Raw genomic sequence first — 65,000 nt, forward strand, 5'->3', positions numbered from 1 at the left:
TATAAATTTTGTGCTTTGCCTGTAGTATATATATATATATATATATATATATATATATATATATATATATATATTGGGGACGGCAAGAGGAGTTCTCAAGGTTGTTAATATTTTACGTTGCTTTTTACGATTCTTTTTCCTCTCTCACAGGGGAGAGTTAAACCCACAGGGGTCATATAGCGCCGGAGGAATTAAAAGCAAATTATATTTGATCCAAAGAAGGGGAGAATGACTAGAACCATGGATCAACGGCCCCTCGGCAGCATCAAGGTACTTTACACAAATGACCCGCACATAAAAGAGAGAAGCTTACGACGACGTTTCGGTCCGACTTGGACCATTGACTTTGTCAATGGTCCAAGTCGGACCGAAAAGTCGTCGTAAGCTTCTCTCTTTTATGTGCGGGTTATTTGTGTATCGTTCCAGTCACGGTATTGTGCCTTTTTCTGTTATCAAGGTACCTGTCCGTTTGGTGGCGATAAGGACAGGTGTGCACCTTGAACAAGGTGCACACCTGAGCAGCAGTAACGTACTTGTTACCCTCACACTCTGACTGGTCAGTCCTGCTGCTTACTACGGACGTCATGCGTCAGGTCCTTGGTTTAACTGATGTGTTCAAAGTCTTTCTGAGTCTACGCCTCACGACGCTGGATGCAATGCTGTGATGCCCTTTGCTACCATCTTAACGCACTGTTGATTATACGCTAATTCCTACAGCATTATTGCGTTGCCGCTGTTATGAAAATTCCTGCTAATGATACTGTCTTGTTAGCCTGTGTTTGCACTACTGTACTTAGCTGATTTTTTCCATTAAGCTAATACCACTGTTATGCATATAACGTCATGGCATATGTGCAAATCCGTAAGTTTAGGATCAGTACATGTGACCTGAGTCACTGAACATTCAGTAATGATTATTACGTGTGAGTAATAATAATCTTTATTCCTGTGAGAAGTGATCAGTGACCTGTGTTAATTCAGGTGCACTCCAAGGTAACTCAGGCAATTACTCACGAGTGCTCAGAGTGAATCATTTAATTGCAAGGCTGAAATATACACAGAGATTAATGTACAGAAAGTTGATGGTATTGTTATTAACATTATTATTATTATTATTATTATTATTATTATTATTATTATTATTATTATTATTATTATTATTATTATTATTATTATTATTATTATTATTAATATTATTATTATTATTAATATTATTATTATTATTATTATTATTATTATTATTATTATTATTATTATTATTATTATTATTATTATTATTATTATTATTATTATTATCATGAGTGCTAGTATCATCCAGTGTATGGTAAAGGACTTTAAAATTAAAAGAATGTATATTGGAGGAGTTTCTGGAGACTTAGAGAGGACCAGATATTGTTGCACTCGTACTGAAGGTGTTTGTAGTACGCTCCACCAGGACATGGGTACTGGTCTCTCTCTCTCTCTCTCTCTCTCTCTCTCTCTCTCTCTCTCTCTCTCTCTCTCTCTCTCTCTCTCTCTCTCTCTCTCTCTCTCTCTCTCTCTCTCTCTCTCTCTCTCTCTCTCTCTCTCTCTCTCTCTCTCGTGGAGTATCCTGTCTTGGTGTCAACACTGAGGTCACAGTACATGTGTGACACGACCTGCACACTTATATTGGTAGCAAAACTTGTGACCTTACCAGCGTGAGGTGACTCTGAAGGTTGTATCATAGGAGGTAGGGAGGGAGGGAGAAGAAGGGAAGCAGGGAGAGAGGGAAGGAGGAAGGGAGGGAGAGAGAGAGGCAGAAGAGACGAAATGTGACTTAAATTAAATAAAACTGAGGACATCAACGCTGTGCTGCTACCATGTTCAATGTGATTGTTACATAGTGGGAACACCAGCAGTGTGTTCAATGTGATTGTTACATAGTGGGAACACCAGCAGTGTGTTCTGTGTGATTGTTACATAGTGGGAACACCAGCAGTGTGTTCTGTGTGATTGTTACATAGTGGGAACACCAGCAGTGTGTTCAATGTGATTGTTACATAGTGGGAACACCAGCAGTGTGTTCAATGTGATTGTTACATAGTGGGAACACCAGCAGTGTGTTCTGTGTGATTGTTACATAGTGGGAACACCAGCAGTGTGTTCTGTGTGATTGTTACATAGTGGGAACACCAGCAGTGTGTTCTGTGTGATTGTTACATAGTGGGAACACCAGCAGTGTGTTCTGTGTGATTGTTACATAGTGGGAACACCAGCAGTGTGTTCTGTGTGATTGTTACATAGTGGGAACACCAGCAGTGTGTTCCGTGTGATTGTTACATAGTGAGAACACCAGTAGTGTGTTCTGTTTCATTGTTACGTAGTGAGAACACCAGCAGTGTGTTCTGTGTGATTGTTACATAGTGGGAACACCAGTAGTGTGTTCTGTGTGATAGTTACATAGTGGGAACACCAGCAGTGTGTTCTATGTGATAGTTACACTGTGGGAACACCAGTAGTGTGTTCTATGTGATAGTCACACTGTGGGAACACCAGTAGTGTGTTCTATGTGATAGTCACACTGTGGGAACACCAGTAGTGTGTTCCATGTGATAGTTACACTTTGGGAACACCAGTAGTGTGTTCTGTGATAGCCACACTGTGGGAACACCAGCAGTGTGTTCTATGTGATAGTTACACTGTGAGAACACCAGCAGTGTGTTCTGTGTGATTGTTACATAGTGAGAACACCAGTAGTATGTTCCGTGTGATTGTTACATAGTGAGAACACTAACAGTGTGTTCTGTGTGATTGTTACGTAGTGGGAACACCAACAGTGTGTTCTGTGTGATTATTACATAGTGAGAACACCAGTAGTGTGTTCTGTGTGATTGTTACATAGTGGGAACACCAGCAGTGTGTTCTATGTGATTGTTACATAGTGAGAACACCAGCAGTGTGTTCTGTGTGATTATTACATAGTGGGAACACCAGTAGTGTGTTCTGTGTGATTGTTACATAGTGAGAACACCAGCAGTGTGTTCTGTGTGGTTGTTACATAGTGGGAACACCAGTAGTGTGTTCTGTGTGATTGTTACATAGTGGGAACACCAGCAGTGTGTTCTGTGTGATTGTTACATAGTGAGAACACCAGCAGTGTGTTCTGTGTGGTTGTTACATAGTGGGAACACCAGTAGTGTGTTCTGTGTGATTGTTACATAGTGGGAACACCAGCAGTGTGTTCTGTGTGATAGTTACACTGTGGGAACACCAGCAGTGTGTTCTGTGTGATTGTTACATAGCGGGAACACCAGCAGTGTGTTCTGTGTGATAGTTACACTGTGGGAACACCAGCAGTGTGTTCTGTGTGATAGTTACACTGTGGGAACACAAGCAGTGTGTTCTATGTGATAGTTACACTGTGGGAACACAAGCAGTGTGTTCTGTGTGATAGTTACACTGTGGGAACACAAGCAGTGTGTTCTATGTGATAGTTACACTGTGGGAACACCAGCAGTGTGTTCTGTGTGATAGTTACACTGTGGGAACACAAGCAGTGTGTTCTATGTGATAGTTACACTGTGGGAACACCAGCAGTGTGTTCTATGTGATAGTTACACTGTGGGAACACCAGCAGTGTGTTCTGTGTGATAGTTACACTGTGGGAACACAAGCAGTGTGTTCTATGTGATAGTTACACTGTGGAAACACCAGCAGTGTGTTCTATGTGATAGTTACACTGTGGGAACACCAGCAGTGTGTTCTGTGTGATAGTTACACTGTGGGAACACAAGCAGTGTGTTCTATGTGATAGTTACACCGTGGGAACACAAGCAGTGTGTTCTATGTGATAGTTACACTGTGGGAACACCAGTAGTGTGTTCTATGTGATAGTTACACTGTGGGAACACCAGTAGTGTGTGCTATGTGATAGTTACACTGTGGGAACACCAGTAGTGTGTTCTATGTGATAGTTACACTGTGGGAACACCAGCAGTGTGTTCTATGTGATAGTTACACTGTGGGAACACCAGCAGTGTGTTCTATGTGATAGTTACACTGTGGGAACACAAGCAGTGTGTTCTATGTGATAGTTACACTGTGGGAACACCAGTAGTGTGTTCCATGTGATAGTTACACTGTGGGAACACCAGTAGTGTGTTCTATGTGATAGTCACACTGTGGGAACACCAGTAGTGTGTTCTATGTGATAGTCACACTGTGGGAACACCAGTAGTGTGTTCTATGTGATAGTTACACTGTGGGAACACCAGTAGTGTGTTCTATGTGATAGTCACACTGTGGGAACACCAGTAGTGTGTTCTATGTGATAGTCACACTGTGGGAACACCAGTAGTGTGTTCTATGTGATAGTTACACTGTGGGAACATCAGAACACCAGTGTGTTCCTATGTGATAGTCACACTGTGGGAACACCAGTAGTGTGTTCTATGTGATAGTCACACTGTGGGAACACCAGTAGTGTGTTCTATGTGATATTCACACTGTGGGAACACCAGTAGTTCTATGTGTTCACATGTGATAGTGTGTTCTATGGGATACACTGTGGGAACACAAGTAGTGTGTTCTATGTGATAGTCACACTGTGGGAACACCAGCAGTGTGTTCCATGTGATAGTTACACTGTGGGAACACCAGTAGTGTGTTCCATGTGATAGTTACACTGTGGGAACACCAGTAGTGTGTTCTTTGTGATAGTCACACTGTGGGAACACCAGCAGTGTTTTCCTTGAGATAGTTACACTGTGGGAACACCAGTAGTGTGTTCTATGTGATAGTTACACTGTGGGAACACCAGCAGTGTGTTCTATGTGATAGTTACACTGTGGGAACACCAGTAGTGTGTTCTATGTGATAGTTACACTGTGGGAACACCAGCAGTGTGTTCTATGTGATAGTTACACTGTGGGAACACCAGTAGTGTGTTCTATGTGATAGTCACACTGTGGGAACACCAGCAGTGTGTTCCATGTGATAGTTACACTGTGGGAACACCAGTAGTGTGTTCTATGTGATAGTTACACTGTGGGAACACCAGTAGTGTGTTCTATGTGATAGTTACACTGTGGGAAGACCAGTAGTATGTTCTATGTGATAGTCACACTGTGGGAACACCAGCAGTGTGTTCCATGTGATAGTTACACTGTGGGAACACCAGCAGTGTGTTCTATGTGATAGTTACACTGTGGGAACACCAGTAGTGTGTTCTATGTGATAGTCACACTGTGGGAACACCAGCAGTGTGTTCCATGTGATAGTTACACTGTGGGAACACCAGTAGTGTGTTCTATGTGATAGTCACACTGTGGGAACACCAGTAGTGTGTTCTATGTGATAGTTACACTGTGGGAACACCAGTAGTGTGTTCTATGTGATAGTCACACTGTGGGAACATCAGCAGTGTGTTCTATGTGATAGTTACACTGTGGGAAGACCAGTAGCATGTTCTATGTGATAGTCACACTGTGGGAACACCAGCAGTGTGTTCCATGTGATAGTTACACTGTGGGAACACCAGTAGTGTGTTCTATGTGATAGTCACACTGTGGGAACACCAGTAGTGTGTTCTATGTGATAGTCACACTGTGGGAACACCAGCAGTGTGTTCTATGTGATAGTTACACTGTGGGAACACCAGTAGTGTGTTCTATGTGATAGTCACACTGTGGGAACACCAGTAGTGTGTTCTATGTGATAGTCCCACTGTGGGAAGACCAGCAGTGTGTTCTATGTGATAGTCACACTGTGGGAACCCCAGTAGTGTGTTCTATGTGATAGTTACACTGTGAGAACACCAGCAGTGTGTTCTATGTGATAGTCACACTGTGGAAACACCAGTAGTGTGTTCTATGTGATAGTTACACTGTGGGAACACCAGTAGTGTGTTCTATGTGATAGTTACACTGTGGGAACACCAGTAGTGTGTTCTATGTGATAGTTACACTGTGGGAACACCAGTAGTGTGTTCTATGTGATAGTTACACTGTGGGAACACCAGTAGTGTGTTCTATGTGATAGTTACACTGTGGGAACACCAGTAGTGTGTTCTATGTGATAGTCACACTGTGGGAACACCAATAGTGTGTTCTATGTAATAGTTACACTGTGGGAACACCAGTAGTGTGTTCTATGTGATAGTCACACTGTGGGAACACCAGTAGTGTGTTCTATGTGATAGTTACACTGTGGGAACACCAGTAGTGTGTTCTATGTGATAGTTACACTGTGAGAACACCAGTAGTGTGTTCTATGTGATAGTTACACTGTGAGAACACCACCAATAATGAAATGTATCAAACTGAGCTGGAGAACTTCAGTAGTGTCAACCTAAGCTGGGAGACTTCAGTAGTGTCAACCTAAGCTGGGAGACTTCAGTAGTATCAATCTAAGCTGGGAGACTTCAGTAGTGTCCGCCTAGGCTGGGAGACTTCAGTAGTGTCACCCTAAGCTGGGAGACTTCAGTAGTGTCACCCTTAGCTGGGAGACTTCAGTAGTGTCACCCTAAGCTGGGAGACTTCAGTAGTGTCAACCTAAGCTGGGAGACTTTAGTAGTGTCACCCTAAGCTGGGAGACTTCAGTAGTGTCAACCTAAGCTGGGAGACTTTAATAGTGTTGTCAGCATAGTTGCTGATCCCTTACGATAGTGTCAACCTAAGCTGGGAGACTTCAGTAGTGTCACCCTAAGCTGGGAGACTTCAGTAGTGTCAACCTAAGCTGGGAGACTTCAGTAGTGTCAACCTAAGCTGGGAGACTTCAGTAGTGTCAACCTAAGCTGGGAGACTTCAGTAGTGTCAACCTAAGCTGGGAGACTTCAGTAGTATCAACCTAAGCTGGGAGACTTCAGTAGTGTCAGCCTAGGCTGGGAGACTTCAGTAGTGTCACCCTAAGCTGGGAGACTTCAGTAGTGTCAACCTAAGCTGGGAGACTTTAGTAGTGTCACCTTAAGCTGGGTGACTTCAGTTGTGTCAACCTAAGCTGGGAGACTTCAGTTGTGTCACTCTAAGCTGGGGGACTTCAGTTGTGTCAGCCTAAGCTGGGAGACTTCAGTAGTGTCACCCTAAGCTGGGAGACTTCAGTTGTGTCAGCCTAGACTGGGAGACTTCAGTAGTGTCACCCTAAGCTGGGAGACTTCAGTAGTGTCACCCTAAGCTGGGAGACTTTAGTAGTGTCACCTTAAGCTGGGAGACTTCAGTTGTGTCAACCTAAGCTGGGAGACTTCAGTAGTGTCACTGTAAGCTGGGGGACTTCAGTTGTGTCAACCTAAGCTGGGAGACTTCAGTAGTGTCACCCTAAGCTGGGGGACTTCAGTTGTGTCAACCTAAGCTGGGAGACTTCAGTAGTGTCACCCTAAGCTGGGAGACTTCAGTAGTGTCACCCTAAGCTGGGAGACTTTAGTAGTGTCACCCTAAGCTGGGAGACTTCAGTAGTGTCACCCTAAGCTGGGAGACTTTAGTAGTCTCACCCTAAGCTGGGAGACTTCAGTAGTGTCAACCTAAGCTTGGAGACTTTAGTAGTGTCACCCTAAGCTGGGGGACTTCAGTTGTGTCACCCTAAGCTGGGAGACTTCAGTAGTGTCACCCTAAGCTGGGAAACTTCAGTAGTAGCAGTCCAAGCTGGGAGACTTCAGTAGTGTCACCCTAAGCTGGGAAACTTCATTAATGTCTCCCTAAGCTGGGAGACTTCAGTTGTGTCAACCTAAGCTTTGAGACTTCAGTTAGGCTATGACCATATTTTCTTTACCCTCTATAGGAACAGCTGTATTAAAAAAAAAGCTTAACGAAGCTGTCAAGATTTCATATCATCAATGCTTGAATTATTATTCCTGGGATTACCATCTCTCAACATAGCCAGTCACACACACAGGAATAATAATTTTAGATGTATATTTATAAGCTGTGTAAATTCGTCACTGCAACAGCTGGGTGGTAACTGACCTGATCCTCACCATAGCAACACAACATTACTCACGAAATCCGCGGGTTCAGATCCCGCCCCTGGTATGGTTTGTTTAACACAACATTGATTTTCCATTGATTTTTCAAACTCAAGCCAGGTCGCTAAGTTACTTTCGTGCAAATAATGATGATGATAATAATAATAATAATAATAATAATAATAATAATAATAATAATAATAATAATAATAATAATAATAATAATAATAATAATAATAATGATCTTAATTTCTACATGTACTTGATACAACTTACACAGACCATAGTTGACATCAATGACATGTTATATAGAAAGCCTCTTGTTATGCTGAGCATGTCGGGTAAATTAGGTTAATTTTGTCCCCAGGATGCGACCCACAACAGTTGACTAACACCCAGGTACCCATTGACTACCACCCAGGTACCCATTGACTACTGGGTGAACGGGGATAGCAAGTGTCTAAAGGAATCACGCCCTACAGAGTATCGAACCACGGATCTCAGTGTGTGAGCTGGGCGCGCTACCAACCGAGCTATGTTAATTTACACAAATATATCTATAGGTCCATCAACCTGAATGGGATGAAGAAAAAGGGAGAGAGAGAGAGAGAGAGAGAGAGGGAGAGGCAAGAAGGGGCTCTGGTTCTCGGTGAGGGAGGAGAGGTACTATGAAGCAGGGAGATAGGCTTCCTAGTAGGGGGGTGGGAGACTTGTACTTTCACGCATGGGTCATGGGCAGGGACGTGAGGGTGGGGGTTGGTCCCTGGTTACCCCTGTGAGTCCTCAGAGTGTCCTCACAATGTCCTCAGTGAGGCCGTACAGAGGCCGCAGGACCTCGCCTGACATCAGTGCTATCCTAGACAGTGTAGTGTGTCGGTGGGTCGTCAGTACTGAGGTGTACACTTTGGGACCATCCTTGAGGGGGTCTTGAACGTGTGTTTGGGACCATCCTTGAGGGGGTCTTGAACGTGTGCTTGGGACCATCCTTGAGGGGGTCTTGAACGTGCGTTTGGGACCATCCTTGAGGGGGTCTTGAACGTGTGTTTGGGATCATCCTTGAGGGGGTCTTGAACGTGTGCTTGGGACCATCCTTGAGGGGTCTTGAACGTGCGTTTGGGACCATCTTTAAGGGGGTCTTGAACTTGAGGTCTTGTTCACTACTGCCTTCCCTGGTGTTACGTGTACGCTACACGTCTTAAACCCGCTACATTCTGGTAGCTTATCAAATGATCTGTTTAGTGGACGTTGCAACAGCTGCAAGAACACTAGCTGCAAGAAGCATTATGTTGCAGTTAAAACTGAATAATATTAACTGCAAGAACTATACAGTGCTGGTTGCAAATATTGCATAATTATCACTACATTACTGAAACACAATACCGACGAGTTGAGCAATTAAACACATGTGCAACACCTGCGTGTCTTTATCTCGGGTCGTTTCGCCAACCATCTTCTACCGCCTTCTTACATCATCTGTACTAAACTGACAAAAATGTGAATGGTTGGCGGAAAGTCTTTGAATAAAGAAGGCAGGTGTTGCATGTGTCTAATTCAGTATACAGTATAATGTTTCTTGTATTAACCGATGTATATATATATATATATATATACATATATATATATGTAATATATATATTTTATTATTTTATTATCACACTGGCCGATTCCCACCAAGGCAGGGTGGCCCGAAAAAGAAAAACTTTCACCATCATTCACTCCATCACTGTCTTGCCAGAAGGGTGCTCTACACTACAGTTTTTAAACTGCAACATTAACACCCCTCCTTCAGAGTGCAGGCACTGTACTTCCCATCTCCAGGACTCAAGTCCGGCCTGCCGGTTTCCCTGAACCCCTTCATAAATGTTACTTTGCTCACACTCCAACAGCACGTCAAGTATTAAAAACCATTTGTCTCCATTCACTCCTATCAAACACGCTCATATATATATATATATATATATATATATATATATATATATATATATATATATATATATATATATATATATATATATATATATATATATAGATATATTGTTCACTATTCTCGTGTGGAAGAATGTAATGAACGAAAGAAGAGATTTATTCGATCTCCTACGAAGGAATCAACATCAATTATTTTTTCCCCAAGTGTCTCAGCCCAGCAAAACATTAATTGTTATGAGAGACAGTAACGCCACATCGGGAGACACTGTTGCAGAAGCCAGTGTTGGAAAATTCTCGCTTGCAAGGTAAAATGGGATCCTTTTATTGCATTACACTTATAAATAGGTAAGGTAATAGGCAATATGCGTCGGTCTAAGCACGTTGCAGATTGCTCCCTAAATTTACTTACCTACGTTTACGTAATCATGTAGGCTTATATGTCTACTCTGGGGAGTGAGAGGTAATCAGTGTTGAGCAAGGATGGGGGGAGGGGGTCCCCCCAAAAATAGAGGCCTACAATACTCCTGTCAGAGATAGGAAACTGATGTAGAGATTTATATATTGCAATAATGTTAGTAGGTAAAAGAACGTGAATATGATAATGACACACAATACCTACAAGGTGATAGTTAAGACACATGTGCAAGAGTAAGGTAAATTTATTCCGAAACGTTTCGCCTACACAGCAGGCTTCTTCAGTCGAGTACAGAGGAGGTAGCAGAAGCAGTAGAGATGTAGAGATGATGTATTCAGCCCAGGTATTGTTAACTAGTTAAAGAGACGGTAAGAACTGCAGACAGAATGATACTGTTCAGCATGAACCTACACTAGATAATATTGTTCAGCATGAACCTACACTAGTTTATTACAGTCATTCCACACTGACAACAGAGGCACATGTACCATTCTGTCTATGGGGTGAGATGACATCTCTCAGAAAACTTGTCTAGATTCGGTGTTGGAGGCTGCAGCGGGTCACATATGACCCACACTTATTTTTCGGTCTGTCTTGGACCCTCGTCAAATCTCAAATGAACGAGAAAAGGCGGATGAAACCAAAATATAGATAGGAAACAGGGAGGAGGAAGAAGATACTAGTTATAATAGCAGCGTTAGATACTGGTAGTAGTAATATTAGTAGTAGTGGTAGTAACAGAAACAACAACGATACAATTAGATATAATTATTAAGAATAGTACTGGAACGAGTTAATGGTCATGTCAACCTGTCTGTGAGATGCTTTTGTGTACCTCTTTTCCCCTTTACAGAGGCATATACATTACTTTTATTCTTACCATAGTTCTTCTGTCCAATAAAGTACTTTGTTTCTCTCCCCTTGTCCGCCGCATCTCTGATCCTTAATTACTCGGCTCTTCGAGGCGGTTCATTCCTTGGCTATTTTTCCAGCTTCACAAACTCTTATTCTCTCCTCCCAAACCCTGTGTTTCCAATTTGCGGAATCTTAATATCATCCTTCGTCTTTCAGATATTAAACTTGCATTTCACCAAACTAATACACATCGTAGTAATCTAGTTCATACTTGCTCTCCTCCTCCTGTCACTGGCGCTTCCGGTGTCTACCCCATTTCCTGCTTCTCCTGCTCTCTACATTACGTTGGTGAAACTGGTGCATCCAATTTTTTTTTGATAAACTTGAAGAATAGGGAAGTGTTCGCCATGCTAACAATAACGTTGTTGTAAATCTGTTAGGTAAAGGACACGAGTGCAACTAATGTGACGTTTTATTGTGGTAACGTTTCGCTCTCCAGGAGCTTTGTCTAGCCATTACAAACAATACAGGGACACATAGAGGAGCATATAGGTACAGAGTGAGGTGCAAAACGTAATCGTTGTAGGTAGTAGTAGTCTATGTGCTGGTAGTAGTAGTAGTCCATGTGCTGGTAGTAGTAGTAGTCCTGTGATAGTAGTAGTAGTAGTAATTGTAGCAGCTATGTGATGGCAGAGTTTATTATTTTGTGAACAATGCTTGTCAATACTCCGGAGATGATGAAGCTGCCTGCATTCTTTTAAATTGTGTTAGAAAAATCGATCAATGATGATTCAAGGCACTTGGGTTCTTTGATTACTAGACATGCATCGTTAAATTTCATTAGGTGGTTGACGGAATTCCGTGTTGTACGCAGGCGTTGGTCAAGTTGTCTTCCCTACCTGCATTTGTGTGTTCGCTGAGACGTGTTTCAAGGTTTCTTGTTGTTTCACCTACGTATATTCTGTCACAACCTCCACAGGGCATATTATAAACCCCGCTTTGATTGGATCAATGCTTTTTAATTTTGTCCTCGTCAGATCTTTTATAGACGTGCTGGTTGCGATGGCGACTCTAGTGTTAGCTTGTGCAAGCACTTCAGAGCTTGCAAAAGCTAACAAAATAATAATCCTTCCCTATAGCAGCTTGGCTATAGGAAAGGATTATAATTTTGTTAGAAGTGGTGTTAGTGCGTGGAGAATTTATTTGAAGGGCAATCTTTAATGAAAAAGGAACGGGAATATAGATCAGTGAAGGTTTAGTGTATGTATGTACCTCGTCGAGAAACTGGACTACTCGGTATGCTTACAGGAAAAATCCAATGATGTCTCTTTTGGTCTTAGTATCTTGACTGGAGTAGAAGTATGTGAGATCGTTTTTGTTTGTAGGTTTCCTGTAAAGTTGAAACCTTAGATCGTTAACTACTTTGTGAATGAGGAAGTCTAGAAAAGGTAACTTGTAACTGGACTACGTTGAGTCTCCCCCTGAAGATTCCGCACATCAAAACGTTTAGGAGTTATTATGAGGACGTCGTCCACATAACGTAACCAAGTGACGCTGGTGGAGATGATGTAGACGCAATTACCTTGAATCATCATTAATCGCTATTTATAACGGAATTAAACAGAATAAAGGCACTTTTTTTCTGTTTAAAACAATAAATCCCGCCATTACATAACTGCTACCACTACCACCACTACTACTACTACCACCACCATAAGTACTACTGCTACTACCACAAGTACTACTACTACTACTACTATCATAAGTACTACTGCTACTACCACAAGTACTACTACTACTACTACTATTACCAGCACAAGCACCACTACTACTAATACTACCGCTGCTACTACTACTACTACTACTACTACTACTACTACTACCAGCACAAGAACTACTGCTACTACTACCACTGTTACTACTACTGCTACTACTACTACTAGTATTACCAGCATAAGGACTACTACTACTACTACCTACAACCTACCTCTTTACCTATATATACCCGCTGTCACTGTATTTTTGTAACAGTTGCCACCAAAAAATGTCCCATTAGTTACACTTGTGTCCTTTTACCTAACATATTGTCGGTAATTCTACCAACATTATTACAAAACAGAAATCACAAACATCCCATTAACTGGTCCTCTGCTAACACAGACCCTGAGCTGCTTTGGGGATTAGTGTGGACGGTTACAAAGCATGGCTTGCTTCTGCAGTGTTTTAAAAATTGAGGTTGGAGAGTTGAAGGAGGAGGTCTTGCTTCTCCAGGAGGAGATTAGGAGGCTGAAGGTCCACCTCAATGGGTCTGGGAGAGAGTGTGAGGTGGCTGGAGTTGTGGGGAATGAGGCTTCTAGCAGCGAGGTGCAGTCTGTCTCTCGCTGTGAGGAGGCTGTAGTTGGGGAGGCAGCAACGGCTACCAGCAGTGAGGTGCAGCCCAGCACCTGCTACAAGTGGCGAGTAGTTCACAGTAATGGAAGGCGCATCAGAGTAAGGAAAGTTAAGAGTGAAGATCTGAAGGTAGGAAATCGCTTCTCTGTTCTTCAGGATGAATGTACTTCAGTGGCCAGTGAAGGTAAGGGTACTACTGCCCCTGCTAATGGAGGTAAGCGCATTCTTGTGGTTGGTGACTCTCAGGTAAGATACATTGACCGTGCTTTTTGTAATAGGAATAAGAAGATGAGAGATAGAGTGTGCTTCCCTGGAGCTGGTGTTGGGGACATTGTCAACAGGCTGGATAATATCATGTCAGGTAATGGGAGCAAGCCCATTATCTGTCTCAGTGCTGGTGGAAATGATATTGGGAAGGGTAGGAGAGAAGAGCTGCTAGATAAGTACAGGTCAGCTATAGATTTCATTAAGTCTAAGGGAGGGATCCCAATCATATGTAGCATCTTGCCTAGAAGGGGAGTAGGAAATGAATGGTTGTCTAGGGCAATTGGTGTAAATTGCTGGCTAGACAGATACTGCAAGGAACTTGCAATCCCATTCATTGACAACTGGAACAACTTTTATGGCAAACATGATATGTATGCAAGGGATGGGGTACATCTCTCTGGGGCTGGGGTGGTAGCACTTGCAGACTCGATTGAGAAGGCCATTGGTGAAATGCCTATGATTTTAAACTGATGGAAGATAGAGGTATGGGTGTGTGTGGGAAACAAGCAGGTTGCAACACTTGGGTTGGAAACAGTAAATGTATAAAAGGCATTCAGCATGAAGTTATAAATAAAGACAATAGATCAGGTCAGCAAACAAAGGGGGACAGCAGAGGGCAGCAAGGGACTAGCTCCCTTAAGGTTTACTATACTAATAGCAGGAGTGTAAGAAATAAGATAGATGAGCTAAGATTAATTGCAAGTGCAGGAAACATAGATATTATTGCTATAACAGAGACCTGGCTCAATCTGAAAGATAGAGAGATGCCCTCTGAATGTCACATACAAGGCTATAAATTATTCCACACTGACAGGGTCAACAGGAAAGGTGGTGGAGTAGCGATGTATGTCAGAGACAATTTAAATTGTTGTGTTAGACAAGATATTAAATTAGAAGCGTCAGCCACTGAATCTGTTTGGTTACAGCTTCTCGAGGGCCGAGAAAAACTAATTTTGGGTGTGATTTATAGGGCCCCAAATCTTGATAGGGAGTGCAGTAAACTTCTATGGGACGAAATTCGTAAGGCATCTACATACGAAAATGTTGTGCTAATGGGAGATTTCAACTATAGACAGATTGACTGGAGCAATTTGACAGGAAATTTAGAGTCAGGTGACTTTCTTGATACGATCCAGGATTGTTTTTTAAAACAGTTTGTGACAGAGCCAACTAGGGGAAATAACCTCCTTGACTTGGTTCTTGCCAGTAGGGAAACACTAATTAATAATCTTGAGGTTAATGATGAGCTTGGGGAAAGTGATCACAAATCACTCAGTTTTAATATATCATGGAATTCCCCTAATAATGGCAATCAAGTCTCCGTCCCTGACTTTCGCTTGGCTGATTTCATAGGACTGAAAAATTACTTAGGTGGGCTGAACTGGAATGACCTGACTAAGGGTCAGGTAGGTGGTGATGGTTGCCGATATGATGCTTTCCAGGGCATAGTTCTAGCTGCTCAGTCAAATTATGTTCCAAATAGGGAAATCAGATCAAACAAAAATGATCCTAAATGGATGAACAATAGATTAAAATATCTGATTGGTCAAAAGAGAGGCATATATAGGCAAATCAAAAGAGGAGAGGGGCAATTGAGAAATCGATATATTCAGTTAAAGAGAGAAATAAAAAAGGGAATTAGAAAAGCAAAAAGAGATTATGAGGTTAAAGTTGCAAGAGAATCGAAGACTAACCCAAAAGGATTCTTTCAGGTATACAGAAGTAAGATCAGGGACAAGATAGGCCCACTCAAAAGTTCCTCGGGTCAGCTCACTGACAGTGATAAGGAAATGTGTAGAATTTTTAACACATACTTCCTCTCAGTTTTTACACAGGAGGATACCAGCGATATTCCAGTAATGATAAATTATGTAGAACAGGACGATAATAAACTGTGCACTATTAGGGTCACAAGTGACATGGTCCTTAGGCAAATAGATAAATTAAAACCTAACAAATCCCCAGGCCCTGATGAACTGTATGCAAGGGTTCTAAAGGAATGTAAAGAGGAGCTTAGCACACCTTTGGCTAATCTTTTCAACATATCACTACAAACTGGCATGGTGCCAGATAAGTGGAAAATGGCAAATGTGATACCTATTTTCAAAACAGGTGACAGGTCCTTAGCTTCGAACTATAGACCAATAAGCCTAACCTCCATAGTGGGAAAATTTATGGAATCAATAATTGCCGAGGCAGTTCGTAGCCACCTTGAAAAGCATAAATTAATCAACGAATCTCAGCATGGTTTTACAAAGGGGCGTTCCTGCCTTACGAATTTATTAACTTTTTTCACTAAGGTATTTGAGGAGGTAGATCATGGTAATGAATATGATATTGTGTATATGGACTTCAGTAAGGCTTTTGACAGGGTCCCACATCAGAGACTATTGAGGAAAATTAAAGCACATGGAATAGGAGGAGAAATTTTTTCCTGGATAGAGGCATGGTTGACAAATAGGCAGCAGAGAGTTTGCATAAATGGGGAGAAATCAGAGTGGGGAAGTGTCACGAGCGGTGTTCCACAGGGGTCAGTGTTGGGCCCCCTGCTGTTCACAATCTACATAAACGACATAGATGAGGGCATAAAGAGCGACATCGGCAAGTTTGCCGATGACACCAAAATAGGCCGTCGAATTCATTCTGACGAGGACATTCGAGCACTCCAGGAAGATTTGAATAGACTGATGCAGTGGTCGGAGAAGTGGCAGATGCAGTTTAATATAGACAAATGCAAAGTTCTAAATGTTGGACAGGACAATAACCATGCCACATATAAACTAAATAATGTAGATCTTAATATTACGGATTGCGAAAAAGATTTAGGAGTTCTGGTTAGCAGTAATCTGAAACCAAGACAACAGTGCATAAGTGTTCGCAATAAAGCTAATAGAATCCTTGGCTTCATATCAAGAAGCATAAATAATAGGAGTCCTCAGGTTGTTCTTCAACTCTATACATCCTTGGTTAGGCCTCATTTAGATTATGCTGCACAGTTTTGGTCACCTTATTACAGAATGGATATAAATTCTCTGGAAAATGTACAAAGGAGGATGACAAAGTTGATCCCATGTATCAGAAACCTTCCCTATGAGGATAGACTAAGGGCCCTGAATCTGCACTCTCTAGAAAGACGTAGAATTAGGGGGGATATGATTGAGGTGTATAAATGGAAGACAGGAATAAATAAAGGGGATGTAAATAGTGTGCTGAAAATATCTAGCCTAGACAGGACTCGCAGCAATGGTTTTAAGTTGGAAAAATTCAGATTCAGGAAGGATATAGGAAAGTACTGGTTTGGTAATAGAGTTGTGGATGAGTGGAACAAACTCCCAAGTACCGTTATAGAGGCCAGAACGTTGTGTAGCTTTAAAAATAGGTTGGATAAATACATGAGTGGATGTGGGTGGGTGTGAGTTAGACCTGATAGCTTGTGCTACCAGGTCGGTTGCCGTGTTCCTCCCTTAAGTCAATGTGACCTGACCTGACTAGGTTGGGTGCATTGGCTTAAGCCGGTAGGAGACTTGGACCTGCCTCGCATGGGCCAGTAGGCCTTCTGCAGTGTTCCTTCGTTCTTATGTTCTTATGTTCTTACCTACAAGTACTACTGCTACTACTACTAGTAACATTATTACCATTACTACACCAGTACTGCTACAATAACCTTCTCCTTCCTTCCTGTTACCGATCTGTCTTCCGCTCTTCTCTATTTTTCTCGGTTGTGACTTGTTTATGGTCCAGGACCGATCCAAACGTTGTCTTACATTTCCTATTTTAAGTGTGAGTTACTTGTAGGTCAGAGGAATTCATCAGACAAAATCCAGCGTTGACGTTGATATTACCTTAGCGCTGACGTTGATATTATCTCAGCGTTGACGTTGATATTACCTCAGCACTGACGTTGATATTACCTCAGCATTGACGTCAGTATTACCTCAGCATTGACGTCAATATTACCTCAGCATTGACGTCAATATTACTCATCGTTGACGTTGATATTACCTTAGCACTGACGTTGATATAATCTCAGCGTTGACGTTGATATTACCTCAGCACTGACGTTGATATTACCTCAGCATTGACGTCAATATTACCTCAGTATTGACGTCAATATTACCTCAGCATTGACGTCAATATTACCTCAGCATTGACGTTAATATTACCTCAGCATTGACGTCAATATTACCTCAGTATTGACGTCAATATTACCTCAGCATTGACGTCAATATTACCTCAGTATTGATGTCAATATTACCTCAGCATTGACGTCAATATTACCTCAGCATTGACGTTAATATTACCTCAGCATTGACGTCAATATTACCTCAGTATTGACGTCAATATTACCTCAGCATTGACATCAATATTACCTCAGTATTGACGTCAATATATCTCAGCACTGACGTCAATATTACCTCAGCACTGACGTTGATATTACCTCAGCGTTGACGTTGATATTACCTCAGCATTGACGTCAATATTACTCATCGTTGACGTTGATATTACCTTAGCGCTGACGTTGATATTACCTCAGCATTGACGCCAATATTACCTCAGCATTGACGTCAATATTACCTCAGCATTGACGTCAATATTTCCTCAGCACTGACATTGATATTACCTCAGCGTTGACATTGATATTACCTCAGCGTTGACGTTGATATTATATCAGCATTGACGTTAATGTTACCTCAGCATTGGCGTCAATATTACCTCAGCACTGACGTCAATATTACCTCAGCGTTGACGTTGATATTACCTCGGCACTGACGTCAATATTACCTCAGCATTGACGTCGATATTACCTCAGCAATGACGTCAATATTACCTAAGCACTGACGTCAATATTACCTCATCGTTGACGTCGCTATTACCTCAGCACTGACGTCAATATTACCTCAGCATTGACGTCGATATTACCTCAGCATTGATGTTAGTCTGGTGATACACATTGTGTTGATATAAGTGAAGATATCATTCAGAGCTGCAAGCAAAACGGTGTACGTGGAGCCAGGGGGACCGTTGAAACCGGTACAATATTTGGGAGTCATTGTAATGGTCGTAGCTGCTGGAACAGCGGTTTGAATGGTTGTAGCCGTTGGAACAACTGGAACAGCGGGAGACATTCGAGAGCTTCTGGAACCCTTGAGATTGTATTTGGAGCCTGTGAAGCTGTTGGTGCTGCTGGAACATTTGCAGCAGCTGGAACAGTTATAATTATTAGAACAGTTGCAGCCGCTGACGCCGCTGAAGCCTTTCCAATGAAAGGAGTTTTAAGTGACGACGTTCTTGTTATACTTACTGAGATCTTATTACAACCTCTTGAGCGCTCTCTAGCACGTATTGAGCGCTCTCTAGCACATCTTGAGCGCTCTCTAGCACGTATTGAGCGCTCTCTAGCACATCTTGAGTGCTTATTAGCACTTCCTGAGCGCTCACTAGCATGTCTTCATACCATGTGCTAGATAGCAAGATCAACATTCTCCAGCACATTTACGGACTTACTAATACATTCACGAACATTTCAGTGCATTCACGGTCACTCCAGCACATTCACGTACTCACCAATACTTTCATCTACTCACTAGCTCATTTACGTACACTTAAAGGCACAATAAATAAAAATCACAGTGCAGAAGTTAAGTAGTTGTTCCAGCAAGTGAAGGCAGAGTTGAAGGAAACGATAAGATACCGAAGGTGGAGACCAATGTTCTCAGCAATCCTCGCGTGAGCAAAGGCGAGGATAACAAAACCTGCAGGTTGGTAAGAACATAAGAACATAAGAAAGAAGGAACACTGCAGCAGGTCTACTGGCCCATGCGAGGCAAGTCCAATTCTCTCACCGACTTAAGCCAATGCCTTGACCTAGTCAAGTTAATCAGGTCCAACTCGCACCCACCAACACTAAACTGAAGATTAGGCGAAATGAAAGAGCTATGGAAACCTTTAACTGGTCTACTGTGCTCTAAAATCTATCTGGGACATCTAATGCAGCACTGAGCCACGACGGCGATTTAAAAAAAGCCAGAGGAAAGACAAAGGTTCGTCTACTGCTGCAGTAGGCGGTTCACATGTACGGAATATGGATCGTGCATTCTGTGAGATCGACAGGGAAAATAGGATACGATTTCTGGTGCTGTGATGGTGGAATTTGTGGACAAGATGAGTTGTATCCTGACTGGAAGTGGGAATAAACCCATCGTTTGCCTGAATGCTGGACCAAACGATGACAGGAAGCTGACAGAGAGGAGCTGCTGCAAAAGCTTCGCAATGTTTTTCAGCGTTATTAAAGACAGGAATATGTGACATTTTACCCAGAGTGTTGGGAAGAAATGACTGGCTATCCAGAGCCATTAAATTAAATGGCCGGATTGGTAAGTACTGTGAAGTTCATAGACAACCGGCACAACGTTAGTTTAGTAGAGAGAGAGAGAGTAAGATGGTGAGTGCTCTGTGAGGGAGTGTGAACAAGCTTATGACAGTGGTCTGGTAAATTATAAGTTGAAAACCGGGGATACGATAGCGTCAGATACGATGATATTTTGTGAAAGAGAAACTAGTGATAAAGATGTGTGACTGTGTGGGAAGGGAAAGGTTGCACAACTGTGGGAAAAAGTTTGAAAACTAAGAAGTTTGTGAAGTGAGCAAAAGTAGAGAGAGAGAGAGAGAGAGAGAGAGAGAGAGAGAGAGAGAGAGAGAGAGAGAGAGAGAGAGAGAGAGAGAGAGAGAGAGAGAGAGAGAGAGAGAGAGAGAGACTAAGAACTGAATCTTAAAACACACAGGCGAGTGCGCTAACCACTTGACCAGCTGGCTATGATAAGATTCATCCCACTAGCCGAGAGGTTAGCGCACTGGCCCGTGAACTTCACTCATTATGGGTGTAAAAAATTAACTCATCGCGGGTTCAAACCCAAACCGTTCCCTGGTCTGTTTGCAGTCGTGTTATTACGAATTCTTTCAGAATATTAATATTATTTATCATCAATCAGCACTCTGTTTTTACTCTTGGTTGTGTCTCCGCGAAGAGAAGGAGGCTCGTCATGTGTGGTGAAACACATCCTGAAACACATCCTGAAACACATCCTGAAACACATCCTGAAACACAGTCTTGAAACACATCCTGAAACACATCCTGAAACACATCCTGAAACACATCCTGAAACACATCCTGAAACACATCCTGAAACACATCCTGAAACATCCTGAAACACATCCTGAAACATCCTGAAACACATCCTGAAACACATCCTGAAACATCCTGAAACACATCCTGAAACACATCCTGAAACACATCCTGAAACACATCCTGAAACACATCCTGAAACATCCTGAAACACATCCTGGAACACATCCTGAAACACATCCTGAAACACATCCTGAAACACATCCTGAAACACATCCTGAAACACATCCTGAAACACATCCTGAAACACATCCTGAAACACATCCTGAAACACATCCTGAAACACATCCTGAAACACATCCTGAAACACATCCTGAAATACATCCTGAAACACATCCTGAAACACATCCTGAAACACATCCTGAAACACATCCTGAAACACATCCTGAAACACATCCTGAAACACATCCTGAAATACATCCTGAAACACATCCTGAAACACATCCTGAAACACATCCTGAAACACATCCTGAAACACATCCTGAAACACATCCTGAAACACATCCTGAAACACATCCTGAAACACATCCTGAAACACAGTCTTGAAACACAGTCTTGAAACACAGTCTTGAAACACGGTCTTGAGTTCGGGAGGAAGAAATTATCTTGTCTAAGTCAGCGCTTAAGTTACAAGTTAGTACATCACTGGTACATCAGTGATGGAGTGGTAACCAATACCCAACACTATGGGTATTAGCTGGGTATTAGTTCAACACAGTGTACTCAAGTTCCAACACACACACACTACAGTTTTGACTGTCTGGTCAGAAGGGGACGCCTGCCTCGTGTTGTCTCAAAATTAATGACAAAACGAAACTCATTAATTTTCTGGGCAGAAATTAAAAGTTTGAAATGAAAAATCTGTATGAGTGAGGGGGCGGGGGAGGAGGGTAATTAACCCCTTTTACTCTCATGAGTAATTATGGTCTAAAACTGGTGTTTTTCGATGGATAATTTGGGATATCAAATTGGCCAGTTACCGAAATTATTCCTGGTGTTAAAGTGGAGGGAACGCTTCTCTCTCTCTCTCTCTCTCTCTCTCTCTCTCTCTCTCTCTCTCTCTGATCTGAAGGCTCCTTCACACTCTTCCGATGAAGGATGTATTTGTGTTGTAGATTAAAGATGTGTCCAGTGAAAGCATTCACTTGATTATCAACATCACCTTGAAGAAGATCATTCCAGTCGGAGGTGGTGAGCTCAGAGCCAGGTGCTGGCCAGTTTCCTCTCTACCAAACCAGGTTGTGCTTGTAGATTCTTCACGTCGCTCTCTTGGAATCTTCAGTGTCGTAAAGACAGCCTCGTGGTCAAGTGATTCAACAGAGCCAGGGGCTATGAAGGAGGAGCCAGAGATGCCAGTAAGGAAGTCATTAAAAAAACTCATGTCAAATACTGGAAGGAGTTTACGAGAATTCTTCCGTATAGGATGTTGGTTGAGGTCACCAACAACTATAATATGTTGACATTTATGTTAAAGCATAAGGAAGTCCACATTTTTCATCAGAAAGTTGATGGGGGTCTGCTTGCTACTATAGAAGTCTGTACATAACACGTGCTAGTACAGAAGTGCTAATGTTTATATATAGCTTGAAGAACGTCATTTTTAGATGATTAGGAATGGCAGCATCAGTGAGATGGGCATGTACACTTTTAGAAAGGCATACGGCAACGCCTCAGCAATTTTAGCAAAAAATTCTGGAGTCCTACCGTTCAAAAATGTTAACACTCACGTCGCAACGTTGAGTGTTAACGAAACTGTACGTAAGCTCACCATCATTGGTAATGAAGCCTCTAATGTTGGCCGAAAGGATGCTGATAGACTGGCTCCTCATGTTTGTGGTCAGATTGAGTAAATAGGTGTGTATGGTGCCTGCCCTTGAGAGAGAGGTAGGATACCTGGGTAGCCGCTGCGACGTACCTCTGTGGTCTAATATAAGTAGCTGGGCGGGTAACGTGTGTGTGTTTACCAGTTCTCAGATGATGTTGGCTGGTTCTGAGAATAAATCCCTAAAGAACTGTTCATTCTGTCTGTCAGGTTTCTGTTTGTTTTGACACTGGTCTTCGTGACGTCCCAGCTTGTGGCAGTAATTACACCTGGTATCTCACAAGCAGCTGTCAGTTGTGTGCTCTCTCTCTGGTGACAGCGGGAGCACTGCCATGGTTCCAGGAAGGGTGAACTTCTCTTTCCTGCACTTACTGTGTTTCGTTACTGATTCGCAGTTGCTTTATTTATATGTTATGCTGCTGGTGAGCCTGAGGATTATGTACCTGGTGGGGGTTTTCCTGGGACTGAGTTGGTGGAAGGTGAGATGGCTGTAAGTGGCTGCTTCTTTCTCTTCTACGTCCCCGTGGCCTGGCTGGCAAAGCTCTTGATTCCCGACGGGGTGGAAACATTTCAACGCGTTTTCTTTCACCTGTTGTCCTGTTCACCTAGCAAGAAGTAGGTACCTGGGTAGTACTCGACTGGTGTGGGTCGTATCCTGGAGGACAAGTGCGTCGTCCCTCGACGACGCACTGACTTTCTTGGATTATCCTGGGTATTGAACCCTCCGGGGTTGAAAATCTAAATAAAATCTTACCTTATTTATCTTATCTTTTCCAGCTCTACCATATATATCTCTGCTGCTCGTGCTTTGGCCCAATACCTGGTTACAACAAAAGACTTCTTCCAGTCTGTGCAACAGTAACTGGAACACGTGGTTTCCAGGCAGTTAAGATGTGCCAGGTGTCTTCTTGTGTAGCCACAAGCGTTTCAGAAAGTTATGGAACAATGCAGATAGTGAAGTCTATCTTGCTGTTTTTCGATGAGAAATAACAGTACTCTGCCTATTACAATGACTATGAAATAGGTAGAAGGGAAAGGAGGAGGGAAAGGAGAACGAAAGAGAAGTGAGGAAGGGGAAGGAGAGAACGAGAGAGGTGAGAGAGGGGGAAGAAGAGAGGTGAATAATGTGGTGAGTGAACGAGAGGAGAAATGAGGGAAGGGTGAAATTCGGGAAGGTAATTTGAGAGGGAGGGGAGGAGAGAGGGCTAGGGAGAGTAAGCAGAGAGTGATGGAAGGTAGAGAGAGAGTGGGGAAGTAGGGAGGGTGACGAAAGGGAGGTATTTTCATTAACCATTTCACAATGTTTTTTTTTTTCTAAAAACTTGACAATTGTATTGACACTGTGACAGGTAAACATTGAGGGAGAAACACTGTAGCTATCCAGTAGTGACCAAATGTTTATTTTGAGCTTTATATGTTTATGCAGGAATTAAATATTCAGACTCACACACACGCACACACACACACACACACACACACACACACACACACACACACACACACACACACACACACACACACACACACACACACACACACACACACTGTACTGAACAATGAACGCATATTAGAATTCAACAATTAAGGAAGAATATCAAGCTGGAGACGAGAGAAAGCAAACTGCAGAAGAGACAGTTTTGATGAGATGATAAAACTCCTGAAGGCAGTACAAAGGTAAATGAAACTGGAATGAGAGTTAACAAATGCAATTGAATACCTCGGTGGCAAGTGCTGGGAAGCCAGATAACTTCAGTGGCGTAAACAATGGGAGACTTTAGTTTAAGCAAAGATGCATGGAAGGGGAAATGAAGTAAGAATGTGGGAAAACAAATGACAAAGAAGAATAGAGAAGCGAGCAGAAGAACCACAAATGAATACCCAAGGGTGAGGGAAGAGGCTGAAGGACAATTAGAGGACGATATAGCAGCAAAAAACATGTCTTAATCAAACCTGCTTTACCATCACATAACAAGAAAGACGACAGTTAGAGGATCAGGTAATGAAACTAGAAGTCTGCGAGGTGGTGAACAAACAACTTAAAATGATGTTCTCAGTGGCAGCATTGGACACCAAACACAATATCACAGAGGTGAAATTTTTTTATTGAGGGTGTTGGTTACATCAAAGGCCAATGTGACCAGACAAGGCGATGGATTCTGAGAAAGGGAAGCAGAATATATATATATATATATATATATATATATATATATATATATATATATATATATATATATGCAATAAGATCACAGTAAACAGGTGATTTCAGAATATGCAAAACAACCACTCTGAAAGAATAGAGAAATTCCAAGCGCTTTCGTGACTACTCACATTATCAAGGAACTATGATAATGTGAGTAGTCACGAAAGCGTTGCAGAGTGGGTCGTATTGTGTCTGTGTGTGTACTCACCTAGTTGTGGTTGCAAGGGTCGAGTTACAGCTACTAGCCCTGCCTCTTCACTGGTCGCTACTAGGTCACTCTTCCTGCTCCATGAGCTTTATTATACCCCTTCTTAAACCTATGTATGGATTCTGCCTCCACTACGTCACTTCCACCTGTGTGTGTGTATATGAGTGTGTGTGTATGTGTGTGAGTGTACACACACACACACACACATGTATCTTAAGAACACAGCAGAAGAGATAAAGAAAGATGGAATGGTTGGTAAAATAATGTGAATATCTTCATCTGTTAAATGTAGCAACCTCTGACGCAAATCTTACTTCAAGAAACGAGGGAAGTTAAGACAGATCCCTGAGTTGCATAACTCGTTGCTTAATGTGGTTTCAACCCTATCCACTACGTTAAGACTGCAAGCAACCATTTCACCATCAGACAATAATACTTAATGTTCTCTAAAAACAATGGGTTAGATAAAACTCTCAGCAAATAAACGCTGAGAGAAATATACCTCTCAGTGTATATATGGTGTGCAGCATAGTGTTTTAGTTTTTTCTTAAAGGCCTACGACGGCCTATACCGCATGAGCCCCGTTCCCAAAAATCTGGAGTTGCAATCTTTTTTGCAGACTGGAAGGGATTCCAGCCCTAAGTGGGCTGGAATCCCTTCCAGTGATTCTTTTTCCACAGTGATAATTGACTATCACACGTAACTTAGTAGCGCTTAAAATGGCTTCTCGTTCTGAGAAACGCAGTCGTCTGCTCCTAGGTTAGAGTGCCGGCACCACTGAACGTCTTGTTAGATGATTAAGACCTGTGTCAAGGTTTTCTTGATGAGTAAACAAGAGCTGGTCATCCAAAACACCTGCGAGTTGAAGTGATCACTCAACAACACCTGCCACCACACTAGATCACCCCACAACACCAGCCAGCACACTTGATCACCCCACAACATCTGCCAACACACTTGATCACCCAACAACACTGCCAGCACACTTGATAACCCCACAACACCTGCCAGCACACTTGATCACCCCACAACATCTGCCAGCACACTTGATCACCCCACAACATCTGCCAGCACACTTGATCACCCCATATCATCTGCCAGCACACTTGATCACCCCACAACACCTGCCAGCACACTTGATCACCCCACAACACTGCCAGCACACTTGATCACCCCACAACATCTGCCAGCACACTTGATCACCCCACAACATCTGCCAGCACACTTGATCACCCCACAACATCTGCCAGCACACTTGATCACCCAACAACACTGCCAGCACACTTGATCACCCCACAACACCAGCCAGCACACTTGATCACCCCACAACACCAGCCAGCACACTTGATAACCCCACAACATCTGCCAGCACACTTGATCACCCCACAACATCTGCCAGCACACTTGATCACCCCATATCATCTGCCAGCACACTTGATCACCCCACAACACCTGCCAGCACACTTGATCACCCCACAACACCTGCCAGCACACTTGATCACCCCACAACACCTGCCAGCACACTTGATCACCCCACAACACTGCCAGCACACTTGATCACCCCACAACATCTGCCAGCACACTTGATCACCCCACAACATCTGCCAGCACACTTGATCACCCCACAACATCTGCCAGCACACTTGATCACCCCACAACACCTGCCAGTACACTTAATCACCCCACAACACCTGCCAGCACACTTGATTAACCCAACAACACCTGCCAGCACACTTGATCACCCCACAACACTGCCAGCACACTTGATCACCCAACAACACTGCCAGCACACTTGATCACCCAACAACACTGCCAGCACACTTGATCACCCTACAACACCTGTCAGCACACTTGATCACCCCACAACACTGCAGGCACACTTGATCACCCAACAACACTGCAGGCACACTTGATTACCCCAAAACACCTGCCAGCACACTTGATCACCCTACAACACCTGCCAGCAAACTTGATCACCCCACAACACCTGTCAGCACACTTGATCACCCCACAACACTGCAGGCACACTTGATCACCCCACAACACCTGCCAGCACACTTGATCACCCCACAACACCTGCTAGCACACTTGATCACCCCACAACACTGCCAGCACATTTGATCATCCCACAACACCTGCCAGCAAATTTGATCACCCCACAACACGTGCCAGCCCACTTGATCACCCCATAACACCTGCCAGCACACTTGATCACCCTACAACACTAACAGCACACTTGATCACCCCACAACACCTGCCAGAACACTTGATCACCCCACAACACCTGCCAGCAGACTTGATCACCCCACAACACCTGCCAGCACACTTGATTATCCCAAAATACCTGCCAGCACACTTGATCACCCCACAACACCTGCCAGCACACTTGATTACCCCACAACACCTGCCAGCCCATTTGATCACCCCACAACACCTGCCAGCACACTTGATCACCCCACAACACTACTAGCACACTTGATCATCCCACAACACCTGGCAGCACACTTGATCACCCCACAACACCTGCCAGCACACTTGATCACCCTACAACACCTGCCAGCACACTTGATCATCCCGCAACACCTGCCAGCACACTTGATCACCCCACAACACCTGCCAGTACACTTGATCACCCCATAACACCTGCCAGCACACTTGATCATCCCGCAACACCTGCCAGCACACTTGATCACCCCACAACACCTGCCAGCACACTTGATCACCCCACAACACCTGCCAGCAAACTTGATCACCCCACAACACCTGCCAGCACACTTGATCACCCCACAACACTGCCAGCACACTTGATTACCCCAAAACACCTGCCAGCATACTTGATCACCCCACAACACCTGCCAGCCCACTTGATCACCCCACAACACCTGCCAGCACACTTGATCACCCCACAACACTGCCAGCACACTTGATCACCCTACAACACCTGCCAGCTCACTTGATCACCCCACAATACCTGTCAGCACACTTGATCACCCTACAACACCTTCCAGCACACTTGATCACCCCACAACACCTGCCAGCACACTTGATCACCCTACAACACCTGCCAGCACACTTGATCACCCCACAACACCTGCCAGCACACTTGATCACCCCACAACACCTGCCAGCACACTTGATCACCCCACAACACCTGTCAGCACACTTGATCATCCTACAACACCTGCCAGCACACTTGATCACCCCACAACACCTGCCAGCACACTTGATCACCCCACAACACCTGCCAGCACACTTGATCACCCTACAACACCTGCAAGCACACTTGATCACCCCACAACACCTGCCAGCACACTTGATCACGCCACAACACCTGCCAGCACACTTGATCACCCCACAACACTGCCAGCACATTTGATCACCCCACAACACTAACAGCACACTTGATCACCCCACAACACCTGCCAGCACACTTGATCGCCCCACAAAACCTGCCAGCAGACTTGATCACCCCACAACACCTGCCAGCACACTTGATTATCCCAAAATACCTGCCAGCATACTTGATCACCCCACAACACCTGTCAGCACATTTGATTACCCCAAAACACCTACCAGCACACTTGATCACCCCACAACACCTGCCAGCCCATTTGATCACCCTACAACTCCTGCCAGCCCACTTGATCACCCCACAACACTACTAGCACACTTGATCACCCCACAACACTGCCAGCACACTTGATCACCCCACAACACCTGCCAGCACACTTAATCACCCTACAACACCTGCCAGCACACTTGATCACCCCACAACACTACTAGCACACTTGATCACCCTACAACACCTGCCAGCACACTTGATCATCCCGCAACACCTGCCAGCACACTTGATCACCCCACAACACCTGCCAGCACACTTGATCACCCTACAACACCTGCCAGCACACTTGATTACCCTACAACACCTGCCAGCACACTTGATCACCCCACAACACTACTAGCACACTTGATCACCCCACAACGCCTGCCACCACACTTGATCACCCCACAACACTACTAGCACACTTGATCACCCTACAACACTTGTCAGCACACTTGATTACCCTACAACACCTGCCAGCACACTTAATCACCCCACAACACTACTAGCACACTTGATCACCCCACAACGCCTGCCAGCACACTTGATCACCCCACAACACTACTAGCACACTTGATCACCCCACAACACTGCCAGCACACTTGATCACCCCACAACACTACTAGCACACTTGATCACCCTACAACACCTGCCAGCACACTTGTTCATCCCGCAACACCTGCCAGCACACTTGATCACCCCACAACACCTGCCAGCACACTTGATCACCCTACAACACCTGCCAGCACACTTGATTACCCTACAACACTAACAGCACACTTGATCACCCCACAACGCCTGCCAGCACACTTGATCACCCCACAACACCTGCCAGCAAACTTGATTACCCCAAAACACCTACCAGCATACTTGATCACCCTACAACACCTGGCAGCCCACTTGATCACCCCACAACACCTGCCAGCACACTTGATCACCCCATAACACCTGCCAGCAGACTTGATAACCCCACAACACCTGCCAGCACACTTGATCATCCCACAACACTGCCAGCACACTTGATCACCCCACAACACCTGCCAGCACACTTGATCACCCTACAACACCTGCCAGCACACTTGATCATCCCGCAACACCTGCCAGCACACTTGATCACCCCACAACACCTGCCAGCACACTTGATCACCCCATAACACCTGCCAGCACACTTGATCACCCCATAACACCTGCCAGCAGACTTGATAACCCCACAACACCTGCCAGCACACTTGATCATCCCACAACACTGCCAGCACACTTGATCACCCCACAACACCTGCCAGCACACTTGATCACCCTACAACACCTGCCAGCACACTTGATCATCCCGCAACACCTGCCAGCACACTTGATCACCCCACAACACCTGCCAGCACACTTGATCACCCCATAACACCTGCCAGCACACTTGATCATCCCGCAACACCTGCCAGCACACTTGATGACCCCACAACACCTGCCAGCACACTTGATCACCCCACAACACTGCCAGCACACTTGATCACCCCACAACACCTGCCAGCACACTTGATCACCCCACAACACCTGCCAGCACACTTGATCACCCCACAACACTACTAGCACACTTGATCACTCCACAACACCTCCCAGCACATTTGATCACCCCACAACACGTGCCAGCACACTTGATCACCCCACAACACCTGCCAGCACACTTGATCACCCAACAACACTGCCGACACACTTGTTCACCCCACAACACCTACCAGCATACTTGATCACCCCACAACACCTACCAGCACACTTGATCACTCCACAACACCTGCCAGCACATTTGATCACCCCACAACACTACTAGCACACTTGATCACCCCACAACACCTGCCAGCACATTTGATCACCCCACAACACCTGCCAGCACACTTGATCACCCTACAACACTGCCGACACACTTGTTCACCCCACAACACCTTCCAGCACATTTGATCACCCCACAACAACTACCAGCACACTTGATCACCCCACAACACCTACCAGCACACATGATCACCCCACAACAACTACCAGCACACATGATCACCCCACAACACCTACCAGCACACATGATCACCCCACAACAACTGCCAGCACACTTGATCACCCCACATCACCTGCCAGTGCACTTGATCACCTAGCAAGTCGAATAACACACCTCATCACCCTCCACACCTGCCAGCACACCTGTCAACACTTGTTCCCACACCAGCAACATAACATCAGTAGCTGCCTGGCTGTAAAAAAAAAAGTAATTCCTGGAGCTCCTGTGTTTGTGCATAAGAGAGGTCAGCGTTCCTCTTAATTAAAGGTCATTATAACTGTGTCAGAAGCAAGGTGGTCAACACAAGCCCTGCCCTTGGCTCATTATTGACACCTGCCCTTGGCTCATTATTGACACCTGCCCTTGTGCATTATTATTATTATTATTATTATTATTATTATTATTATTATTATTATTATTATTATTATTATTAGATACCGCAAAGCCAGTGATGATCATACTAAGGATGGTACTTGATCCAGTTGCTTAGATCAAGATCCCAACATCTAGACGCCACCCTTGAAGGATGGAAATGAAGAGGCTGGCTGAGGAGCAAAGAACTCAGGATGAGATTCCAGACGAGCTAAAGGTTGCTGCTTGTGACTTTTAAGAAAGTGCCTTGTAAGAGGGAGGGCCTTGACAAAGAGTTCTTGATGATCAGTGATGTTTTGTGTTATGATCAAAGCTGCTTCTAGACATCTCCCTGTTTTATTATCCTCGTTCATGGTGAGTCTGATTTTTTCAAGACACGAGTTGTGAAGGTTGGTGATGGTAGATGACACAGGTGTTTTTGTGTATACTGGTGTTTGTGGATGACACAGGTGTTGTTGTGAAGACTGGTATTTGTAGATGATACAGGTGTTGTTTTGAAGGCTGGTATTTGTAGATGATACAGGTGTTGTTTTGAAGGCTGGTGTTGGTAGATGACACAGGTGTTGTTGTGTAGGCTGGTGTTGGTAGATGACACAGGTGTTGTTGTGAAGGCTGATGTTGGTAGATGATACAAGTATTGTTCTGTTGGTAGATGACACAAGTGTTTTTGTGTTGGTAGATGACACAAGTGTTGTTGTGTTGGTAGATGACACAGGTATTGTTGGTACTTATGAGTTCTGGATGTATGTTGGTGTTCCACTCTCCTGGTATCAGCAGTAGCAGCAGTAGCAGCAGCAGCAGCAGCAGCAGCAGCAGCAGCAGCAGCAACAACAGCAGCAGCAGCAGCAGCAGCAGCAACAGCAGCAGCAGCAGCAGCAGCAGCAGTAGTAGTAGTACTAGTAGTAGTAGTAGAAAGAGGGGAGGTAATTCTAGGGTGCTGTATAATGGCAGGGTTTATTGTTCTGAGCAGAATTCTGACTAATACTCCAGTAATGACGAAGTTACCTTTATTCTGTTTACTGATGTCTTAAATGGCGATTAAAGATTACCCAAGGCATTTACGTCTACGGAAGTTTACCTCTTTGATCACTAGTCGTCGCAGCTGATTCTCATAAGATGGCTGGAGAAGTTTCTAAGATGCATAAATGCGTTGTTCAAGTTGTCGTTTCTGCAAGCATTAATATATTCATTGAGACGTGTTTGTACAGTACGTCCTGTTTCACCGACGTATATCTTGTCACAGCCTCCTCAAGGAATTATGTAAACACCTACGTTGATTGGTTCAAGGTGCTGTACTCTGGTCCTGGTCAGCTATGTGATGGAGGGATTGGTTGTAATGCAGCTCTAGTGCTGGCTCGTGCAAGTACTTTGGAGACGTTCAAGGCAAACTAGCTATTGTTTCTTTAAAGCGGTGTTAATGCGTGGTGAACTGGTGATATGGAGGACTCTTTTCCAGCAGTTCTTGATGAAAAAAAAAGAAGAAAATTGTAGCTTATTGAAGGTCTGGTGTATGTCAAGAAACTGGGCTGAAAATTCGATGCATCACTTGATCTTAGTATCTTGGCTGGAGTAGAAGTGTGTGAGATCGTTATTGTTTGTAGGCTTGCTGTGAACCTGGTTACTTCCATTAATGCTTAGGTTTTAGCAAATCCCTGATCATATATCCCTGGTTGTAACTGCCATGAATCACTGATCATAAAAAAAACTGACAATCAGAGTGTTTTATTTTTAAACGCATCGCAAAAAGTTTGGAGAAACTGAAAAGTTATCAGGAGCAAAGGGTTAGGAGCCCCATCTGTATAAATTACTAAATGTAAGAAAAACTTTTGTTTCCTCTTTTTCGGGTCACCTGCCTAAGTGGGAGACTACAGATGTGGTGTTGAATATATATATACATGTATATATGGAGTCTGGCTCCGTGGTAAAGTACTGTAGACTTTGATACAGAGTTTGCAGGCTCGAGTCCTGCTGTGGACGTAGAGACAATATATATATATATATATATATATATATATATATATATATATATATATATATATATATATATATATATATATATATATATATATATATATATATATATATGCAAAACAACCATTATGAAAGAGTAGTGAAATTTAAAATTTACAGAAAACCTACAAATAACTGTTCCTATGTCCATTATTATTCTTCACATCAAGATAGAGTTAAACTGTCTGTTTTCTCATCAATGTTTTTGAGAGCTTTACGTATTTTTGGTCCTGAGTTCATAGATGAGGAAATATCCAAAATTTATGAAATAGCTAATGATCTAAAATACCCAAGAAACGTAATTGATAAATCTTTTAAAGTTGCTAGGAATACTTTTTACAATCCAAAAAGGGACAACCAGCCTTATTCAACTAAAAATATGTTGGTTCTCCCTTACCATGAAAACTTGGTTGATATGCCTTCTCTTCTTAAGTCTTTTAATATTAAAGTTGTATTAAAAAATCTTGATACAGTAAAAAAACTTTTGATAAAGAATTCCCCACAAAATGCTGATGGATGTGTCTATAAGATTCCTTGTAAAATTTGCGATAAAGTTTATTACGGTCAAACTGGTAAAAATCTCGAACTAAGATTAAAACAACATAAATATAGCATTAGAACTGGACAAGATTCCAATGCTCTATTTATTCACGTACGAGATTTTAACCATCCAATTGATTTCCAAAAAGTTGAGAAAGTAGTATCAAGCAAGTCGATGGTTGACAGAAATGTAATTGAATCTTGTTTCATAAAAAGCAGTTTGGACAATAATATGAATATTTCCTTTGGTTTATATAAATTAGATTCATTTATAATTAATAAAATTTGGGAAGAATTTAATAATACATTGGACAAATAATAAATCTTAATTTTTGGGTAGAATATTTTGTTAGTGGGATGTCGTGAGGACCTGTCTAGTTGGACCAGCGGACCTACTGCAGTGTTCCTCTTTTCTTATGAGTCGGGTATCGTCGCGCGTCAGGTGTTTCTTTTGTTATGGGAGTTGACTGTGAGGTGTGGTCTAGACCCTTTATATACCTTCCTTTGATGTATTACTTTCATAGTTCCTTGACAATGTGAGTAGTCACGAAAGCGCTTGGAACTTCACTACTCTTTCATAGTAGTTGTTTTGCATATTTTAAAATCACCTGTTTACTGTGATCTTATTGCATATATATATATATATATATATATATATATATATATATATATATATATATATATATATATATATATATATATATATATATATATATATATATATATATATGTAACTCATATCGTGCCGAATGAGTTAAACTTGCGATTTTGGCTTAAATAGCAACGTTCTTCTTGCCGAATAAAATAAGCGAAAATTTGGGTATGTAATAATTTCGCAAAAATCATTCGGAACCTAAGGAAAAAATATATTTCATTGTGTTTGTTTATTATTAAGTTATTATAAACTTATCTAAATTATATTTAGTTGGATTAGGCTAAATTAAATTACGCTTGTTATAATACTGACTTATTTTACAGAACATCTTAATAAATTGTAAACAGAAGCTATCAATATAGACGCTGAACGCTGCCTCTCCCTCACTGCCCACCAGTTATACACTGCTCCAGCAGTCACGCACCGCCCCACTAGTCATACACAGCCCCACCAGTCGTATTCTGCTCCAGCAGCCACTACACCAGCAGTCACACACTGCCCTCCCCATCCCCAGTAGGGCATCCGAGACAAACGTAATGACGTACAGCTCAAAGCTGTGTTGAGATGAGATTCACGTTGGATGCTGTGGGAAGATCACTTGGCCCAAGGGGCCGTCAGATTGTGGCTGCGACGAAACGGAGAGAGTCATCCTATGGGACGTCGGACGTGGCGTCGGATGGTGGAGGAGCGTCGCAGGATATGGCAAGGACAGCTCATGTATCATGGACGGTATTAAGGACACTGGTTGTCCTTCACCTCCTCTCCCTCACCGGATGTGTCCAGGGGCGTGAGTATTACTGATGATAACGAGCAAGTTGTTTGTCTCTCTGACCAACTCTTTATATAGCTTTCTTGATTCTCTCTCTCTCTCTCTCTCTCTCTCTCTCTCTCTCTCTCTCTCTCTCTCTCTCTCTCTCTCTCTCTCTCTCTCTCTCTCTCTCTCTCTCTCTCTCTCTCTCTCATCTCCCACACTCATTCCTGTTCTCCCTGTCCTCTGTTCCTCCCTCCTCCTCCCTGTTACCTCAGTAATACATGTGAGGTAGAATACTTATTAATTATAACCCCTTGACACCACAACATCTGCCAGTCTACTCCCTTTACTTAGATTTCTCTCTTACCTTTCTCATTACCCTTTACCCCTCCCTAACCTTACCTTCCCCTCTTTCCCCTCATCCAGAATGCCACCTTAGCCTCCCCTCACTCCCCCCCCCCACATAGAATATCTTACTTATTTGGAGTTATTTTCTGTTAACCCCTAAAGATCTCGGTAGTCAGGGAGAGGCGGTGAAAACCCCCGCAATCATAGTCTTAAAGCGGAGGAAATTTCAGAGAGGGGAAAATGATGTCTTGCAGGTACGGTATTGCATATCATTAAGTTGCAAATCATTTCCATATAATATGCATATTATTAGCATATCATTGCATATCATTTGCATATAATTTTTCATATCATTTACATATCATTCGCATATCATTTGCATATTTTTTGCATACCATTTGCATATGCTTTGCATATGATTCCCATATAATTTGCATATCATTTTGCATGTCATTTGCATATGATTTGCATATCATTTACATATAATTTTTTCATATCATTTACATATTCGCATATCATTCGCATGTCATTTGCATATTCTTTGCATATGATTTGCATATGATTTGCAAATCACTCGCATATCATTAGCATATCATTTGCCAGTGTCTTGACAAAAGTTTGCCACTGTTGTTATTGTCTTCATCATATTAACATTAGCGGGCAACAACGTACAGCAAATAGACCAAAAAAACGTGAATGATATATGTGAAAAAAAAATAGTGAAGGATTTTTTGAAGTGGGAAATTGTTAGGTTAAGATATGTGTAGTTTTGTTGTGATTTACGACCCTAAGTGAATGTGACTAAGTGAATGTGACTAAGTGAATGTGACTAAGTGAATGTGACTAAGTGAATGTGACTAAGTGAATGTGACTAAGTGAATGTGACTAAGTGAATGTGACTAAGTGAATGTGATTAAGTGAATGTGACTAAGTGAATGTGACTAAGTGAATGTGACTAAGTGAATGTGACTAAGTGAATGTGACTAAGTGAATGTGACTAAGTGAATGTGACTAAGTGAATGTGACTAAGTGAATGTGACTAAGTGAATGTGACTAAGTGAATGTGACTAAGTGAATGTGACTAAGTGAATGTGACTAAGTGAATGTGACTAAGTGAATGTAACTAAGTGAATGTGACTAAGTGAATGTGACTAAGTGAATGTGACTAAGTGAATGTGACTAAGTGAATGTGACTAAGTGAATGTGACTAAGTGAATGTGATTAAGTGAATGTGACTAAGTGAATGTGACTAAGTGAATGTGATTAAGTGAATGTGACTAAGTGAATGTGACTAAGTGAATGTGACTAAGTGAATGTGACTAAGTGAATGTGACTAAGTGAATGTGACTAAGTGAATGTGACTAAGTGAATGTGACTAAGTGAATGTGACTAAGTGAATGTGAGTAAGTGAATGTGACTAAGTGAATGTGAGTAAGTGAATGTGACTAAGTGAATGTGACTAAGTGAATGTGACTAAGTGAATGTGACTAAGTGAATGTGACTAAGTGAATGTGACTAAGTGAATGTGACTAAGTGAATGTGACTAAGTGAATGTGACTAAGTGAATGTGACTAAGTGAATGTGATTAAGTGAATGTGACTAAGTGAATGTGACTAAGTGAATGTGACTAAGTGAATGTGATTAAGTGAATGTGACTAAGTGAATGTGACTAAGTGAATGTGACTAAGTGAATGTGACTAAGTGAATGTGATTAAGTGAATGTGACTAAGTGAATGTGACTAAGTGAATGTGACTAAGTGAATGTGACTAAGTGAATGTGACTAAGTGAATGTGACTAAGTGAATGTGACTAAGTGAATGTGACTAAGTGAATGTGACTAAGTGAATGTGACTAAGTGAATGTGACTAAGTGAATGTGATTAAGTGAATGTGACTAAGTGAATGTGACTAAGTGAATGTGACTAAGTGAAGTAAGTGAGAATGTGTGACTAAGTGAATGTGACTAATGTGTGACTAAGAATGTGTGACTAAGTGAATGTGATTAAGTGAATGTGACTAAGTGAATGTGATTAAGTGAATGTGACTAAGTGAATGTGACTAAGTGAATGTGACTAAGTGAATGTGACTAAGTGAATGTGACTAAGTGAATATGACTAAGTGAACGTGACTAAGTGAATGTGACTAAGTGAATATGACTAAGTGAATGTGACTAAGTGAATGTGAATAAGTGAATGTGACTAAGTGAATATGACTAAGTGAATGTGACTAAGTGAATGTGATTAAGTGAATGTGACTAAGTGAATATGACTAAGTGAACGTGACTAAGTGAATGTGACTAAGTGAATATGACTAAGTGAATGTGACTAAGTGAATGTGACTAAGTGAATGTGACTAAGTGAATATGACTAGGTGAATGTGACTAAGTGAATGTGTTGCCGGGTGCCCGGCAACACAGCCCGATGACGGGCAAAACAGCCTGATCACGGGCAACACAGCCTGGTACCCAGCAACGCAGCCGAGTTCCCGGCAACACAGCCAGATGCCAGATAACACAGCCGGGTGCCCGGCAACACAGGCTGGTGCCCGGCAACACAGCCGGGTGCCCGGCAACACAGTCGGGTGCCCGTAAACATAACCGGGTGCCCGTCAACATAGCCGGGTGCCCGGCAGCACAGCCGGGTGCCCGTCAACACAGCCGGGTGCCCAGCAACACAGCCTGGTACCCTGCAACACAGCCGGATTCCAGGAAGCATAGCCGGATGTCTGGCAACACAGCCGGGTGCCCAGCAACAGTCTGGTGCCCGGCAACACAGCCGGGTGCCCGGAAACAGCCGGGTAAATACACAAACATCATCCTCGTCTGAGTACTTTGTAAGTTCACTGGTACACTTTTATGCTTCTAGTACGCAAAGAAAAACCGATAGTCCAGGAAAACGATGTAGCACCTGGCAATGTTGACTGTGTGACTCGTGTACCTGGGTACCTGATGTACCTGGTGTACCAGGGTTTCTGGTATACCAAGGTTTCCTGGTGTTCCAGGTTTCCTGGTGTTTCAGGGTTCCTGGTGTTCCAGGGTTCCTGGTGTACCAGGGTTCTTGGTGTACCAGGGTTCCTGGTGTACCAGGGTTCCTGGTGTACCAGGGTTCCTGGTGTACCAGGGTTCCTGGTGTACCAGGGTTCCTGGTGTACCAGGGTTGTTGGTGTACCAGAGTTCCTGGTGTACTTGGGTTCCTGGTATGCCAAGGTTTCCTGGTGTACCAGGGTTCCTGGTGTACTTGGGCTCCTGGTATACCAAGGTTTCCTGGTGCACCAGGGTTTCTGGTGTACCAGGGTTCCTGGTGTACCAGGGTTCCTGGTGTACCAAGGTTGTCGGTGTACCAGAGTTCCTGGTGTACTTGGGTTCCTGGTATATCAAAGTTTCCTGGTGTGCCAGGGTTTCTGGTGTACTTGGGTTCCTGGTGTGCCAGGGTTTCCTGGTGTACCAGGAACTCTGGTGTACCAAGGTCCCCTGTGTACTAGGGTTCCTGAAGTACCAGGGTTCCTGGTGTACCGTGGATCCCGAGGTTTACGTTTTTTCCCCTCAGAGCTGCCCCTCCTTCCCCTCAGAGCTGCCCCTCCTTCCCCCTATTTTATGAAAACTGAAAAAGAACATAATCAACTATGAATAAAAATTATTCATGCTTTGCCTCCTGGTGAGTTCCTGACCCTTACTTCACGTGACCTGACCTTTTCACGCCCACAGACCTTCCTTCAAAGGTTCGTGGTCACTGATCCTCTTCACCCCTTTGACCTTCACACTACTTTGACCAAGATCTCTTGCGAAACAGAATCAGTCTTCAGACTCTTCGATCGTCGAAGGACAGAATGGCTCCAGCACCTTCGTCCGAACGCTCCCGACTCGTAATAAACGAGTCTGAGTCTGGAACTGTCCCACCACACTCACATCATAAGAAAGTAGCCACCTGGGACCCTCTTACTCTATCGAAGACGTATTTCAAAGGCAATCTTGCACACAATTCTTCTTCCTCCAACCAACGACACCTACTCATTACCTTACTGACCACAGCATTAGCTCAAGCATAGCTCTCAGGGGACATGTTGGTCATAATGTATCTCTCAGCATCCTATCGTTTCTGTAACGGATGCTGGACTAGCTGGCAATCCTTCTCATGACACCTCTATTGACAACACACCTCCCACAATACTCAATTTTTTTTTTCAATTCAAGTTGAGGTGCTGTCCTCATCCTGCACACTGTTGTCCGGCAAGGATTTATGCAACATGGCCAATATGTCCAAGAGCAACTTGAGGTCCAGCATCTCCCTCTTACCTGAGTGGAAGCTTATGTTCGCCTCGCTGGAGGTCGCATACGTTGTATAAGCAATATTGTCAAACTGACTTTGATTGCCGAGTTCTTCCATCCTCAATGAATACTTCGGGTCACCGTTGAGGTGCGAGAACTGCGTCCAACACCTCAATAATTTAGACATTGCTGGCACTTTGGTCAAGCAGCCAAATATAGATCACCGGCAGAATGTCCATTCTGCATCACAGCTGAGTCAACCTTCAACTTGTCTTCCCCTACATATTTCGCCGCTGCCCAGATTTCTTACGAGATCGAAATCCGCTGTTTTAAGAAAAAGGAAAACTTTGTACACTATGATAGTGACCCAACAACAACTCTGAGGAAGACTTGCATGGCTTTCCCTACTCCAGAACTGCCCGGCTACCCCCTCCCCCTCTTGTGCCCTTTGTGGCAAGCCCATTCGAAATCTTCACCTCTCTTGTTCCTACCTACTTCCTTTTCCCATACTTACTACTTCATCGTCTTCCATTTCTCGGCTATGTCCTCAACTCTTCTTTCAAAGCCTCAAAGACTCAAATCTTCACCTGTGGCTAAAAGCCCTTATTAACCTATTGTTCGTTCTCGCTTAAAGTTCCCCTTCCTGTCTTGTCCCTCGCCTCCTCCTACTGCCACTATCACCTCTCTTCTTTCCAAAATTCCTTCATCCCAGGACACCCTTTCCTTCTCTTTGTCTCTTCCCATTTTGGCTGCCTCCAATAATTTTCCACTCTCTACTCTACCTACCTCTTCCACCTCTGGCATTATTCTCTCTGTTTCTTCCTTGTCCACAGAAATTACTGCGGCCATGTTGACTTATATTGAAGAGACAGTACCAGTGATGGACGTTGACCCGGCCTCTATACCTTCCCAATCTCACCCTCCTCCATCCCTTACACCTACATATGTCCGTTATTCTCCGTATACAGTCACTAGCAAATCCTTTTCTGTTACTAGTTTAACGCTACCGCCACTCATGAGCTTTACTAGTTACTATACTAGTCACACTTGGCCACCAATGACATTCTTTTTTCCTTCTGTATTACTAGTCACTGTTGATTATATTATTACAGTGAGATATTAGACGATACAGGTGGAAACGAGGCGCTCCAGTTGTTCCCTGTACATCTCTGTTTACAAGAACCAAAATTACGATACACAATTGGACTTCCTGTCCTTGGCTGTTTTATTACCGTCACTCGACCCTTTTCCCACGAGATAAACCAATAAAATACGCTTCTTGTGAGCAATAATATTCCTTATCCTGGTCTTTCAGTGCGCACTGCGCTGTATGCTGTAGCTGTGTTATTTAGGCAAGTGGTACACAGTTTGTTCTTTGTATCATTTCCCTTCTCGTCCGCTATTTATCCCTGACGACCAGTTTCTGATTTCTTCCTTACCTGCTCCACTCCTTTTATTACGTGATTTTAACCACTTGCTGCAAGGAAGGTGTCACAGCGTCTCTCGTGAGAACCAGTTAGAGATTTTTCTCACTGCTCTCTCTCTCTCTTTTTCTTCCTTTAACCACCAGTATCCCTAGACATTTAGATCTCCCTCGTACTCTTTCCAGTATAGTTCTCTCTAGAAGCTCTTCATCTAAAGCGTTGAACTTTGGTTGGTTTGTTGTCTCTGGTCTTCATCGCAGCGATCATTTTTCCCCCTCTCATTACTCCTCATTCTTACCTTCTTCCTCTTCGTCTCTCCCGTTGGCAGTTTGAAGAGGCAAACTGGGTGATTTATTAATGTTGTATATTTATTCCTGAAGTTCCTCCTACTTCTTCCTCTTCAGACGAGTTATTGCAACTTCTTTCCACCTCTTCTTTTCTCGGTGCAACGATGATTGCAATTTCCCCGAATTTCGGGTAAACAATATCGAGGTCTCCTGACTGTGCCGCTCCTTTGCAACTCACTGGTTGGAGCTGCTTCCGTTACAACAGAACTATGGACTGACTTCTAGCTTTAAAACAACTGCTAATACTTGCCAGTCACGTTATTCGGGTAACGAACCGTGTTTGTTGGAGAGATAATATGTTCATTGTCGCTTCCATTACTTACATGTGCGCAGTTTTAAAGAAAGGTACGGCAGTAGGTACAGAGGAAGTATTACAGACGAAGTTATGCCCACAAAGTGAGCACTTTTTGAGGCTATGAGAAGAGTATGCTGAAAAGATACTACATGGAGAAGAGAAGAGAAGAGAAGGAATTAATAAGTGAAGTGTCATGTTTAGCCGAGATCTGAGTGGAAGACGGTGACTGTAAGTGCTGGAGTTACCTTAGGGTGTGAGTGGGTGCTGGAGTTGCCTTGGGGTGTGAGTGGGTGCTGGAGTTGCCTTAGGGTGTGAGTGGGTGCTGGAGTTACCTTAGGGTGTGAGTGGGTGCTGGAGTTGCCTTGGGGTGTGAGTGGGTGCTGGAGATACCTTAGGGTGTGAGTGGGTGCTGGAGTTGCCTTGGGGTGTGAGTGGGTGCTGGAGATACCTTAGGGTGTGAGTGGGTGCTGGAGTTGCCTTGGGGTGTGAGTGGGTGCTGGAGTTGCCTGTGAGATACCTTAGGGTGTGTGTGGGTGCTGGAGTTCCCTTAGGGTGTGAGTGGGTGCTGGAGTTGCCTTGGGGTGTGAGTGGGTGCTGGAGTTACCTTAGGGTGTGAGTGGGTGCTGGAGTTACCTTAGGGTGTGAGTGGGTGCTGGAGTTACCTTAGGGTGTGAGTGGGTGCTGGAGTTACCTTAGGGTGTGAGTGGGTGCTGGAGTTACCTTAGGGTGTGAGTGGGTGCTGGAGTTACCTTAGGGTGTGAGTGGGTGCTGGAGTTGCCTTGGGGTGTGAGTGGGTGCTGGAGTTCCCTTGGGGTGAGTGGGTGCTGGAGTTGCATTGGGGTGTGAGTGGGTGCTGGAGTCATCTTAGGGTGTGAGTGGGTGCTGGAGTTGCCTTAGGGTGTGAGTGGGTGCTGGAGTCATCTTAGAGTGTGAGTGGGTGCTGGAGTTCCCTTGGGGTGTAAGTGGGTGCTGGAGTGGAGTCATCATGAGTGAGTGCTAGGAGTGTAAGTGGGTGCTGGAGCCACCTTAGGGTGTGAGTGGGTGCTGGAGTCATCTTAGGGAGTGAGTGAGTGCTGGAGTCATCTTAGAGTGTGAGTGGGTGCTGGAGTCATCTTAGGGTGTGAGTGGGTGCTGGAGTCATCTTAGGGTGTGAGTGGGTGCTGGAGTCATCTTAGGGTGTGAGTGAGTGCTGGAGTCATCTTAGAGTGTGAGTGGGAGCTGGAGTCATCTTAGAGTGTGAGTGGGTGCTGGAGTTATCTTAGGATGTGAGTGGATGCTGGAGTCATCTTAGGGTGTGAGTGGGTGCTGGAGTCATCTTAGGGTGTGAGTGGGTGCTGGAGTCATCTTAGAGTGTGAGTGGGTGCTGGAGTCATCTTAGGGTGTGAGTGGGTGCTGGAGTCATCTTAGGGTGTGAGTGGGTGCTGGAGTCATCTTAGGGTGTGAGTGGGTGCTGGAGTCATCTTAGGGTGTGAGTGGGTGCTGGAGTCATCTTAGGGTGTGAGTGGGTGCTGGAGTCATCTTAGAGTGTGAGTGGGTGCTGGAGTCATCTTAGAGTGTGAGTGGGTGCTGGAGTCATCTTAGAGTGTGAGTGGGTGCTGGAGTCATCTTAGGGTGCGAGTGCATGCTGGAGTCATCTTAGGGTGTGAGTGGGTGCTGGAGTCATCTTAGAGTGTGAGTGGGTGCTGGAGTCATCTTAGGGTGTGAGTGGTTGCTGGAGTCATCTTAGGGTGTGAGTGGGTGCTGGAGACATCTTAGAGTGTTAGTGGGTGCTGGAGTCATCTTAGGGTGTGAGTGGGTGCTGGAGTCATCTTAGAGTGTGAGTGGGTGCTGGAGTCATCTTAGGGTGTGAGTGGGTGCTGGAGTCATCTTAGAGTGTGAGTGGGTGCTGGAGTCATCTTAGGGTGTGAGTGGGTGCTGGAGTCATCTTAGGGTGTGAGTGGGTGCTGGAGTCATCTTAGGGTGTGAGTGGGTGCTGGAGTCATCTTAGGGTGTGAGTGGGTGCTGGAGTCATCTTAGGGTGTGAGTGGGTGCTGGAGTCATCTTAGGGTGTGAGTGGGTGCTGGAGTCATCTTAGGGTGAGTGGGTGCTGGAGTCATCTTAGGGTAGTGGGTGCTGGAGTCATCTTAGTGGGTGCTGGAGTCATCTTAGGGTGTGAGTGGGTGCTGGAGTCATCTTAGGGTGTGAGTGGGTGCTGTGAGTGGGTGCTGGAGTCATCTTAGGGTGTAGTGGGTGCTGGAGTCATCTTAGTGTGGTGCTGGAATCATCTTAGGGTGTAGTGGGTGCTGGAGTCATCTTAGTGTCATCTTAGGGTGGTGCTGGAGTCATCTTAGGGTGTGAGTGGGTGCTGGAGTCATCTTAGGGTGTGAGTGGGTGCTGGAGTCATCTTAGGGTGTGAGTGGGTGCTGGAGTCATCTTAGGGTGTGAGTGGGTGCTGGAGTCATCTTAGAGTGTGAGTGGGTGCTGGAATCATCTTAGGATGTGAGTGGGTGCTGGAGTCATCTTAGAGTGTGAGTGGGTGCTGGAGTCATCTTAGGGTGTGAGTGGGTGCTGGAGTCATCTTAGGGTGTGAGTGGGTGCTGGAGTCATCTTAGGGTGTGAGTGGGTGCTGGAGTCATCTTAGGGTGTGAGTGGGTGCTGGAATCACCTTTTGAGATTTTTCACTCAAAATAATTTTAGCCACTTGTTTGAAAACACTTAAGTTACCATGAATTTTCTGTGCTGTTCATGAGTCTTACTGTGACACTCACAGTCACACTTCAATCCCTTCAAAGCTCTTGTCAATAATTCTCGAAAATCATGATAAAGTAATGAAATCAACCTGACTGAATGAATCTTATCAGGTCAATGTCTAGCGGTTAGAAAATTGGTCTTCTAGTTTCAGGACTGGTTTCCATGAAGTCACGTAGAGATGACTTCAGCACCCACTCATCCATTAAGTTACACAGACATCCACTAAGATCACAGCCAGACACACAACGCCTAACTTACATCATCGCTTCTCCACTCACTCTCTGTATAACCTGTGTGGATGTAACCTTGTCAATAATAAGAGTTTCCTCTAAATGTTTATCTACCGAACTTGGGGCAGTACTGGGCATTGTTACTGCTGCTACTGCTGCTTCAGTTTTTGCTGATGCTACTTTGTCTGTTACTGCTGATGTTGCTGCTTCGGCAGTAGCTACTGCTACTTCTGCTGGCGTTGTGGTGTAAGCAGTGCTTCCCTCACCCCAAGCTCACGGTCTACAAAACTGTTCACCCTCACCCCTGAAATTCTGTGATAAATGATCCGTCTTTCACCTATTTTAGCAGCGGTAATAACATAGATCCAGAGTTTACCGTCTGACGTAAACACTGCCACGGGGATAATGTGTCGATTTTTACTTTAAAATTAGCCAAATCCCTCACTGCCCCTTCATATCGGTCTCTCATTCTTCCCTTCCCATCTTCCATTTAATCCCTTCTCTTTGTAAATAATATAGAATACCGAAATTTGTAAGAATTAAATACATTTTGTTATGAATAAAACTAGATATTATTGCAGGAAGGTGATAACAATAAAATGAGAAACGTAACAATAAAGTGATAAGTATAAAACACTTAAAATCAAAAGAATAGGGAATACACAGGTATATGATAGATAACTCGTGGAAAAAACACTAAATACGAAATGCAGTCATTTAGGACATGTTTATTAGAATAGTTTCAGTCCAGGGATTTTGGACACTTGAAATGTAAATAAGAGTAAGAGAACACAATCTTGCATATTCGGGACGGCACCAGAGAAGCTCGGTTTAACAACATGTTGTTTGACCTCTGCTTAATAATGATCGTATGTGCCAGAGTTTGAACGTTCCTATAATTTTGGGCTTTTCGTGGACAGGCTTATAAATAACGGCATCTATGGGGATTAAGTTCCGTGAAAATCCTGGGTGCTTTGCTGAAGTCCATGAAATGTTCCTGTGTGTCCCTGTGAAGCACACAAGCTTTGTTGAGATCGTCTCTGTACAACCTCTCATGGCAAAACGTTTTTTAATAAATATCCTGAACTGTACATTAATGCTTTCTTGTAGACAAAGTTCTCCCTGTTTCTCCTACTTACTTCTTTTCACAGTAACCACAGGGGATTGTGAGAACATAGGTGTGGATGTAGGGTGTAGTATTGTGGGAGGTTACCTAGTGAGATCTCTGGTAGATGTAAATTATTGCTTTCTTGTAGACAAAGTTCTCCCTGTTTCTCCTACTTACTTCTTTTCACAGTGACCACAGGGGATTGTGAAGACGCAGGGTGTGGATGTAGCATGTAGTATTGTGGGACGCTACCTAGCGAGATCTCTGAAAGATTGAAAATATTACAGTAGCTACGCGAGTCTTGTTCACAGCCAGAACTCGTGTTATGTTGCTAGCTACACTGTTGCTAAGGAGGACTAAATATTCTTTGTTGAATCAGTGATGTTGAATCATGTTGAATCAGTGATTGGCTCGGTTCTCAGTTTAACGAAAAGGTTTGTGAAGGACGTGTGTAGACGTGTATCTCCTCCTCTATTAATCATTCCAGGGTAAAAATGATGTACTGAAGGTAATTAACGGATCTTAGCCGAGTATCAATGAAGTTGCCTCTCAACTTCCTTGGATCAAACCTGATTACCCAGCCTGTCGTATTCCTCAAGCATTTTATGATCCTAGTGAACAATTTAACACACCGACCTTCTACCAACTTGGTAGAGTGACATCCCAAAAAGGTGAAGAAACACGTTTACCATAATTCATGCAATCGCTGATAATAATAATAATAATAATAATAATAATAATAATAATAATAATAATAATAATAATAATAATAATAAAATAAAAATAACAACATCATCATCAACAACAACAACAACAACAACAACAACAACAACAACAACAACAACAACAACAACAACAACAACAACAACAACAACAACAACAACAACAACAATAATAATAAGCATTATGATAACGTTTGGTATTGAGATGAAGGGCTGAGGATGCTGAAGATTAGCGATGCTGACTGAGGGTCTTCGTAACCCACTAAAGTTATATTGAATCTCCAATACGTTGTGTTTGGAGAAGTTACTACCCTATCTAACCACTAGTGTACTCACCTAATTGTGGTTTGCAGGGGTCGATTCATAGCTCCTGGCCTCGTGTGTGTGCGTGCGTGTGTGTTATTCACCTAAATTTGTTCATCAAGAAGTGTTTACGGGGGTTAAGACTCAGTTCCTGGCCCCGCCTTTTAGACGGGCCTCTTGGGTCTAATCATATCTACTCTTGAAGATACGTTTTGATATTCCCTCACAACTGCCTCATCCAAGTCATTGTTGGTCCTCTTAATTCAAACAGTTTGTCCCTATCTGCCTTCATTTCTCCTTAAGATTTTGATTATCGTAATTATATCTCTCTTTACAACTTCACTCGCCCATCCTATTCTTTACCTTCACTTTGTCTAGATTGATCTCTAACAGCTAATTGTTTAGGCAGTGCTACAGTTTACTGATGTCTCCCTGGAGAGTAACGTTCATTACTTTTCTTAATATCCCTTTCATTAATCTTACATTGTCGGTAAGCAGTCACACACAAATGAGTAGTTTCAAATTTAGGTTGGATAAGTACATGAGTGGGAGGGGTTGGATTTGAGTGGGACTTGCACATCGGAGCTTGTTTCTTGGGTGGCATTGAAAATTGGGTTGGGCAAATGTTTTGTTAGTGGGATGAATTGTAAGGGACCTGCCTAGTATGGGCCAACGGGCCTTCTGCAGTGTTCCTCCTTTCTTATGTTCTTATGTTCTTATATCCTCTGGCAGTCTTAATACTGATACTTGAGGGACCCCCACTCGTTACTTTCTCCATCTTAATATCCTATCCCATACTGCTACTCTGCCTTTTGTTATTCAGGCAGCCTTGGCCTAGTGGAGCACTGTGCCCTATAACCCTGCCTCTCTCTCTACTTTCACCACTAATCTCTGGTGTGGTACTGTATCAAATTCATTCTTGCAGTCCAAGAAGATGCAAGCCACCCAACCCGGTCTTTCTTGTTTCATCTCTGTGACTGTCAGCTACAACAAATATCCATGCTGATATTCTACACTGAAACTTCAAAACTGTCCAATATACTTTTTTTTACTCCCTCTTTGATTTTTTTTACAGTATTCATATTAGAGGTACTGATCTGTAATTCAGTTCCTCTTCTCTGTCACCTTTTTTTTTTTTCAATATATAAGAATCACATTTCTCTTTATCCATTTTTTTGTCATGTGCCCTGACTGGAGAGTGTGGCTGATGGTGTTTACTGTTGGGTCACATTGGTTCTGCTCCTTCCTTCAGCATCCATAGAGATATATCATCTGGTACCATTGTTTTGTCTACATCAAGGTCGCCATCACTACTCCTGCCCCCGCAGAACAAAAATGGAGAATTAAAACCAACCCTGCAAAATCCAAAATCACCTACTTCAACTACAGGAAACGCGAACCACCCCCTCCAGTAACACTCAGGATAGCTGATACCCACACTAACATCCCTGTCTCACGGACAACCAACGTCCTAGGAGTACTTCTAGACCAAAACATGCGAATACACTTACACATTAACCAGAAGCAAGCCATTGCATTCAAGGCCCTATCGGGGCTATTCAAGCTAAGGCAAGCCTCCATACAAACGAAACTACACCTATACAAAACCCTCATTCGTCCACTAATAACTTACTGCCCACTAGCCCTCTCCCTAGCAGCTGTGACAAACCAACGTATATTACAACGCAGCCAGAACAAAGCCTTACGCTGGGTGTTCAACACCTGCTGGGATGAATTCATCACAAGTGAGTCCATCCACGCCCGTGCAAACATCCCTGCACTAAACGTGTACTGGAAATTGTTTAGCGACAAACAAATAGACAGACTAGAGACCAGACATGACTACTGGACCTCATACTTAGATGACGAACTACGCAGACCTGCACACACACACAACCTCTTCTACCCTCTACTAGCACCTGACCCAATTCCTATATACAAATAACCTTGCTAAAATCTTGAATCACTAACCTGTAACTCACAGGTATGGACCTTTAATATCGCCCTTGTACCTGCGATCACGCTTTGTCGCCCCCTCCCCTCCAGTCCCCAAGTTGCGCACGACCTCCTGGATTGCCATCAGCTCAGCTACTGGGCTAAGCCCTGGTTCTTTCCCTCTTACAAAAACCCTTCCTCTAACCAACCTATTCTTCCTCTATCCACACTTCCCATCTCACCCCGCAGCTACCAGCCTCACCACTACCCTCTGCCCCACCTTTACCCCAGTTTCACTACTACCATACCCCAACTACTACCACCACCTTCACCACTACCATACCACCACGTTCACCACTACCATACCACTACCTTCACCATCACCATGCCACTAACTTCACCACTACCATACCACCACCTTCACCACTACCATACCACCACCTTCACCACTACCATACCACCACCTTCACCACTACCATACCACCACCTTTACTACTGCCATACCACCACCTTCACCGCTACCATACCACCACCTTCACCATTCCCACCACTTCCACCACAACAATTAACCCTAGTAATGCCCTCATCTCTTGCAGAATGCGGAGACACTCCTCAGTACCTGGGTGCTGGCAACAGCAGCGGGCACCTAGCCTTCCCTGAGGCGAACTGGGAGGCACACAGTGGTACTTGGCAGCCCTACCAATTCTACCCTACTGCGGTCAAGTGCACCTGGGTGCTCAAGGCGCCGCCCGCACACGTTTTGACCGCTGGATTCCTTTTCTTTGACACCGAACAAGACTACGATTACCTTACAGTGAGTACCAGTGTTGTATTCCCAAGCCAACGCCGTCTAGAGACAGGGACCCTCTCCTTCAGAGGCTCGTCAGACAGCAGTGTCCCAGGATGGTGGTGGTGTTAAGTACTGATAATAACCATGTTGTTTGGTGGTGGGTATTGAATCGTTAAGAAAGCGCTTAACGCTTGACCCAAAGTTATCGAAGGAGCAGAGAAAAGGATTATTTCTGCAGACCCTGCAAGCAGACAGCCCCTCCTAAAGACCACGAACAGTCCAACTCAGACAGCCCCATTGTGGAGAAAATAGCCTGGATAATGCTGGCGTCTCCTTAGAGATTCGAATCATTTAAACGTATATACGGTAATTTACCCCATCCAGATCCTCATGGAACCGGTGGGGATCGAACCCATGGTAGGTAAGTCCAAAAACTCTCGGGTTAGTGCGTTAACCACTGGGCCAGCTGGCTCTAATAGGATTCCTCTTGCTAAGTATATTTCTATACACCATAGAAAGGCTAGCATAGGCCATCACTGCAACCACAAATGCAGGTTCTTACAGACGAATCTGTAATTAGTTTGAAATTGTGTTATTGCTATTATGTGATTTTAATTGATAAATATACCATAAAAACATACTTTCGATTACTATAGTGCTAAACAGCTGATTATACTAGACGTCAGTAAATCCAAAATATTCTAGAACCCCCCAAAAAATAAAATATCAAAATATCTGAATATTCCATTACTCAAATATATGTTTTACATGAATTTAGGTCGGAAGAGCCTCGTTCCTGAAGTCGAGAACTTAACGACCAATGAATTACACAGCTTCAGTGTTGACTGCGGTACGTTACAAGTGATTAGCTCAGTATATGTTAGACATAAAATATATGTCAATAAACATTATTGTATACATTATTGAATACATTAATGGTATATTATAAAGTAACCCGAAACAAAGATGTTTCGGTCCGATTTGGACCATTTACTCACGAAATCGTAATGACACGATTGCAAACAAACCATACCACAGGTGGGGATAGAACCCGCGGTCAGAGAGTCTCAAAACTCCAGACCGTAGCGTTAGCCACTGGCTAACGCGACGGTCTGGAGTTTCGAGACTCTCTGACCGCGGGTTCTCTCCCCGCCCGTGGTATGGTTTGGACCATTTACGTAGTCACATTAACAGAAAAGAGTGAGGGAGCCGGTATATATAGTATCAAATACATTAATGGTATACAGTATCGAATATGACAAATGCGCAAAATCTGGGTAACTTTGAGCCTCATTTTTGTCCAGTGATAGAAAGAATATAAGAGTGTTGCTTCCTCTCACGTGCAACAGTAGAGGCCGGGGAAGACAAGTCAGTGATACAACCCATGGTGGACACAGGTCAGTGCCCGGCACGAAGACTTCACTACCAATTTATTACACAGGATCTGAGGAACATTGCAACAAGGGGTGGACTGACACAACTGTAACACTCACACACACACACATACACAGAGAGGATACCTGCAGGATATGATAAAAGTAACAGAGCGAGGGAAGGTGGTGGGGAGGAAGGATCAGGCAGGTGATAGGATGGACGTGTTGGTGAGACCCTGGAGCGTTAACCTGTCCAGTGCGTCTGAGGGAAGGGAAGTGCCAGGGAGGAGGGAGGAGGCAAGGAAGAGGTATGAAGGCAGGGAAGGAGAGGGGAGGCAAAAAAAAGGGGAAACGTGGCAAGGAAAGGAGAAGGAGGTGCTAAGGAAGGGAGAGATAGATAGATAGATAGATAGATAGATAGATAGATAGAGAAAGAAAGAGAGAGAGAGAGAGAGAGAGAGAGAGAGAGAGAGAGAGAGAGAGAGAGAGAGAGAGAGAGAGAGAGAGAGAGAGAGAGAGAGAGAGAGAGAGAGAGGGAGAGAGAGAGAGAGAGAGAGATAGTTGAAATATAACTTCAGAATATCTCTGGACAATCACGTGATAAATCTTACAAGTCAGGCAGCCATGAAGCTAATGGCTCTCAGGAATACCTCGCACCTGGTCGACACTAGAGCCAGAAGTGCACTCACACTTTGAGTATGCATCACTGCGTTGGATTGCCTGTTCTTTACCGTCCCTCCTCCTTCCCTCCGTCTCTTCTACACCCTCTAGACAGAATAGAGAACCTGACTGGAACCTGCTTGGAACCTGCCTGGAACCTGCGTGTAATTATTTGTCGTTTCAGCAAAGCCTTTAATACCGGAGAGGTGTAAGTGGCTCTACTGTTAGGTAGAAGGATAATGTTATTTTAGTATTACACTTGATTTCACTTTGCAGACAGAGAGAAGACAGCATCTATACCACAAGACGGACAGCAAACAGCAGCTACACTCTGGCTGCACCCTTTAGACCATCATTTCCTCTGAGATAATTCATTCCTAGAATAACTTGTTCGTCCAGGATAAAAGCATTTATGATAAAAAATCAACTGACTAAATGAAATCTCTGGCCCACAGATTCCTCCATAGTTATCCTGTTTCCTATTTAAATGCTTAATAACAAAAAAATAACAAAGGTAATGTTAAAGACGGCTTTCATATGAGCCGAGTGAGCCGAGTTAGGTAACACCTCTTAGTTCGTAAAGAGAGATAGGAACCCTTAACCTAATTTCTGTAAAAAATTGCTGTATAAAAAGAGAGGACGAGATTAAGAGATTGAGAGTGACTTTGAAAGTTAACTCGCTTCACACTACGAGGGGAAAATTTTTATTGGTACACTAATAAGAGAAATGTTTTGTCATGTTTATAATATTTTTGAGAGGCTTACAAGGTACACGCCAGATGCTGGAGAGAGAGAGAGTGCAGTAGTAAGGATGAATGGGAGGATGTTGGCACCTGGAGAAGAAGTTGATATCCTTGGGGTGAAATTTGACTCCAAACTAACCATGAAGAACCATGTTGTAAATCTTGCAAACAAGGCAGCCAGGAAGCTTACAGCACTTCGCCGTATCTCGCATCTGCTTGACAGTAGGGGTTGCAAGATACTGTACGAGGCACAAGTACGCTCACACCTTGAGTATGCTCCACTTTCTTGGTTTGCCTGTCCCCCCTCTCATCTGCGACTGCTTGACAGAGTAGAGAACAGAGCAAGACGTCTCATCTCTCGCCTGGACCCATCCTGGATGGATCTGTCATTTCAGCAGAGCCTTCAACATAGGAGGGATGTGGGTGGCCTTACTGTTATGTACAAGGCCAATATTGTCAAAATACCACACTTGGATCCACTTCGAGGACAGCGCGAAACAAGCTTTTATGCCACAAGACGGGCAGAAAGCAGCAACTTCACTCTGGCTGTACCCTTCTCCAGAACATCACTCCATCTGAGATCATACATACCCAGGATGACTCGAGTATGGAACACATTCGTTCAGCATAATGATGTCAACGAGATAACGTCAGTTGATCAAATGAAAATGCTGGCCCACAGATGGCTCCAACTTCATCCTGTTCCCTACTTGTATGTCTCATAACAATAAAAATGCTTTCAAATGAGCTGATGTAGGTAACAGCTCTTAGCTTGTCAATAAAGTTAGGAATCCTTAACCTGTAAATAGCTTGTCAATAAAGCTAGGGATCCTTAACCTTGTCAAACCATGTGTAAAAAAAAAAAAAAAAAAAAAAAAAAAAAAAAAAAAAAAAAAAAAAAAAAAAAAGAAAGAGAGAGAAGGATAGAGAATAGCTTGTCAATAAAGCTAGGGATCCTTAACCTAACCTTGTCAAACCCTGTGTAAATTGAGAGAGAGAGAGAGAGAGAGAGAGAGAGAGAGAGAGAGAGAGAGAGAGAGAGAGAGAGATCATTTCACTAGTCATCTGTTCAACAAAGGCCTATACACCATCACCACGCACTCACCTATTAATGTCTGTTACAAAGATAAACATCTGTGAAGAGAGGGGGAATAAAAGTCGCCACGAATAATAAGACATTCTGAACACTATAAATATACGGAACACCGAGTGAGTTTCTGACTGGTGGATCCAGGGCAGTGCTGGAAGCGTTCACAAAACACTCACACGAGAGTGTGGGTGTTGGGTAAGTTATGGGTGCGAGACTACGACAGATATACCCATGGGAAGGTAGATAGGTGACAGGGAGGAAGGTGTGTCTGTGAAGGATGCCACCCAGGGAAGGTTAGTGAGTGCCACTGACTCGTGGAGTGATGGATGACTGGCACTGCCGGTAAGGTGTGTCTCAGTACCTGAAGGCGTGGAAAGAGAGAGAGAGAGAGAGAGAGAGAGTTTCAGTAGGATTGTATTTTGTGTATTAATTAGTAGAGAGTAGTAATAATAGTAGCAGTAATAGTAGTAGTAGTAGTAGTAATAGTAGTAGTATTTGTAGTAGTAGTAGTAGTAGTAGTAGTAGTGGTAGTAGTAGTAGTAGTAATAGTAGTAGTAGTAGTAGTGGTAGTAGTAGCAGTAGTAGCTGTGGTAGTAGTTGTAGTAGTATAATTATTACTACTAATACTATTATTATTATTATTATTATTGTAATTATTATTTTAAATGGAGAAGCGGTAGTTTTAGGAGTGAAACAGAACACTGGAAATGGGACGGTAGTAAGGAAGTACCCACAGAAAGAGATGATCGCTCCAATTCCTTGGATCACGAGATCTTCACTGGCATTCATGCACTCCAGCGAAGTGCAGAGATACAGGAGTTGTTTGTGTAAACCTGACCAGAACGACTTGATCACGACTACATGATAGGAATAAATTGAATGGAACTTCTTTAGACTTAACTGGTACGACTTGACCAGAACGACTTGGTCAAAACGACTTCAGAGCAATTTGGTATGAAATCTCACTCCAAGATGAACATTCTGAAGGTGAGAGGAACACATACACACACGCAGGAGGGTCAGGGGAGACATGATAACGATATACAAAATACTGAGTGGAATAGATAAGGTGGACAGAGACAGGATGTTCCAGAGATGGGACACAGAAACAAGGGGTCACAATTGGAAGCTGAAGACTCAGATGAGTCAAAGGGATGTTAGGAAGTATTTCTTCAGTCATAGAGTTGTCAGGCAGTGGAATGTCCTAGAAAGTGACGTAGTGGAGGCGTGAACCACACATAGTTTTAAGACGAGGTTTGATAAAGCTCAGGGAACAGGGAGAGAGAGGATCTAGTAGCAATCAGTGAAGAGGCGGGGCGAGGAGCTATGACTCTATCCCTGCAACCACAAATAGGTGAATACAAATAGGTGATTATACACACGCACACACACACACACACAAGAGGATTCTGAAGCAACAGCCATGACTAAGGGGATCATCAATTTACCAGCAGGTGTACCTTGACCACGACAGAACATGAGAACGACAGAATCTGAGAGGATACATAGACGTAAGGGGCAGGAAAAAGAGTCAAGGATAAAGACAGGCAGAGAAGCCCAGACTCGGGAGGACTAGCAAACATGACCTCCCTCAGAACCACCCACAGAGCACCCTCTATCCTGACAACCGCATCACAGCCAAACAAGTTAACCCAAAACAACCCAACACCCCATCACAAACTCCACTTTCGACAACAGCCTCCCATAGTATCCTGCCAAGTCTCCCACTCCCCCAGCTCCAACAAAGCCCCCAGAACATGGTATTGTAAAAGAAGCTGAAGGTATGATACACCAACATGGACAGAATAAATGTGAGGAGTGGCATGAAAGAATCATAGAGGCATCCCCAGACATCATAGCACTCACAGAAACAAAGCAAATGGGGATGATAACAGATGTAATCTTTCCATTCAGATATCAGATCCTAAGGAAAAAAATAAGAGAAATGAGGGAGAGGAGGAGTTGCACCGCTCATCAAAAAACCATTGGAGTTTTGAGGAGATAAAGGGAGATAAAGGAAAGCAAGGGACTACATAGCAGGAACACTTCAGAACGGGGATCCCAAGGTGGTGATTGCAGTGATGTAAAACCCACCACAGAACAGCAGGAGACCAAGACAAGAGTATGATGAGAAAAACAGAACAATGGAAAGCACACTAGCTGAGGTGGCCAGAAGGGCCCATATCTATAGGACAAAGTTACTAGTGAATCTCCTTGTGATTTCAAACACAAGGAGATTCACTGGGAAAATCTGGAGTAATGTGGGAGACCAGAAACATGGAGGGCCGAGATAATGGGGATGGTACTAGAAAACCTCATACATCAACATGTTAGGGACACTACCAGAGAGAAAGAGGAGAGGAGAGGATGAACGAGCAAGGCTGGGCCTCTTATTCACCTTGAGTAGTTCAGACATTGGGGACATCACATATAAAAGGTCCCTCGGAGATAGTGATCATATGGTCCTGAGTTTCGAATACATTGTAGAATTAAAAGTGGAGAATGAAACAGCATTTGTAGGATGGGAGAAGTCAAACTAGAGCACAAGAAATTACCAAAAATTATGAGAAGAGCTCAACACGAGATTTAAGGAAGTATTTTCAGCAGAGGCAGAAAAGACTCCAGCAAACCGGAATGGTAGTGTACACCAACAAGTGCTGGACACACTATGCACAACCGAGGAGGAGGAGGTTAGGAGGCTGCTAAGTGAGCTAGATATCTCAAAGATAGTGAGACCAGATATCTCTCCGTGGGTCCTGAGAGACCAGAGGCACTGTGTGTGCCACTAACAACTATCTTCAGCATGTCTATCGAAGCTGGGCAACTACCTAAGGTGTGGAAGGCAGCAAATGTAGTCCCAATCTTTAAGAAAGGAGACAGGCAGGTATCATTAAACTGCATACCACTGTCACTGACATGTGAAGTATGCTAAATCATGGAGAAGCTTATCAGGAGAAGAGTTGTGGAGCATTAAATTGTAATGAGCTTATACACGATAACCAGTGTATTAAACCTACTGAAGTTATAGAAGGTAACAGAAGTAAGGCAGGAGAGGGGTGGGTAGACTGCATTTTCCTGGATTGTAAGAAGGCTTTCGACATAGTTCCGCGCAAGATATTAGTGCTAAAGTTGGAGGAGCAGGCAAGAATAACAAGAAAGGAACTGCAATGGATCAGAAAATACCTGACAAGACGGAAACAACGAACGATGATGCGTGATGAGGTGTCAGAGTGGGCGCATGTGACGAGCAGGATTCCACAAGGGACAGTCCTAGGACCGGTGCTGTTTCTGGAATATATAAATGATATGATATGATGGAAGGGACAGATTCAGATGTGTCCCTGTATGCAGACGATCTGAGGATAGGAGAGACAGAGGATTTAATGACAATGACATATAAAATACTGAGAAGAATTGACAAGGTGGATAGGGACAGAATGATCCAGAGATAGGACACAGCAACAAGAGGTCACAACTGGAAGCTGAAAGCTCAGATAAGTCACAGGGATGGTAGCAAGTATTTCTTCCGCCTAAGAGTTGTTAGGAAGTGGAGTAATCTGGAGAGTGTGGAGGCAGGATCCATATATAGCTTTAAGAAGAGGTACAATAAAGCTTTTGGTGCAGGGAAAGAGTGGACCTAGTAGCGACCAGCGAAGAGGCTGGGCCAGGAGCGGTGGCTCGAATCCCTGCAACCACAAATAGGTGAGTACAAACAGGTAAGTACACACACGGTACCAGTAACTGTCGACTATTCGTCACCCTAATTCCCCTGCCCGTCCCAGCTCCCCTACCCTCTGGCGGTCCCCCTCCCCTCTTCCATCCCCTGCCCTCCCTTACCCTCCTCTCTTCTACTCACTGGTTCTCCCCGTACCCTCCTCTTCCCTCGCCCCTCTTCCCCGGCACTCCCATGCTCTCCCCTGCCCACCCCTGCCCCCCTCCTCCCTCCCATGCCCTTCCTTGCCCCGAATCCAATAATTGCCTTTATGACGTCATTGACTGCGTCACTGTTGACATGCCGGGTTGACTGTTCCTGAAATTACTTTAAAAATTAATTGTAGTAATTCGAGAGAGAGAGAGAGAGAGAGAGAGAGAAACATATAACAACTGACTATCCGCTGAGACGATTCACTTCCTTCTGGATTCACGACTATCTAGATGTCTGAGACAAGGATAGTAAAGCAGAAGACTCTCGTGCCATCCTCCACTCCCTCCAGCCGTTGCTGGAAAGAAATGAGGGAGAAAAATATTCGATGCCACACTGAGGGAAAAAAAAACCTGATATTTTATAAGAGGAACTTACGACAACGTTTCGGTCTCACTTGGACCATTTACGAAGCTCCTCTCTGCCCTGTGCGGGTTACAGTATTTATCTCTCTTATATAAACCAGGTTTTTTTTCTCTTCATTATAGTGATATGGTGTTAATTTCTACAGCATATTGAAGGAGGTGTGGTTACTTATTGGGCAAGTTATTAGACGTCTGTAGTTGTGAAAGTGTTCAGCTCCATGGAGTTGAACTCTTCTCCAGGCTGAGGGACTGACCACCTTGTTCCAGACCATGGAGTTGAACTCTTCTCCATGCTGAGGGACTGACCATCTTGTTCCAGACCATGGAGTTGAACTCTTCTCCATGCTGAGGGACTGACCACCTTGTTCCAGACCATGGAGTTGAACTCTTCTCCATGCTGAGGGACTGACCACCTTGTTCCAGACCATGGAGTTGAACTCTTCTCCATGCTGAGGGACTGACCACCTTGTTCCAGACCATGGAGTTGAACTCTTCTCCATGCTGAGGGACTGACCATCTTGTTCCAGACCATGGAGTTGAACTCTTCTCCATGCTGAGGGACTGACCACCTTGTTCCAGACCATGGATTTGAACTCTTCTCCATGCTGAGGGACTGACCATCTTGTTCCAGACCATGGAGTTGAACTCTTCTCCATGCTGAGGGACTGACCACCTTGTTCCAGACCATGGATTTGAACTCTTCTCCATGCTGAGGGACTAACCACCTTGTTCCAGACCATGGAGTTGAACTCTTCTCCATGCTGAGGGACTGACCACCTTGTTCCAGTACATGGAGTTGAACTCTTCTCCAGGCTGAGGGACTGACCACCTTGTTCCAGACCATGGAGTCGAACTCTTCTCCAGGCTGAGGGACTGGCCACCTTGTTCCAGACCATGGAGTTGAACTCTTCTCCAGGCTGAGGGACTGACTACCTTGTTCCAGACCATGGAGCTGAACTCTTTTCCAGGCTGAGGGACTAACCACCTTGTTCCAGACCATGGAGTTGAACTCTTCTCTGTGGTGAGGGACTGACCACCTTGTTCCAGACCATGGAGCTGAACTCTTCTCCAGGCTGAGGGACTGACCACCTTGTTCCAGACCATGGAGCTGAACTCTTCTCCAGGCTGAGGGACTGACCACCTTGTTCCAGACCATGGAGCTGAACTCTTCTCCATGCTGAGGGACTGACCACCTTGTTCCAGACCATGGAGCTGAACTCTTCTCCAGGCTAAGGGACTGACCACCTTGTTCCAGACCATGGAGCTGAACTCTTCTCCAGGCTGAGGGACTGACCACCTTGTTCCAGACCATGGAGCTGAACTCTTCTCCAGGGTGAGGGACTGACCACCTTGTTCCAGACCATGGAGTTGAACTCTTCTCCAGGCTGAGGGACTGACCACCTTGTTCCAGAACATGGAATTAAACTCTTCTCCAGGCTGAGGGACTGACCACCTTGTTCCAGACCATGGAGTTGAACTCTTCTCCAGGCTGAGGGACTGACCACCTTGTTCCAGACCATGGAGTTGAACTCTTATTAAGGCTGAGGGACTGACCACCTTGTTCCAGACCATGGAGTTGAACTCTTCTCCATGCTGAGGGACTGACCACCTTGTTCCAGACCATGGAATTAAACTCTTCTCCAGGCTGAGGGACTGACCACCTTGTTCCAGACCATGGAGTTGAACTCTTCTCCATGCTGAGGGACTGACCACCTTGTTCCAGACCATGGAACAACCTTGTTCCAGACCATGGAGCTGAACTCTTCTCCAGGCTGAGGGACTGACCACCTTGTCTTCTCCATGCTGAGGGACTGACCACCTTGTTCCAGACCATGGAATTAAACTCTTCTCCAGGCTGAGGGACTGACCACCTTGTTCCAGACCATGGAATTAAACTCTTCTCCATGCTGAGGGACTGACTACCTCAAATACTTTTTATCCAAGGTCGATAGACTGATAACATCGTATTTACTTCACTACTTCTATTCCCTCTGTATTTGACTGAAGAAGACTACTGTGTAGGCGAAACGTTACAACAATAAATACACCCAGCTGTTGCACACGTGTCTTAATGTTGAATTTGTCGGTATTTTATGCCGTTTTTAACATAACAACTACCACCAGTATTACCACTACTACCACTACTACCACTATTACCACTACTACCACAGCTACCACTACTACCACTACTACCATTACTACCACTACAACCACAAATACCACCAGTCCTACCACTATTACCACACCTACCACTACTACCACTACAACCACAACTACCACCAGTACTACCACTATTACCACACCTACCACTACTACCACTACAACCACAACTACCACCAGTATTGCCATTACTACCACAGCTACCACTACTACCACTACAACCACAACTACCACCAATATTACCACTACTACCACTACTACCCCTGTTACCACTACTACTACACCTACCACTACTACCACAGCTACTACTACTACTACCACAGCTACCACTACTACCATTACTACCACTTCAACGACAACTACCACCAGTACTACCACTATTACCACACCTACCACTACTACTACAACAACCACAACTACCACCAGTACTACCATTACTACCACAGCTACCACTACTACCACTACTACCACTTCAACCACAACTACCACCAGTACTACCACTATTACCACACCTACCACTACTACCACTACAACCACAACTACCACTACTACCACAGCTACCACTACTACCACTACACCCACAACTACCACCAGTACTATCACTACTACCACAGCTACCACTACTACCACTACACCCACAACTACCACCAGTACTATCACTACTACCACAGCTATCACTACAACCACAACTACCACTACTACCACAGCTACCACTACTACCCCTACTACCACTACAACCACAACTACCACAACTACTATCACTACTACCACAGCTACCACTACAACCACAACTACCACCAGTACTACCATTACTACCATTACCACCACAACTACCACTACTACCACTACAACCACAACTACCACCACTACTATCACTACTACCACAGCTACCACTACTACCACTACAACCACAACTACCACCAGTACTACCATTACTACCACAGCTACCACTACTACCACTACAACCACAACTACCACCAGTACTATCACTTCTACCACAGCTACCATTACTACCACTACAACCACAACTACCACCAGTACTACCACTACTACCACAGCCACCAGTATTACCACTACAACCACAACTACCACCAGTACTACCACTACTACCACTACTACATTACAACCACAACTACCACAACTACCACTATCACAACTATCACAAATACAACCACAACTATCACCACCACAACCACACCTACCACTACTACCACAACTATTACCACTATAACCAAAACTACCACTGCAACCACAACTACCACCAGTACTACCACAACTGCTACTACAACCACAACTACCACTACTACCACAACTATCACTATTGCCACAACTATCACCACTACAACCAAAACTACCACTACTACCACAACTACAACTACTACCACAACTACCACTACTTCCACAACTGTCACCACTACTACTACAACTACCACCTCTACTACCTAAGCTACCACTACTATCATAAGTACCAGTACTACTGTCACCACCACTACTACTATCACTACTACCACAATTGCCGCTACTACCACTACTACCACAACTACCACCTCTACTACCACAACTAACACTATTACCACAACTATCACCACTACTACCAGAACTACCACCGCTACTACCAGAACTACCACTACTACCACAACTACCATTACTACTGCCACCACAACTACTATCACTACTAGTACGACTACTACCACAACTACCACTACTACCACAACTGCCACTACTACCACAACTACCACTACTACCACAACTACCACCACCACTACTACTACTGTCACCACCACTACCACTACTATCACTACTACTACTACCACAACTACCACCACTACTACCACAACTACCACTACCACCACCACTACCTCCACCTCTGTCACTAACAGCATTGCTAACATAGCTTGTCCTAATTTAGTTGCTGCAGCAACAACAGCCATTCATTGATTGCAGTTTGCCTCACCTTAGTGTCTAATTGAACCTAACGTTGGCAGAGTGTTTGTCCATCTGGTTCTTGAACCAATGTATTGTCTACGCGATTACAATTTCGGTCGTTGGTTTGTTGCATTCTGCTGTAATTCAGTTGGTTGAAGCTTTATAAACGTTCGTATTGCATCTCTTGTCTCGGAGTTTCATTCTGCTGTTTGAGTTACTGACTCTGTTGGTACTTTAAGCAGTTTGAGTGTTGAGAGAGAGAGAGAGAGAGAGAGACAGACAGACAGACAGAGAGAGAGAGAGAGAGAGAGAGAGAGAGAGAGAGAGAGAGAGAGAGAGAGAGAGAGAGAGAGAGAGAGAGAGAGAGAGAGAGAGAGAGAGAGAGAGAGAGAGACAGAGAGAGAGAGAGACAGACAGAGAGAGAGACAGACAGACAGACAGACAGAGACAGAGACAGAGACAGAGACAGAGACAGAGACAGAGACAGAGACAGAGACAGAGAGAGACAGAGAGAGAGAGAGAGAGAGAGAGAGAGAGAGAGAGAGAGAGAGAGAGAGAGAGAGAGAGAGAGAGAGAGAGAGAGAGAGAGAGAGAGAGGTAACTGGCCAGCCCTTTGCTCTGAGCTCGCCACCACCGACTGGAATGCTCTTCTCCAGGGGGATGTTGACAACCAAGTGAAAGCCTTCACTGGACACATCCTTAATCTGCAACAAGAACACATTCCTCACCGGCATTATGTGACAAAGCCTACAGATCAGCCTTGGTTTGGCTTTCGTTGTAGAGAGGCTGCTACTGCTAAGTACGAAGCATGGCAAAGGTATAAGAGACATCCTACCACCTATAACAGGAACTTGCACATGCAAGCCTGTAGGCATATGGGTGACGTTCAAAAGTGGGCCATTGCTAAATGGGAGGTGGACACTAAAAGAAAGTTAGCATCAGGTAGGGTAGGCTCCAAAACCTGGTTTTCCCTGGTCAAGGACAGACAAGGTTATCTGCCTGATGAACTTATTCCACTTCTAAATCGACAGGATGGGACCACCTCTACTAGTAGTCAAGAGAAGGCGGACCTCTTTGCTGAACACTTTGCTAACAAAATGCAAGTTCCTGATCCAGCAAGGGACCCTCCTGGGCTAGCTGCAAGAACTGTGTCAAAACTGTCAGTGGTGACAATAAGGCAGGAGGAGGTGCATTTCCTTCTTAAATCACTTGACCATGAAAAGGCTGTGGGCCCAGACAAGTTGAGCCCAAGATTGTTGAGAAGATGTGCAGACCAGCTAGCAGCACCTCTAACTCGCATCTTTCAGCACTGCCTAGTACAGTGTAAATGGCCCTCTCTATGGAAAGAGGCAAATGTAGTCCCTGTTCACAAAAAGAAGAGCAGAGCAGAAATCAGCAACTACAGACCAGTGTCACTCCTGTCAATCACTGGTAAGATCCTTGAGACAATAATCACTCACTACTTTGTGATCGTCAATATGGCTTCAGGAAAGGTTACTCTGCTGCTGATCTGTTGTTAAACCTCTCCACTAAGTGGCACCAGTCACTGGATGAATCCAAAGTCAGCTGTGTGGTAGCACTGGACATTGCTGGCGCTTTCGACCGGGTGTGGCACCAGGGCCTCTTAGCAAAACTTCAAGCACTGGGAATTGCAGGCTCTACGCTATGTCTCCTCAGTGATTACCTTCATGGTAGATCTCTAAGTGTAGTCCTCAATGGAACGGAATCAGCAAGACATCCTATTGGGGCAAGCGTTCCACAAGGAAGCGTGCTGGGTCCACTGTTATGGAATGTCTACTTCAACGACCTTCTTCATCTCATCCCAGAGTCACATGCATATGCAGACGACTGTACACTGACATTCACTTATCCAAGAGAAGAAATGCCAGCTGCTCTAAGCTACATCAATCACCTGCTGAGAGCTATATCAGCTTGGGGAAATAGATGGCAAGTAACATTTGCACCTGAGAAACCGCAAATGATGATCGTCTCTAGGCACCATGATGGTAATGCTGGTGCAGTAGTAAGGATGAATGGGAGGAGGTTGGCACCTGGAGAAGAAGTTGATATCCTTGGGGTGAAATTTGACTCCAAACTAACCATGAAGAACCATGTTGTAAATCTTGCAAACAAGGCAGCCAGGAAGCTTACAGCACTTCGCCGTATCTCGCATCTGCTTGACAGTAGGGGTTGCAAGATCCTGTACGAGGCACAAGTACGCTCACACCTTGAGTATGCTCCACTTTCTTGGTTTGCCTGCCCCCCCCCCCCTCTCATCTGCGACTGCTTGACAGAGTAGAGAACAGAGCAAGACGTCTCATCTCTCGCCTGGACCCATCCTGGATAGATCTGTCATTTCAGCAGAGCCTTCAACATAGGAGGGATGTGGGTGGCCTTACTGTTATGTACAAGGCCAATATTGTCAAAATACCACACTTGGATCCACTTCGAGGACAGCGTGAAACAAGCTTTTATGCCACAAGACGGGCAGAAAGCAGCAACTTCACTCTGGCTGTACCCTTCTCCAGAACATCACTCCATCTGAGATCATACATACCCAGGATGACTCGAGTATGGAACACATTCGTACAGCATAATGATGTCAACGAGATAAAGTCAATTGATCAAATGAAAATGCTGGCCCACAGATGGCTCCAACTTCATCCTGTTCCCTACTTGTATGTCTCATAACAATAAAAATGCTTTCAAATGAGCTGATGTAGGTAACAGCTCTTAGCTTGCCAATAAAGTTAGGAATTCTTAACCTGTAATATAGCTGTCAATAAAGCTAGGGATCCTTAACCTTGTCAAACCCTGTGTGTAAAAAAAAAAAAAAAAAAAAAAAAAAAAGAGAGAAAGGGAGAGAGAGAGCAATATTAAAGGTGTAGGCGATATAACTCTTACTCTCCACTCTTACTCTTCACTTTTTACTCTTCACTCTTTCCCTTCACTCTTAGCCTTCATTCATACCCTTCACTCTTACCCTTCACTCATACCCTTCACTCTTACCCTTCACTCATACCCTTCACTTTTATCCTTCATTCATGCCCTTCATTCATATCCTTCACTCTTACCCTTCACTCATGCCCTTCACTCATACCCTTCACTCTTACCCTT

General features: G+C 44.0%; 1 long non-coding RNA gene across 2 annotated transcripts; it reads left to right on the forward strand.

The window, feature by feature from the left end:
* Window positions 1-8,708: 8,708 nt before the first annotated feature.
* LOC138851261 (uncharacterized) lies at window positions 8,709-49,705 on the forward strand. 2 transcript variants are annotated; one of them, XR_011391100.1, is made up of 3 exons: window positions 8,709-8,791; window positions 34,722-35,185; window positions 49,451-49,705. It is a non-coding gene; the product is annotated as an uncharacterized lncRNA (long non-coding RNA). The 2 variants fall into 2 exon arrangements; XR_011391099.1 differs by having other exon boundaries at window positions 8,745-8,810.
* Window positions 49,706-65,000: the final 15,295 nt, after the last annotated feature.

This window comes from Cherax quadricarinatus, unplaced genomic scaffold (genome assembly GCF_038502225.1).
Source record: "Cherax quadricarinatus isolate ZL_2023a unplaced genomic scaffold, ASM3850222v1 Contig211, whole genome shotgun sequence".
Taxonomy (NCBI): domain Eukaryota; kingdom Metazoa; phylum Arthropoda; class Malacostraca; order Decapoda; family Parastacidae; genus Cherax; species Cherax quadricarinatus.